Source organism: Antechinus flavipes, chromosome 1 (assembly GCF_016432865.1).
Source record: "Antechinus flavipes isolate AdamAnt ecotype Samford, QLD, Australia chromosome 1, AdamAnt_v2, whole genome shotgun sequence".
Taxonomy (NCBI): Eukaryota; Metazoa; Chordata; class Mammalia; order Dasyuromorphia; family Dasyuridae; genus Antechinus; species Antechinus flavipes.
The window spans coordinates 186,480,274-186,552,362 of NC_067398.1; the positions used below are offsets into that span (position 1 = coordinate 186,480,274).

At 34.6% G+C, this 72,089-nt stretch overlaps 1 protein-coding gene across 1 annotated transcript; it reads right to left on the reverse strand.

Moving 5' to 3' along the window:
• Positions 1 to 2,293: 2,293 nt before the first annotated feature.
• Positions 2,294 to 48,172, reverse strand: PCSK1 (proprotein convertase subtilisin/kexin type 1). Its single transcript, XM_051994070.1, has 14 exons — positions 47,810 to 48,172; positions 44,836 to 44,940; positions 38,023 to 38,133; positions 35,122 to 35,268; positions 32,364 to 32,440; positions 27,853 to 27,941; positions 23,414 to 23,586; positions 21,428 to 21,640; positions 18,311 to 18,411; positions 13,066 to 13,299; positions 12,422 to 12,579; positions 10,798 to 10,931; positions 7,672 to 7,833; positions 2,294 to 5,123 (listed from the first exon to the last, which is right to left on the reverse strand). The coding sequence occupies exons 1-14, from the start codon at positions 47,987 to 47,989 to the stop codon at positions 4,749 to 4,751; spliced, it is 2,259 nt and encodes a 752-aa protein (XP_051850030.1). The 5' UTR covers positions 47,990 to 48,172; the 3' UTR covers positions 2,294 to 4,748.
• Positions 48,173 to 72,089: the final 23,917 nt, after the last annotated feature.

A 72,089-nucleotide genomic window follows, 5' to 3' on the forward strand; every position in this document is an offset into this window, starting at 1 on the left:
CCAGGGGCCCCCAGGGCAGAGGAGGATTTAATTCAATTAACCCCACCCCCTCCCCCTCTCCCTACCAAAGGCTCCTTTGCTTCTCTTAGGAAGGAATTAGAGCAAATTCAAAGGGATATCTAAAATTACCCTCTTCCAGAACCCCAAACCCCAAGTCCTAAATTATATCCTTTAATAGAAGTCCCCTTGGCTCAGGGAGGTATAGGTTAATAGAATGCTCCCCTGAGTACCACAGAAGTCAGTGCCTTTAAGAAGTAAATGAAACCCTTAATAGAAGATCCCAGAATAGTTCAAAACTTATTACCCAGAATGATTAGATTGGAAGGGAAAGCTGAAGGGTCTGTTAGACTGATGGTGTTAAAAGGACAAGGGTGGGAGCCAGTGGCCCAAGAAGACCAATAGGAGCCAGAAAGAGATGATGAATTAGATAGGAAATCTGAAATTATGTTACAAAAATTTGCAGAGATCTTAGTGTACAAATAAGAGGGGACTGAATGAGATGAGGTGAGATCTTTCAAGCAATTGTGAAAATTGAGTAAGGCTTCATTTACTTCAGAGTTTGAGTAGGCCTGAAGGTCTTTGAGCATTGACTCAAGGGCATAATTAAGTCCCCTTCCTGCTAGCCTCCTATGGCATCATTTTCTTCCTATTTTGATCAAATATGGGCAACTATGTACTTATTGGTCAAGTTCAATTTCTTGGGTAGTTCCCACATTTAGAATGTAAGACCCTCAGCCAATGACGATGATGATCAGTGGTGGGGAGGGGACTATTTAAAGTGTAAAATCTATTCCAAAAGGTGCCTTCGCCTTTTGATTGATTGCTCAATGGGAGGGATGCCTGATTTCGCCAGAATGTACAATACACTTTTGCTTTGCTCCTAGAGATTTCTCCAGCTTTTTATTAAATGGTGACTCCTCACCATTCTGAGCTACTTATACGTATAATCTTCCTGAAGGCAGGAATTGCTTCATTTTTGTCTTTGTGTCCTCAATACCCAGCACAGTTCTGGGAAATAAGTTAATTGATAAAAGCTTATTAATTGATTTTTTGAATCCTAAACTCTTTAAAGTTGGAAGATCTTCTAATCTTGTTGTACTCTCTCCCTCTAGGGAAGCATTCTCTAAAAAATCCAAAAAACTATGATGAGTTTGTAATATTGTACTAGGGTAGATAAAATAGGTTTAGGGAAGTACTAGACTCCTAGCCATCCTGAAAGTTTTCCCTATTCCCCTGAAATTAAATTTAACAGTGTTATACCCCATCTCATCCTCTTGAAATCATTACTCTCCCATTATTCTCCCAGACTTTATGACTAACTACTATGCTTATTCTTGAAGTTACACAATGTGAATGTGATAAACTAAGAAAAGATTGTCTCTTTAGTCCTATGTCTGAGTGCACCAGTGTCATTTGTTATTCTGAGAATGGCAAGAAGACAGGAATCATGATGTCTGACATTGTTGATTCAGTGCCTAACACTGGACTATAAATAGCATTCTTGTTTTTCCTACAAATTTACACATAATTTTGAATATTTTCACCAATACTCCATGTTTTGATTAAATAGACATGGTACATACCTTGATTTCTCCTATGATCTGTTTGAAAATAATAAGAGTATAAAACCTTTTGTTTCCTGTCAATTTTGTTTCTGAACATAAATTCATGAAGTCAGACTATTTAGTGGTGAATGATTTGAATTAATTATTTTCAGATTCATCTTGGGCTTTGTATTGTTTTGGTAAGTAAGACAAAATTATTTCAAAGTTGAATTTCAAATGCTGATAAAAGTAAAATTGAGAGCCTTCCTGAATGAATGAATGCAACACATGCATCCACACATGCACAGATACACATATGCACACTCAACAACAAAAATAAAAAAAAAACAATCATTCCAAAAAAAAAAAAAAAACTGAATTCTTAATGTAAATTCAACCAGGTCATTGTTTTTTTGTGACCTTAGCAAACACCTTCATTCCTTTGGACATTAGTTTTCTCATGATTAAAATGAGATTAGCTAGAAGATTTCTAGTCTGTTATTTCTCTTTCCTTGATAAATTTTTTTCTTGCTGGTCCCTTTTTGCGTTATAGTTAAATGAGAAAGGGATAATTCTATTAGGTCATTTTATTACTATTATTATTTCTACCACACCTACCATATTTTTATTTTGGATTCAGTGAGGGAACCATTTATTCTTTTGATTTAAAAGCATATTTAACATTTCCTGGTTAATACATTAAGGGTTTCATTTTGAAGTGTCTTTAAAAATGTTACAACCACACACTCTGAACTCTGCTGACATATTGTATTATGCTATTAGACAAGTTATTGTAACATCACATCACATACATGTAGGTATCATCATTGCTAGAGGAACATGCCTTTGAAAAATATTTTATTGGATGAAACTTTCTCATTCTCAAGAAAACATATGGTTCTTTAATATAATTTATTGTGCCTTTCAAAATTCTGCATGTTTGATAAAAGTTTTGATATATTATAAATACCTGTAAAGAAAATAGAATTTAAAATTCTGAGACAAAACATTTTATAATTTTCTTCTTTTACATTTTCACAAAAACCCACACAGGCACCAAAAAAGACAAACAATAAAAATATGTCGATACAACACACTCTGGGTTGGAAACATTCAGACATGATGTGGTTTTCATATTAAAGCTTCACTAAGGGAACCTTTGGCCACAGCACAAGAGGTGGTTAAGATTTTAACAAGGAATTAATATTGTTCAACATGGTTAACAAGAAGGCATCATACATTAAGCACTGAGCTGGGAGTCAGGGAGACCTGAGTTCTAGTCCCGATACATACTGTTAACACTGTGACCACAGGCAAGTGGTCTCTTTGCCTCCCTGGGTCTCCATTTCCCCATGTGTAAACTGAGGAGATTGGACTGATCACCAGGGTGGCTGCCAGCTTTAACATTCTATGGGTCTCAGATTCGCTGCAGCTGTCAAAACTATACACATCACTTCACATCAGATAATACATGGTAATTCCAAGGACAGGACAGTCATTCTATTTTTTTTTAAGGACAGTTTGTGAGCAGCATGATCACACTAGAGCTGCATCCTGTCTGTTTTTTCATTCTGCACAAATTCAAATGGTGGATTAGGAAAGGGGACGGTCATTTTGCCAAACTGTGTGGAATCAGGCAGACTTTCACAAAGCTTTCTGATCTGCAACACGTTTAAAATCCTGGGACTGCTTACTAAGCTATAGGAAGCATTACAAATAGCAACAAGAAGCAAACAAGCCTTTAGTGCACATACACAGTGAAGGAGAGATTGGCATCTATTATAGAGATGCACGTATCCAATCAGGTAACTTATGTAGGGTCCTTTTGGTGTGGTTGGATTTTGTTTTGTCTGAATTATGTGGTTTGACTCTCCACAGATTTAGCCTAATTTAACTGTATAATACAAATCCTTATCTTTATTTTGTAATGTGTAGATTCAGTCTTACAATAACATATGTGTTGATTTTTCCTCCTTTAATTAATGTTATTCATGCCTAGTATCTTTGGTAAAGAAGTTGGTCATAAGAATGAGGGGCTTAAAAAAAGAGAGAGTAGGAAAGAGGCTTTAGAATTCAAAGAGCAGGCTGACATTTTGGAAACCAAAAAATCCCCTTTTATGTAATTTTTTGAATTATTTGTGATTTTTCCTTGGCTATCCCCATTCAGGATTATTTCCTGATTTTTGCTTTGTAAAATTCATATACACTACTATTTATTAAGCTGGATATGCAGCTCTGAGAAAAGGACATATAAAGGGAAAGGAAAAAAATTCAGAATAAGGAAAACACTAAATTTGAATCCAAAGATTCCATATCACACAAAGTATTGGGAATATTTTGCTAATTATAAAAGTTAGATAATCCAAGTCAAGACCCCATTTTGGTGCCTCAATTATCCGCATTAATCACATACTTAATTCATTTCTCCTTTTTTGATACAGTGAAAGAATCACTGAATTTTTAGACTTAATAAAATCAGAGGAGACCTCAGGTTCCACCTTCACTTTTCTACTTAACCACTTAGATGGTTGGCTTTAAGGCTCAACTCTTCATCTAGAAAAGGAGGGGTTGGACTTGGTGATCTCCAAGGATATTTCCAGCTCTAAATCTATGATCCTAAGTAACTTGTAAATTTGGGAGCCCTTGAGTTGTAAGAACCACAATTCTAAAAGTCATTGCTAGACAAGAAACAGCCATGGAGGGGACAGGAAAAAAAGGCTGTAGGCACATCTCCTGGTGTTTTGCAGCAGTTTTGTTTTTAATGTTTTGTAGCCCAGAGTTTTATTTTTTTAATTATTATTCTTTTAAGAAATGAAAATGGGAAAAAGAGAGGCAGCTTAGAGTGGATTTTAAATACAATGGGAAAAATACTAATGGATTTTGATTCCAGAGAGAAAAAAAATCTTTCACTTGTGAAAATGTTTTAAATAGAGCTCTTGTTGACTGTTCCCAGTACAGCCAGGCTCTCTGTGGGAAGCAAACCCCTTCTCCTTATGTACTAAATTGTGTGCATGTGTATGTGTGTGTGTGTGCAAGCACATGTGAGCTTGAGTGAGTGTGTGCATGTGCATATGTCCATGTACAAGACAGCGATGAGAAGCAAGGACATAATCATATGAATAAAATATAAAACCTACATCAGTCACAGGCAGGATATAAGAGAAGGGAGAAAGAATGAATATTTCCAACTCAGATCACTTCACTTCAATTCCCTTCCTTCAGAATGTCAACCAAAGCCTGCAGCAGTCGATCATCCCTGTGCTTGTAAGGTTTTGTGTTGTAGAAAAGGTCCACATAGTCACTATACAGACTATTCTCGGCGTTTCTTAATTGGGATGGTTTGTTTAACTTTTCCAGAGCTTGATAGAAATGTTCATATGGAATCTTTAGCTTTTCATCTGGCTGATTCTTTGGTGTTTGATTGGAGGCTCCCTGTTTGTTGAAAGCGTTTTGCAGGAGTTGGAGCATGGCCCTGGAAGGTGTTTTCTCCATCAATTTGTCATTGCCACTGATATTGGGGGTAGTGGAGCTTTTAGAAGGCTGAGGGCTTTCATGAAGGCTTTCTAGAGTAGCCTGGTCCTAAAAACAAAAGAAAACATCCAACCAAAGATAGAGTGGCCATTGGTATTTTGATTTAAAAATATTCATGGTGTATGCATGCATCAGAAGAGACACAGATGAAAAATGATTTCTCTCTCCTCAAATTTTCCAACAGTACTTTTTTCATGAATCTTTTCTTTCCCTATCTCATTCTACTTCATATTATACTTTTTCTTTATTTGTTCAAACTCTGTGATCATATTGTAAGCTCCTAAATAGAATTAGGAATTATCTTTTTCATTTTTTTTATCCCTAATGCCAACATCACATCTTGTACTTTACAAATACTTAATTAACATTACTATAGAACTTTATAGGCAATACAGTGGATATAGCAAGAGGTTTAGAATCAAAAAGACTCATCTTCCTTAGGTCAAATATTTCCTCAGACGTTTAATATGTGTGAACATGGGCATGTCACTTAAACCTCTCTGCCTCAGTTTTCTCATCTATAAGGTGATCTGGAGAAGGAAATAGCAAGCCGTTCTAATATCTTTACCAGGAAAACCCCGCACAGGGTCACAAAGAATGGGACATGACTGAACAACAATAAAAGGACTTTAAAAATCACCTGCAAAGCCCTCTTTTTTGCAGATGAGAAAACTAAAACCCAGAGAGACCAAGTGATTTTTCCAGCATCTCCCAGTGAGCAGATAGCAAAACTGGGATTTAAATCTACATTCTTCTATTCTAAATCTAGTGTTTTTTTTCCATTACTTCATTCTGGCCTTGCAGACTACTCTTTTATATTGGTACAATATTTAAAAGCAAGATGGCTTTTCTTAATCCCACAGTAACAGAAACTAATACTGAAGGAAGCATAGTGGATGCAACAATTTTTAATTTTGTTATGATAAAGGACTGTATTAGAAGGAACTAAAGAAGCCACAAACCTAATGATTTCAAGGACTTCTCTAAAATAATATATTTGTAAAAAAAAATTCCATGTAATTATATGGAAAAAAGACTAATTCAAGTTTTGGTATATATGTCCTTTAACTAAATCATTTAAATATAGCCATAATTTGGACTTTATTAAATTATGAATTGAATGAAAATGAAATGAATTGAAAACAGTATTATTATTATTAATTCAATTAAACCAACACTATTAAAGAGATACAAAAATGAAAAAAATTACAATCTCAGCCTTTATGGGAATAGGAATATAATAATAATCCTAGATCTTCATTGCTATCATATACTTTTACATACAGAATCTTGCCATTTGTAGTTAAAATATTATGGGAATTGAATTATAAACAACAAATGGAAGTTAAAATAGCAAATTTATTTATCCATTCACTCAATGTTGAATTTTAATTAATTGATGTTTGACATCCTTCACAACCTGACTTCAAATTATGTTTCCAGTCTTACTATATATTTTTTTCTTTTATACATTTATCATTCCAATTTCACTGGCCTACTTACTATTCCTCATAAATGATAATATCTCTTCAGGCTGCCCCTTATGCCTGGAAAGCATTTTCTGCTTGTCTCTGTCTCTGAAAATCCCAGTTTCTATCAAATCTTAATTCAAATTCCATTTCCTATGTAAGCTCTTTAGGGAATTCACTCTGTTACCAGTGTCCTCTTCACCTGCTCCATTTATATTCTAGGAACAAGTCATTATACCTAAATGGGCACTAGTATCTTCACCTATAAAAATGATGGGATTGGACTAGATGGCTTCTAAATTGTCTTCCACTTCTATATTTGTAATTATATAATTATATGCATACATTTTGTTTCCTCCAATACAAAGTAAACTTTTTGAGGCTGCAGACTGTTTTCTTTTTAACTTTGTATTCCTGATATCCAGCCTAGTATCTAAAACATGGTAGGAACTTAATAAATGCTTGTTGTTTGGTTGAAGACAGAATCCCTTCTCACAAGAAGCTTTATATTTTTTTAGGGAGGCTACAACTATGTAAATAAGTTAAATATAAAGCAGAATAAGACAGATGAAGTAGAGGTTGCATAAATAGTGCTCTGTGGGTTCATAAGAGAGAGAGTTTGTATATAACTGAGTAGATTTTTTAAAAAGTCTTTATAATAAATGGAACTCCAGGGAACTTAAGAGGCAGGAGAAAGAGGAGTTTTGGAAGAGGAGAGAAAGAAGTATTATAGTGTGTAGGAAAGAAGGCTATACTTAGATCCACAAGACCTGAGTTTAAGCCTCTGCTCTAACATTAATCATTAAACTTTGGAAAAACTCAGTGTACCTTTCTGAGTCTCATGTTCTTAAAAAAAAGAGCAATACTATTTGTAGCAACTTCCTTTTTAAGAGTTTTTGTGAAAGAAACATTTTGTAAACTTTAAAGTAGTATATGAATGAGAGGTAGGGCTGATATAGGATCTATATGAGAGAAAAGGTGTTTTCTCTCAAAGAAAATTATTTGGGTTTTCCTAGATATCTAAGGACACATTAATATTTTACAGCAGAAGATACCATATTGGTCATTTGAAAGTAGCTGTGTAGCCCTTTATAGAGAGACAGACAGACAGACAGACATATACAGACCTCAACAGAATCATCCATCTTCTCTACTCCTCTTCTATCATTTTGCACAGCATTATAAGAAGTATAGACACGGGGCTGTTTCATATGTTCTGGCTGGGTGGATGTCCCATGTAAAATCAGTTTCCAGTTCACAATTCTTCCTTCATTTTCCATTCTTCCAGACTAATGAATAAGTCCAGATATTATTTTTGGTGGACTTTTGACTTTGCTTTCCTTTTTATTTTAAAGCATCTTTCAGGTTCATAGTTACATCTTATTCTAATACCTCATAGAAGCATACAGGGTGTGCTAGAGCCAGCTTAATTGGACTCCCAAAGGCTAACTATAGAATTTTCAGTATAAGCTTTTACACATTATAAATAGGCAAATGCTACAAATAAGAGTTTAATTTATGGTTTTGTTGATGTCTAGATTTCAGTGATAGAGGAAATATTAATAATGCAGATTAAACTGAAAAGAGTGTACTGTGTACATTTTTCCCTCTAGAAAAATGGTTGTTAAATATTTACTAGTACAAACTTAGAAACATGTAACTTTATGCAGTAAGAAGGAAATCATTAGACTCATTTCAATTACATGTAGCAGCATTGCTTAGACAATTTAAAAATTAAACTCTTTAAGTGAGCCTTATTTTGTGGAATTGATATTTTGTTTAAAAGTTGGCTGTAGTTTCTAGAATAAGATCATATTTTCTTTCTGATCATAAAAGTAGAGGTATATTCCCAAAGAAGGAAACTTTGCTACCACATAAAATGAAAGGCACAAAAGAAAATAGCAAACTGTTTTTATTTGAGAAAATACTTTTTTCTAATAAAATGTTAATAATCATACCAATACAAAGATTGTTTAAGGTCTGATAGAGTATAGACATTACATATAGTCTATCTAGACATCCTGAAATGATTTTGCACAATACAAAGAAGTAAGTTCTGTTGTGAGTAAGTAGTAAGGTATAGTTTAATAGAAAGCTGTCCTGGCAGTCAGAAAAAATCCTATCTTTCACATACTGACTTTGTGAACCAAGGCAAGGCACTTCAATGTTCCGTTCAATGTATCTGTTTAAGGTGTTTAAGATGTACTGAAATCTAAGTACAAAATTAATAATGGTCACACAACCATTAAGTGGCACATTCTAAAATAGTCTCTAACTCTTGAACTCATTCTTTTTTGCTATATCCAAAAGATCAAGATACTTAGATATTTGATTTTTAAAATTTTCTTTTATTTTCTTTTAACAAGTTTTTATTTTCCCTTTCTCCCATTCCCTCCAATTTAAAAGTACAAAGAAAAACCTTGTAACAAATATGAATAGTAAAGGCAAACAAATTTGTACATTGTCAGGGAGGTAGCATAATTTAGCATCATCTTATTGATACAGTGACCAATCATGATTTCATAGGACTGATATACTTCATTTTTAAGTTGAAATACTTTATGGGGGAAGACAAGCTATTTTTCAAGAATTAAAAAAAATTAATAATGACTAAAAGTTTGCATTTATTTCAGTTCCTTTTTCCCCCTGAGGCAATTGGGATTAAGTGACTTTGCTCAGAGTCACACAACTACAAAATATTAAGTATCTGAGGCTGGATTTGAACTCAGGTTTTCTTGACTTCAGGGCCAGCACTCTATCCACTGTGCCATCTAGCTGCCCCCTTGTTTTGGTTCTTAATAGATGCAAGAAAATGTTCTAAATTATTTCCATTACACTATTTTGTTTAAAAATCAAAATCTGGTACCTTTGATTCTCAAGTATTCCCTTTTGGAGCCTAATTATTTCCTTCTTACTGTATAAAGTACCATCTTTCTAGAATTTTGCTGGTAAATGTTTAACAACTATCTTTCCAGAGGGAGAAATGTACATATTTTTTTCAGTTTAATGTGCAATATTTATATTTCATATCCCAAGTATTATACATGCTTAATAAGTTCATTCGTTTTTCAGTCTATTCCATCTTAAGGCAAAGATAACACTGATTGCTTGAAGGATAATACAGAAGAATCTTAAATTCCTTAAGGTTCTTTGTTTCAGCATTCTGATCTATTCTTTATTTATAATTATATATTATGAACATCATTTTGTGTTAGAGTGAGAAGTAGAAAATAAAATCCTTTGTATCTTGCTTCATGGAAGTATAGAAGTATTCAATAATTCAGAAAATTCACAATGTAGCTTTATTTTTTTCTTCCCCATACAAGCTTGTAATTTCATTGGTATATATTATAATATACTGATATTCATTTCCTTCAGTGAGGAAACTTCCTTTACTGATCTACAGTAGCAGTGGTTCTGCAATTATAATCTCAGAGAGTTGCCTAGAACATTGAAATGCCTTGCCAAGTTCCACAATCAGTACATCAAAAGTAGGATTCTGTCTGACTGCCAGGACAACTTTCTATTAAACTACTCACAACAGAACTAACTTCTCTACATTAAACAAAATCATTTTAGCATGTCTACATGGACTAAATGTAATGTCTATATCCTAATGGCAAAAACAATTTGAGCAATAATACAGATGGATCATTTAGCTATTTAAGTAAGCAGTCAGTGGGTAATTCACATTCTTTACCAAGAGGAGCAAGATACTTGTTAACAGCAAAATATTAGTCCCCTGGGCTTCTTTTTCTATTATCCATACATCTAAATGTGTACTTTCCATGAACTATACATTTATTCTTTCCACAAGATGGGTGTTGGAGGCACAATATCCCACAATTTGGAAAATCCATGTAAAATTTTTTGGCCCTTATACCAGAGAAATCTGAATTATTATATTGTTAAAAATAAAATATGTTGATATTATAAAATGTTATTTTGGGGTTTCTAAACTTTTTCTGTATTTCTGTGGTTTCTGCAAAACTCCCCAGAAACTTCCATTTAATTTCTTATGCCCACCTGAGATATATTGAAACTGTGATGGGGAAAATCTTGATGTGAAAGGAATAACTTTATTTGCACTAAGTAGCAGTCAAGTTCCTTTAATCCCTTGATTAATGTTGACTCACATTTCCAAATCTTTAATATCTCCTACTACATGCTCCCAGAACTATGCTTATCCACCATAAATTCACTTCCATACCTTTCCTATCCCACTCCACCCATCCACACACAACCCTACATACCATATCAGTAATTCGTAAAGCCCAGGTGCCTACAGGATTTTCTCCCCATGTGTGAACAGACATGAAGTCCCAGTTCTTAAAACCATTAGGTGATGCATCTCTCTCTCTTTCAGCCAATAGCACAGTACTGGTTCCTATGTTGATACAAGAACAAATAAAAAAACAACACACAAATCTATCTCTTAGCACAGTGATTATCACATAGTAGGCACTTAATAAATATTTGTTGACTGACTAACATTAGTAGATGAATTAAGGGAAATTACTTCAGATAAGCGGTTTTCAGTATTTGGCTAAAATCTAGCTAATAAAAATTTATGCTCAAGTAAGAATAAATTCTCAAAATCTTCTTCCAGTAAAAGGTTAGAATATAGCCATTCATGAGGAAAGGAGGACGTATAAGCTTATTTGAATACAAAGAGCTGAGAGCTACATTTAAACAAAATTCAAAAGAAAAATTCAAGGCTCATAAATACTTTGAAAAGAAAAAAATTCACAGTTTTCAGAGTTCATTAAATGTAAATTGTAGAGTAGCCACTTAATATACAAATAGAAATATATTAATTTATAAAGATGCATTAATTAATTAGAAATATAACAAATTAGGGGCAGAGCCAGAAATGCAATGATCACTAAATCCCAATTTCCTCCTAGAGCCATTAACAACCAGCTATGTCCAGAATCAAAACAGCTAGTGAGCAGCAGAGCAACCTCTGGTCTAGGTGGCAAGCTGTAAGAAATATGAGAAGCTTAAGAAATGGTGTTTATATAGCACTTTTTGATATGCAAAATGCTTTACATACATTATCTCATTAGATTATTGGAAGAACCCAATGAGATAAGCAGAATTCTTATTAATATTCTCATTTATAGATAGGAAATTGAAACTCAGTTGGGTAAAGTGACATGCCCATGGTTTTACTGCTTCCTGAGTCAGGATGTGAATCCACGTACCTCCTGATTCCAAGCCCAGAACTCTTTCTATGACATTACATTTTCTCAGATATCACTCTTTTCCAAACATTGAGCTGATCATATTATGAATTTCCCAAAGGGCATATGTCCAAGGATACACCTTATCAGTGACAGTATATCTTTATTCTGCCTGAATTCTGAGAAATATAATTTACTAAGACTTCATTTTCAAAAAGGCATATTTCAAAGCTCTTAAGAATAATGACTTGTAATCTGCTAAGAACTTTTACATCCTTCATCTCATTTAATATTCAAAGACAAAGAGCATGAAGGCCTGTGCTATTCATTTTATGGAAACTCTGGGTTATTGTATTTGTTTTTTTTTTTTTTTTTTTAACAGCAAGCCCAATGTCAGGATTTGAAAAAATCCCCTTCAAAATATTAGAATTCTTTTTGAGTAATGAGCTTATAAACCAGAGAAATTTGAGTCAACAGGCTCACTTTCCAAATATCTTATTCACCACTTATCCAAATGGGCAATGGGAACTCAGTTTCTTAAGAAAAATAAAATAACACATAACTTAATAGATTTCAAGATTTTTTTAGGTGGTACAGACTTGAACATAAGAAATTCTATGAACATTTAAATAAGTACTTAATTGATTTTATAAGAAGGGAAAAAACAAAATAAAATATCTCTTCTCCATACCAGCAGCAGAGGTGAGTGTGACATGAAGGTCTCCTCTCCTTGAGTATTCAATCGTTGCTTCAAATTGCACATGTTCCAAAGATTTGATGGAATTTTCTTGTCCTTCACAGGCTTTTGTAGGGATTTCAATAGTAACTACTCCATCAGCTTTCAATGATCTAAAATAGTTAAATTATAAATAAATAAGCTTTTAATTCAAATTCAATATATACAGAAGAACAATTTCTTAAAAATAGACAATATGGTTTAGAGTATGGTACTGGGGTTAAGGAGCTCTGGATCCAAGTCCTAATCTCTCTTGTATTTTTAATTGACTATATAACCACAGAAGGTCACTTAATATCTTAAGATCTGAATTCCTTTTCAATAAAAAGGAGAGGGAGTTCTAAGTTTATATTATACAATATATGTCCTTTAATCATCAAATCACCCATAGGGATTTTCTGGCATCTCACAGAGGACATAGTTGATCTCTTTTTCCCTTGATGGCAGAAAGATAGAAGTAGGATGTGGAAGGGAGCAAAAGGGAAGAGATCTTAGCTCTTGCTGACAAGATGCTTGAGAAAGTTCTTTTGGATATCAGATGCTGTAATCACTTAATATGACAAATGGAAGTTAGAATAAAAGACCTAGGAAAGTCTTACTTGGGCTCAAAGTTGTTGTCTTTCACAATGCATTCTTTTTTCTCGGGGACACTTCTCCAAGTTTTGGGGTCAGCTAAATCCACCAGGGCCTTAGCGTTAAGTAACCCAAATCCAAATCGACTATTCACCATCAATCCTGCTCCATTCTTCTTCCACCCAGGATTGATGGCCAGAGGGTCATATTCAGAGGTCCATACAACCAAATGTTGCATATCTCTCCAGGTAAGCTGAGGGCTTCATGGGGAAGAAAATTTTAAGATATTAGAAACAAGACTTCTTTGTAAATACAACTGAATAGAGTGCTAGACTTGAGCACTGAGTTAAAATTCTTCCTCAGACACTTATAAGCTATGTGATCCTTTGGTAGGACCTTTAACCTTTCTCAGACTCATTTTTCTCATTTGTAAAATGAGGACAATAAAAGCACCTATTTCCCAGGGTTGTGGTGAAGAACAAATGAGATAATTTATATTAAGCCTTTGGCAAACCTTAAAACATTAAAAAAGCTAGCTTTTGTTACATCAATAATAACATAGCTGATATAAACCACAGCTGTGCTAATGTTTATTGTTAATGAGTCTAATTTAGTATACACTTTTATGGCATTGACATTATAAAAATAACATTATGAATAGTGAAATCATAAAATTCAAAGTGATATTTACCAATAAGTTATTTAAGCATATCATGAACTCAAATATATGTCTATAAAGAACCAACTGTACCTTATAATGCTTAAATTCCTATGTGGTTTTGCATAGGGATAGAGATAGTAACTAGACCTGTTAATTGGCACAGGTAGACATATTCTGGTAAATATTTAACAATTGGCTCTCCAGGGAGGAAATGTCCAGGCCCATGACAGAATTTTAAGTTTAAACTGCATTATTTACCTTATGTTCATCACTTTCTGAAGCCTAGAGAAGCAACAAATCAAGCTCTGATTTCAGAGGTATTAACTGGAAATTTAACTTTCCTGTGAGCTGGCTCCAACATACTGAGTATAGGGAACTCCTAGTGAGGATACTTCCTCTACAAATGCAGGTCAGCATCTTCTCCACTCTCACAGTCTTAGAGATTTGCCCAGCATTACACATGTAGGCACGGTGTATCAAAGGTAGCACTGGAACTCAGGTTGTCTTGGTTTCTAGATCAGAATGTTATCCACTGTGCCAGAAAGTCTTAATTCGTTAGTCAGTATAGTCAATAAAGTACTTTTTGGTAAGTACAACTATTTTGTTCAAATAAAAAAGAGTTACTGGCACTTTTAAAAAAGGCTTCCCTGAGTAGAAGTGATTGCTGGTTTAGGCACTTGAAGAAAGGGGACAAGGTACCATCTAATACACTGTCTACTAGGTGGACAGACAGAGTTAATGTGCATGGGCAATTACAGGGATAACAGAGACTCTATGAGGAAGAATTGGTCTCATAGGTTAATAGCAAGAGTGCAAATATGCATACAATCAACTAAGCCAGAAATCATACAGGAGATGTCAACAGGAAACCGCTTCATGAAATATTTGTGAAAAATTGAATTTAACCGATGTTTGGAAAACGGTGAGTATTACTGGGCAGAGCACAAGACTTGGCTTCCAATCTGGACTACACCATTATTATTATCTTGGGGAGAAAATTTTTCTTTTTTGACTCTTGCTGATCCCAGTGAGAAAATCCTATTTTCTCATTGGTATTTCTTTACTAGGTGTTTAACACAAATATCATGCAAAAAAAAAAATGAACTCTAAGGTCCTTTCTATCTCTGAAGTGTGCCTGCCCAATTTTGTAAACACCTATGTAGAACACATGAGAGCCAAGCCTTGAAGGAGACCTGGGAAGCCAGGAGACTGCATTCCCATCATGGAGGACAGTAAGAGAAAAGGCGTCTAGTCAGAAGACAGAGATGGAAGGTCATGCAAAAGAAACAGTATGAAGGCTAATGTAGCTTTATCTCAGAGTATGGAAAAGGGATTAAAGTCTAGGATGATGGTAAGGTGGAAAGGGGTAGGATTTTGCAAGATTTTAAAACTCAAATATATAATTTTAATATTCAAATTGAAATAAATGTTGAAAAAACTATACCACATAGTTTTTCATCCATATTTCAAATATTTGTGATTTCATCAGTGTGAGTAACTGGCTTATGAGCTTTATGAGTTGCCATGCTTTAAAAATTCATCATCCTGGACTCTGAATCCAAAATGATTCATGCATGTTTGGGCCCAGTCAGTGTGGTGAATTGTTTTGCTAGACTATGCACGTTTATCATAAGGGTTTTAAAAACTGTTCCGGGTTGGGGAAGCAGTAGTGGGCGGGAAAGATAATAAGTAATGGTAAAAATATTTTTTAAAAAGAAACCACAAAAAATAAAAATAAAATTCATCACTCTGTACCCAACCTGCTGAAGAGGAATCTCTCTCATCTTAGCTCTGCTGATCTTTAGCCAAATGACACAGTTCCTCTCTGGAGCTGAGAAAAGCTCAGTAAACCTACCAGGGCCTATATTCCTCTGAACCAACCTTTGAAATCCCAAGATTATCTTCATCTCATGATGAGGCATAGAAATAAGACACTATATTATACATTCACCACAAATGGACTTTTATACTGAAAATTTAGTGTAATGATTTTTCGTGAATATCTATGTATTTCTTGGCAGAGGAATCTCATATTAGAGCTTCAGTAGGTTGTTTGGCCTGATATAGTTTTTCCATTCATGTCACATTTCTCTTTTAATGACATTACTTAATATGCAGGTTCCATGGTTTCCTCATTTGTTTATTCTTATCTAATCTTTGGAAAATATTCAAGGGGATGGCATTCTAACATAATTAAGAAGATGAATTCCTTTCTACCATTTCCCATCCGAAAGAATGCATTTTGTAGATGAAAAAAAACCGTGATAGCTCTTCATCTGATTCCTGACGATTCTTTGCTTACCAAGCAGCCAAACTAACTTAATTAGAAAAAAAGCCTATTTTAACAAAGTGGTGGATTGCCAGCCAAAGATATGTTTGCAGAAAATAATAATTATGGAATTAGGCATTTAGTGCTACTAATTGGAAAGGGAATAAATGTCATGTGGGGGGAAATGCTGGAGGTTGCTAAGTCCAGTCTTCTACTCGTCTGACCTCGAAAAGATGATGTCCATCTCTTTTGAACATCTTTAAGGGATGGACATTCAGTAACCTTGGCAACAAGTTTCAGTATGTCACAACACATGATGTCAAGATTTTTTTTCACAATAACTAATGCAATTCCTTCTTAGTGCATTTAAAGCATATTTTCTTCTTTTGTACTCAGTGAAAATAGTAGGGTTTATTTTCACCAGGGTTTTGTGATATCTTTTCACTGGCTTCGTAATACTAAAATAATTTTCCATTCCAGCCTCTTTCTTTCCAAGTTAAAAAGAATAAATAGACACTTAATAAATGTTCATAGAATTTTTTTAAAAAATGATAAGCACTTATTAGACACCTACTATATGTAAGCTACTGTATTAAGCAAATATCCTGTGTTTTTTCCTCAAGAGCTATTATTATCTTCTGTTGTAGCCAGAACTTTGTACACAGTCAGCCCACTCCTTGTGCTTATTGATTGCTGTAAAGGCAATAAGTTATTATTTTAATGGTAAGTGAGAGGAATGGGCTGCTACCTTGATAGGAACTTGTTCCAGAAGCTAAATTCCCAAGCTAGATGCTAATCTAGCCTCCTCAGTAATTGCTCCAGCCATATAATGGGATTTTTCTCTAGTTTTCCCTCAGGTATCCAGAAATGTAAGACTAAGCAGAGCTCAACTAATCTTTGTCCTCACTTCAAATTGAGTTGTAAACGCTTTCTAAGCTGTGTGACCTTCATCAAGTTACTTTCAGTCTCAATTTTCTTATCTGTAAAATTGGGATAATAAATTGTGATGGGAAAAAAAATATTTAAAAAGCACTTTGCAAATGTTAAAGCACTATAAAATACTAGTTATTACTATTACTATTGTTATCATTATAGCTCCACTTTCCACTAATGTACAAGTACCTATTTGTATGGGTCTTTGCTTCTTTTCTATTCCTAAAATGCTTGTTTGATTCTCTCAATACCAACACTGATCTGACTACTAGGACTTCATTTCCTGTCTGACACCATTAAAAAAACAACAATATAGGGGACAACTAGGTGACACAGTAGATAGAGCACCAGCCCTGAAGTCAGGGAGACCTGAGGTCAAATCTGGTCTCAGACACTTAACACTTCCTAGCTGTGTGACCCTGAGCAAGTCACATAACCCCAATGGCCTTAGGAAAACAAACAAACAACGAACATTGGCTTTGCCTGATTACACCCAGAATATTTCTATGTTTTCTCCTTACTTTCTGACTTTCTTGTTCCTGATTATTTACTTAATATATAATTGTGTTTGTGTGTGGAGGAAGTAATCTTTTTTTTTTCCTGTCAAAGGCCATTTGGATATTTATAAAATCATTTGTGAATCCTACAAAATTATCAACTTAGAGAACTCAAAGCAGTAGGAGATTACCCAGCTTTCAGCTTAGCACATGATTTTGCCAGCTTTATGTGACCTGCACACTGGACATTCTTTACTCCTGATATAAACTATTATGAGATGAGCCATAAACTATATTATTGATCATAGACTTTTTTGCCCTGCCATACTCAACACCTTGTTACAATCTAAAAACCTCCTAAAAGTAATCTGGACTAAACTAAATCTAGGATTTCCAAAATTGATCTGAGTCTAATACTAGTTCAGTGAAGAAGCTGGTTAAATGCACATGATTTTAATGTTTTAATCACTCCAGCCATAAGTTAGGCTGTTCTGAAACCCTGTTCAACTACCAGACATCATCAAATGGCAAATCCACTGAACATGCTATATAACCTAACAACTGGGTGGGGGAAAGGAGGAAGGGAGATGCACACGAGAAGGAGAAATCATTATTTCTGTAATGGTCTCCCTAGGCTAACCTTCCTTTGTAGGAAGGATAAAAATAATCTTAACATTATCCAGCCTTTCTAACCATGCAGCTATAAAGCTGGTCTCCACATTTAAAGAATTGCTGACATAATCCAACATCAGAATGAAGGAATGCAGGTAAATTAACCTGAGTGGAGAAACAAAACCAGCCCTCCATAGAGTGTCAGCTAGGCAGGCTCCTTGATTTCTACCTCCCTCTCCAACATATGCCCTTAAAAAAAAAGTTTCAGGAAAGGTGATTCAAAGTCTTTGGTATCTTACTTTACTTCCAGTGCAAGAGCGAAGATCCCAGCAGCCAGAGGAGCAGAGGCTGATGTTCCAGTATGGGTCTCGGTGCAATCATCATGCAGATCAGCACTTGTCTGGGCAGTGACACAAGGGAAGGACAGAGAGAGAAAATGTAATGATTTCATAAATTTCATAGTTTGGGATTGACTGTAAGCAAAGGTTAATAATGATTACAGTGAGGTAACTCATTTGTCTCTCCCCCACTTACTTGTCTCTCTCCCAAAAGAAGCGTAGGGTTATTTGCCATATATTTCAGGTCCCTTTCTTCTCCACTACCTTGCTTGTAACATTGGTATTGGTGTAGCTTATCTGGGAATAAATTGCTTGCCTTTCCCTTATAAATATTTTATTTTTTCCCCCTTGAGATTCCTAGAGTTACACTGCATATAAAAAAGGAATGTTTCAAAACCACTGTGAATCATGCTGTCTCATTAATCATCAAATCCATTGTGTTTGGCTAATATATTTAGAAGTCCCCTTGCTGCAAAAAATTGTTCTTTCTTTTCAGATTAACATTTGGCTATGTCTTTAATAGAAACATTCTGATTTGTGTTTAAAACTGATCTCATTTTGATAATGTTAATCATATGAACTCATACACTCAGTAGGGGCTCAGTCATCTATTTAGTGCACAATGTAAATGCCCAGAAAATACACGTGGACTTAATTTGATTCCCACATGTATGCATTCATAATTGCATGTAATAATAATTTTTTGTACCTCCTTGCCAAAATGTTGTTTCCAACATTTCTGTCTCTGTTTGAATGCCTCTCTCTCTTCCCCTTTCTTCCTCCTCTTCCTCTTCCTCCTTCTCCTCCTCCTCCTCCTCCTCCTTCTCCTCCTCCTCCTCTTCCTCCTTCTCTCTCTCTCTCTTTATCTCTCTCTCTCTCTCCTCTCTCTCTCTCTCTCTCTCTCTCTCCTTCTCCTTCTCCTTCTCTCTCTCTCTCTCTCTCTCTCTCTCTCTCTCTCTCTCTCTCTCTCTCTCTCTCTCTCTCTCTCTCTCCCTCTGTCTTTCGGTAGGGGAATGAGCATTGAGGAAGAGAAGTATGTGGAAGCAAATAGCCTTCATCATTAATTTGCCTCCAAGATTCCCATATCTGATGACAAGGGTGGGTGTCTAGTATAGCCAATAATGGGATCTCTAATGGGAGCCCACCTTGGTTTCAGTGCTATGATTCCCTATTTCACCGGAGATTTCTTTGTGCAGGCAGGAGGTGTGAAAAAATGATTTGTTCAATTATCACCTCCCACTTGGATTTGCAGAATTTCCAAAATGGAGGCAACTGTTCTCTTCTGAGGATTGCAGAAATAGAGATGCTGTTGACAAAAGATGCTGGAAGAGGGCTCCAATAACAAAACTAAGGAGCAGGTTTGAATAATTTAGACAAGGCTGATTTTCTTGGAATAGTTTGGTTTCCATCATATGTATTTGTCCTCAGTATGTTTTATCTAAATAGGGAGCTCTTTAGACCCAAACTTCTTTCTGCTTTCTTGCAGAGTAATGAAGAGGATGAAATAGGACTAATTGTATATTTAAAAAAACATAGATAAACCCATCTGCTTGAAGGGACTATTAAATATCCATGTAGATATTAACCTGCTGTGCTCACTTGAAAAAGGGAGGGGAAAGTGTCTGATAGCTCAAATTCAAGGATCATGAGAATATTGCCTTTGTTGAATGTCTATATCCAAAAGATTGCTTTTCACTGTTTGCAAAATGAATGAGTGCAAAAAACTTAAGATGAGAGTTCAAAATGTTTTTCAGTTAAGAACAGTTTCACTGCTTAAATTATCACCTTGATAAAAAAAAATATATATAGTTCTCTGCTGGAGATTTTGCCTAGAGAAGATATAATCACTGAGCTATTTGTAGTATTGTCTTTTATGAATGATTTTTTTTTACAAATACACAAGGATAAAGTTATCATAATAATTAAAATAAACACAAATGCTTTTAATGGGATAATATTATGTTAAGAGATTATGATACTACACACCTTAGCTAGTCAGTCATTTTTTCTGTGCTATTAATTAATTGTGGGTTTTACAGCATTTTTAATTAAAGGGGCTCTGGCCACAAAGCTTCTTTATTACGTTTCAACATTTGTCCCTTGAAGGAATCCAATAAATCATTAAAACAGGAATCGTTAAACTTTTTTTTGTATTATGGACCCTTTCTCAGAACATTTTTAAATGCACAAAATAAAACATATAGGATTATGGAAAAAATTCAATTATGTTGCCCTATAATTGCATATTTTAAATAAAAACTCTAAGTTTTATGGACTCTCTGAAATCTATCCATGGACTGTTTAAGGGTTTGTGGACCCAATATTAAAAACCCTTGCCCTAAATAGAATGAATCCTGGTTAAATGTGAGCTAAAAGATCTCTCTGAAACATAAACTTCCTAGGCTACTAATCTGGATACAGAGGTCAGCTCTGGAAAATGTTGAAGTCAGTCATTTTCCTTTCAGCTTGCCACTCTCTTAGGATAAGATAGACCTTTAATTGGTATTTTTATAATTAAATGAATATTGTGAGAGTAGAAAATGAAAGGCAAAGGACCTAGGGTCTCCCCTGGGCTTAGGCAGAGATGCGCTTAGATCTGGATGGTTGAAGAGAACTCTCAAATCACCAAAATCATAGAATCCTTATTTATTGCAATTGTGTTTTTTCCTCATAAGCTAGCACCAGACTGTTAATACAATTATTTGAAGTCTAAGCCCTTCTAAGGGGCATCCCCTCAGCACTGATAGCACAATTTTAGTCTCTAATAGCTTGAAACCACAATAAGACTTTTCAGACATCCTATTCTAATGATATTTGTTAGTTCCTCATTATCAAGCCAAAAGAATTGGGGATAGATAGCAAAATCATCCACAAAGTGTGATTATCCTTGAGGGAAAAAAAATCATATTTTAATATCTTTGCAAGTGACTAACATGAATTTCCACCCACTGAGACAGCAAATGTAAGAAAATCAACCCTTACAAAAGCAATTGTTTTGTTAGCTGTATACACAAACTACGTTTCCCTGTTGTAGTAGAATAAATCTGATTAAAAAAAAAAAAAAACCAAAACACCTACGATTCTCTGGTCAGTGTAGTCCCCACTGCTGTAGGCAGTGGCCAGTGTAGATGAACACTTTTCAGCATACCAGGGAGACAGGCCTTGCTGTGAGGCACTGCTGATGGAAATGGTGTAAATGCTGTCTGTATAACCATCACAGTCACAGTCATCCCCCTGACGCCCACCATTCCCGGATGCCCAGACGAAGATGGAGCCTTTTCCCTGTCTTCCCTGTAGACAATGGCAGAAATGGAGAGTTAAGTTAGATTTAGTCTCTTTGGAATTATTCAAAACCTCACTAAATATACAGAAAGTTCAAAATGTACACAATTTACATCTGTTCCTTAACTCAGATCCTTCTGAAATGAATATGAAAACTTCTGGTCACTTACTCTTTTCCCATACATGATATACATAATACTGAAATCTTTCGATCTAAATATACATACAGAAAGTTCAAAATGTACATGATTTATATCTGTTCCTCAGCTCAAAGCTTTCTGAATAAATATGAAAACTCTTGTCACTAACTCTTTTCCCATATTTGGTAATACTGAAAATTTTACCTAAAGCTGGATATTTCAGGCTTCTGTGTCCCTTCTTTTGGCGTGGCATATAGTAATCTCAATTTCTTTCTTTATGTAGATAGATGGAAGACCTCACCTTCCATGCTTTCTTCTATTCCCCCCCACGCACTTTGTAATGCTAGTTGTGATATATTTGGATCACTGAACTTCCTCTGCCTTTCTTCGGCTTGAACCTCTTATTCTATCAGTCAATCAGCAAAGACTAAATCAGCCATTATTCAGTGATGCATTCCAGCTGGAGTAAAAGTGGCTTTTGCTAGGGCTATATTTGACAATAGCATTCTTTCTTAGCTTGTGTTCCAGATATCTCCCTTTTAACTTTATAATATAAAGTCTGTGGGCTTGGCATATGCTTGAGAGATATTATAATAAGCACAAGTGATCAGATGCAAACCAAGCATAAGGGTTTTGGAAAAATGACTACATATTTAAAAATAGCACGCTTCCCCCAACCCACCATCACCCTGGTCAATGACTAATACCTTACACGTTGCAGATGTCCAATAAATTAAATGAATGTATAGAAGAATTCTGGTTACCATTCACTGAACCCATTAACTAAAGGATAGCTGATCAAAAAAGATGAGAAATGTCTAGAGGAACAGGATACTTTTTAAAAGAAGGAAGTATTTGGTCCCAATTAGAGATCAGAGTCAATATATTGAATTCAATATATGTTTTTCAAAAGCTTATTTTTACCACATGTAACAGGACCTGGACAGCAATATGAGGGATTAAGGAGGGGAGGGCTGGGGATTAGAGCCCACTAAGGGGTCATTTATCTCCAACATCCCATTATAACTATGTATTATATGAATATGCAACAGGACATGGTGGATAGAGCATGGTATTTGGAGTCAGACAAAGCCATGTTTAACCCCTGCCTATGACATTTACTATTAGCAAAGCAACTATGAGCAAGTCACAACCTCTCCAACCCTCAGGCAACTCTAACACTATATGTAGTAAATGGGTTTCATATCTTGATTTAGCATAAGTAAAAGAAATCACAGATCCTTAATATATTACACGAGTAAGTACAAATATATATATATATATACATACATATATGTAAATGAATTAAGCCAGTGTTTTTCAGTTAATATCATAATTTCACTGTCTTAAAATAAGTTAAAAATAAGTTATATACTGCATATGAGCATAGAATTTTTTGTTGTGCTACTGTGCTGGAACATATGCAAAGGATGAAAGTCAGGGCCAGGCTAATAAAGCTCACAACACTATTATTTCCATCCCTCTGAAGAATAATCTAGCTTTGAAAATACATTAAAAATGGCAAAGGTCTTTTGGAAAGACTATGCTCCTCTAATTGTAGAAATGAAATATTTTCTGAAATATTTTCATATTTTTTTCATACAATCATTTATTTCAGTTGGATTTCTTTTAAATATCTCACCTGTTTGATGCCATATTCAAAAGCTTTCTGGGCTAACCTGCCAGGGCCTTCAACTGTTTTCCCATCATCATTTGGGCCCCAGCTTGCGCTGTAAATATCCACATGGTTGGGATTGAATCCAATGGAACTGGCTTCGATGGCATCAGTCACAATGCCATCCAACATTCTAATGCCTGAACAACAAAATATATCGCAGTCAATGTCAATCAGCATGTATGAAAAGGAGGGATATAGAGATTTGTAACCTAAAGTCTAACTTTAAATACATAATACAACACATATAAACATATACACATATGTGTATATATACTACAAATGTGTGTATATATACATACATATATACAAACAAATGTATATATGCATACAAATATACATATACATATATATATACACACATACAAATATATAAAAATACTTTGTTAGAATATAATTGTTTTCCTTGGTAAGCCTATGTATTTTATTTCATGCTTTAAAAAACACACTAGACAATCCGGTGACACTAGCCTCATTATTGCTGCTCAGTCTATTTCCCAACTGTAGGAATTTTCTCTGGTTGTCCCTCATGCCTAGACTGCTCTCCCTCCTTTTTTCTGTCTCTTTGTTTCCCTGGATTCCTGCAAGTTCCCATTAAATTTTACTTTTTACAGGAAGTCTTTCCCAATTTCTCTTAATTTGAGTGTCTTCCTTCTGTTGATTGCCTCTTATTTATCCTGAATATAGTCGTTTTAATACGTGATTATTTATAGTGTCTCCCCCATTAGACCAAGTTCTTTTAGAGTAATAACTATCTTTTGCCTTTCTTTGTATTTATTCCCAGATCTTATAGCATTTTATAAATGTTTATTTATTTTTATTGAGTCACTGAGAGGAGATTCATAGGCTTCACCTGACTGTTAAAGGGTTCCGAACTTAAACCAAAAAGGTTAAGAAGCTTCAAAAAGTGCTTGACCATGACCTTCAAGTCAAAAGATCTTGATTTCAAAGTGGTTCTGTACTTCCATCATTTGAGTAGCTTATTAATTAATTATAAATAATGTTAATAAATGACATTTATAGACATGATTTTACTTGATTCTCACAGTAACGTTTCAACTTTGACCAAGTCAACTGCATCCTCTAAAACTGTTTCTTCTATAAAATGGCAGTCCAATAACAGGAATTCAATTGAAGAAACATAGAACCTGCTATGTGCAAGGCTCACTAGGTGTTTTGTATACAAAATGGAAAATGGCATAATCTCTGCACTCAAATTTCTTACAATCTAATATTACATAGTTATATGTAATAATATTAAAATATTATATTACTATAATTATATATAATATATAACATTATGTTATAGTACATAGTTGAAAAGATCAAATAAATAAGTGGGGGAGAAAGCATTTATTAAGTGCTTACTATGTGCCAAATACTGTGCTAAGTCCTGGAGTTACAAATAACAAAAGTGAGTCAGTATTTGTCCCCAGGGCAGTGGTGCAATTGTTCAAGTGCTGGGCCCTGAATCAGAAAAAGAGTTCAATTTCAGCCTCTTAATTACTAGCTGTATGTCTCTGGGCAAGTCACTTCAACCTATTTATCTTAGTTTTCTCATTTGTAAAAATGAGCTAGAGAAGGAAATGGCAAACCACTCCAATATCTTTGTGGAGAAAATTCCAAATGAGATCACTCAACAATTTGTCCTCATTGAAACTTAAATCCTAACGGGGGGACATTGCATTTGGGAAATAATGGCCAAGGAAGAATTTTTTGGTCTCCAAAGTCACAAAGAAGGCCAGTAGAGTAATAAGAGAGAAGATTAAAATATAGTAGCATTTCAAGAGCTGGAATATGAGGGGGGAGAGTAATAGGATAATCACAGAAGCATCCAATTTCAGAGTTAAAGGGATTTGAGTGACTGAATATATGACAAAGAATTCTCTCTACAAAATGAGAAAAGAGTTCATGAAGCCTTTCCTGAAGTTCCCCAAAGAGGAAGAAACCACAGTTTTTCAAATTGGTCCAGGTAAAACAAACAAACAAACAAAAAAATTGAGTAGCTTTAGTTATTTATAAATGAAATTCACATAATACTGAATATACATGATCTCACTCAATTTTCATAGTAGTCTTGTGAGATGAATCCTATGGATATTATTATCTTATTTTACAGAGAAGAAAACTGAGGTTTATAGGGGTTCATTGACTTGGCTAGGCTCACACAACTAGTCGTTGTTAGAGAAGGCTCTTCAGACATCAAATCCAGTCCTCCTGCTGCTATATGGCACTGACACTTGTTAAATTTGTTAAAAACATGGAGAGAAAGACACATTATATTTGTTTGTTCTATTTTAATATGGGCTCGAAAAATAATAGCTAGCATTTATACAATAACTTAATATTGGGAAAATACTTTATATATGTTATTTCATTTGATTTTTACAACAGCTCTGTGAAGTAGGTGTTATTATTATCCACATTTTACTGATGAAGAAATGAAATCTGAGAGATTTAAGAGACTTGCTTGGGATCACACAGCTAGTAAATTTCTGAGGCAAGGCTTGAACTTAGCTCTTCTTCCAAATCCAACATTCTATCATCTATCCCAACCAACTGCCCATGAAAGAATGAAGGGATGAATGACGTCTATCTGATAGCCCTTGCAAGGAGGGGCCAATGGTTAACACCCTGGCCCCATTTAGAAACCCTGTTAAGCAGGAATGAAAAAAAATCATTCCACATACAATAGTTAAAGCATGGGAAGATAACCCTGTTTCTAAGAATTGACTTTAAAAAACTCCAAAGCCATTTTTAAATGTGTATGGTAACGGACATTTTCAAGGAAGAAACATCCCTTTCTTTTCAAAATCTCAAGGATTAAATTATTGCCATAAATTTTATTTGTGTTCCTCAAAGATAAAAAATATCCTTCAGTTGTGTGAAATACAGGAACAACAGGTTTTTTGTCCTTACCAACAGACTGTCAGCCATCATCAGCCTCATGAATTTATCAACCAAGAAGGTGAAAGAAATTTGTAAATATATAAATATCTCTCTGATTTTTCTTAGCTTCATGTTGATAATGTTGTTATTCAAACATTCTGCTCCAAAGTCTAATAGAAAATAAATCCTAGAGTTCCTATGGTATTATTTAATATGCTACAAAATGAAAACAATTTGAATGTATTATTAATGCTCTATGATACATTCTAAATTTCTTGGGAAATGAGACAATATAATGTAGGGGGAAAGACACCCAAATGGGAATCAAAGGCTAATTCTTTTGGTCCTGGTTCGGAGAAACCAGATGATAGATAATCTGCTATTTTCTGAGGGCACCTTTGTGAGTCTGTTTCTTTTTCAGCAAAATGTGAGATAATTGAATTTGTGCTACACTGAGACATTTTAGAATGAGATAGCTAAATACTCAGGAAGACCTAAATTCAAATTCTACCTCAGACACTAGATGTGTGAACCTGAACAAACCATGGAATTCCATCAGCCTCAATTTCTTAATCTATAAAATGGGAATAACCATAGTACCTATCTCTTATAGTGATTATAAGCATTTTACAAATCTTAAAGAATTATATCAGTACTAACTATTGTTACTATACTATGTCATCACAATTGGTAATTTTTGTGATAAAGATGTTAGAAAAGAACACCAAGTATTTATAGCATAAGAAATTAAAAGCTGGGAATGGGATGGAGAGGGGAAACATTTGTTACAATTCTATGTGTCCCATAGAGAAAAGAGATTAAGAGAAAAAATTAAAATAAACAAAGGAGAGCTGAATCTCAGCTTAATTTTCATTGTTTAGAAAAGAAATTGTGAAAAAGGCAAAATAAAGGAAGGATCTGGATGCTTAATTCTTCTAGAGTGTCTCTGAGAACCATAGATCCTTCTAACCAGTGCCTTAATTATAGACATTTCAGAGACTAAGAGCAGAGTAGATATGTTTTTTTTTCCTCAAAGACAGCTTCTGGTTTCTGCATTGCTAAATATCTACACGTGTGCCTGTGTGTGTGTTTACGTATATATATACACATATATTTGTATATACATATGTGTGTGTATATTCACATATAGTTACATAGATATCATCTGTCACTGAAATAAAGATTATATAGTAGAACAAGAGGCAGAGAAACTTTGGTAGCTTCAACTGTCACATTTTAAGCTCTACACAATAAACCTTCCTCAAACAGAACAGATGGAAAGCTACATCTGGCCCAGAATGTGTTCAACATTTCCATTCATTTTTTTTAGGACGTAAGTGTTAAAGTCATGCACTCTTTTGTTTAAGAGTATATCCCTTTATTCAGCTACGAACCATAATTAGATTCTGAAGCTAAGCCTCATGTGGGTCCTTTTAGGAAGACTTTGTCAACAGCAACAGGGGCAACCTTTACATGTCTCCATTACCCTGATTTAGAATAACCTCTAGTTTATTTACCTCCAACTCTGGCATTGTAGGCCACCCCAACACCACATTTCTGATTATTGGCTTGCATGGCAATTTCTCCAGCACACCTGGTTCCATGCCTGGGAACAATAAAAATATAAAAAGCATAAATAAAAGAAAAATGCATTGCTTTTTCCTCACATGTCAAGAGAAAGACTGACCACGAAATGTTAATCTTGCCTCTTGTCAAGCTTTCGACACCAAAGTAGATGAGACACTCTTCTACCTTCTATAAAAATTGGCTTGAAATAAATATTTTTACTCTTTGTTATTAACAACAATAATGACAGCTCATCCTTAAGTAACACTTTATAAAGCACTTTCCTCATTATAATCCTATGACACAGATAATTTAAAAAACAATAGCTAGTATTTTCATATTTCCTTATGGTTTACAAAATGCTTTACATATGTAATCTCATTTGTTCCTTACAACAACTTTGTGAGGTAGGTAATATTATTATCTTCATTTTGCAAATGAGGAAACTGAAGCTGGGAGATATTAGAGGATTTACTCAAGGTCATACAACTAAGTAAGTTTATGAAAAATTTTGAATATGTCTCCCTGACTTAAGTCCAATATTATCTACCTTATCTTGGAGTTGCCATTTTATCATTTATTATCCCTACTTTGTAAAAGAAACAACTGAGAAAAGTTAAATGATTATCTTCAAATAAGTACTGCAGAAATTTGGAACCTGGTCTTCTGTCATTAGAAGGAGCCATACATAGTATGCTCTGACTCCCAGTCTTGCTTTTGTTAGTGCTTTCCTTTGGCTTCCTGGGAACAGTGAACTCTGAACATATCTAACCAAGATGCCCATCACTTCCCAAGATCTCTTTCTTCTCCTTACCATTTTCATCATAGATCAGATTAGGATTCCCAGTGTTTTTCTGGTGCTGGTGGAAAATAGCAAGACACCTGGAGTTTGGAATGCTAAACATAATACCAATAAATTACTGAAAAATTGGTTGTGGGCCCTTTTGTCCCAGAATTATTTCATATGGAATCAGAAATCCAACAAGAAGCTGGCCTTTCAAGCAGTCAGGTCAGGCACTTATTTGAATGGCATAATTTGGGGAGTTTAAGAAAGGTTCCCTTTCCAAAAAAAAAAAAATTCCCACTCATATGGTTTTAGCATCTGAGATTCTTATTAGAGATGTATTCCTTTGTGTTAAACATTGCCCTATCGTGGCATAATCTTGAAAAGTGTAAATTTCCCTAAAAGAGCTAACATATTCATTCATTAATATTTTAATGAAATTAAGTAAATCAGATGTGATCAATGAAGCCCTGGTATAGCATGATGATTATTAGGGACACAAGATGAGCAAAGAAAGGGAAACACAGATAAAGGATAAAAGAACTCACAAAAGGGAGGAGAAAGACACTGAAAATAATTATCGCTTACTTTACTATTTTGCCTCAGGTTGGTTCTGGCCAGCAAATACTTTAATGATGAAATGTGTTTAGAGACATTATATTTAGTGGCTCCTTCTGGGAGTTATAACACTAGCAGTCTGGTTATGTGTACCCTTCAGCATACAGCATATGGTCAGCTCCCTTTCTAAGTCAGAGCAGATAATCATACCATCAATTCTCTCCAGTGTTGTAGAGAATATGCCAGAAATGAGCTTTTTTCTCCTTGCTTATAGAATTTTTCTTTTCTCAAGTCAATTCATTGTCATTTAAAGAGCCTTTCTGCTAAAAGGCAAGATAACTCTGTAAAGCATCAGTCTAGCCAGGAGACCTCAGAGTCTCGCCAGGAGTAAATTTAATTCTAGGATAAACAACCAGGTCAACAACATGCCCTTCTCTCAAAGATATCTTCTCTCTTTTTTCCCCACTATTTCTGCCTCAGGAATTTTCCTCAACACCCATTTCATAAGTAACACAGGATGATACTCAGTGTTTAGTACAGTGCCTGGCATAGAGTAGGTGCTTATTAAATACTTATTAACTGATTACTCTCAAATCTCTGTTCCTTTATATTTTCCCATTGTGCACAACATTGGGGAAGGGGTAGGCTACCAATATAGCTTCAGCACAGTTTCTTCCTCCTACATCCCTTGAGCCTAACCCAAAGGAAAGAATGTGAGCATGTTTCTTTTTTTTTTAAGGTATATATTCAAGAGGAAAGGACCTGAATTTTTTTTTTCAAATGATGACAAGGACTGGTTTAACTTCAAGAAGGATTATTATGCGAGACAGCATTTCATTTTAAAGAAGACTATTATGTTAGCTAAAATACTTTGGTCATATCACTGATTTGAGTGCTCTCTATAATTGGTACTGAAAAGCTCAATTTAATGACAAGGTTTCTGTACTCCAAAAATTTTGTTATTTAATGCAGTTTGGCTCACAGTGTCAGATTCAAATGCTGCTCATTAATTTCTTTTATTCATTAATAGAGAATTTCAATGCTACAGATAGATTTGAGAGATAATGCCATTGGAATTAGAGGATGATTCCCTATTGCTATAAATGTCAAGACAAAATGGAGACATTTATTCTCAAAGCCAGAACCATTTATCCTCTGACAACATGCTATTCAGATGGCTTGATTCTATAATGCCAAGTGATTAATGATAGGGATGCTATCATTTTGGATGACAAAGAAAAATTGCAATGATTGCTGCTCATGGTGTCATTTTTAAACAGCTGTACCCTAATTGGTTTAGTGGATTTTCTCTACAACTTTTGGAGCCTGTTATTTCTCCTCTAAACATGCTATTGATTTGAACTGTAGAAACTCATATCCTGTGGTTTATAACACATGCAGCTTTCTCATTGGATAAAGGTTTCCATAGAAGTTGACCTGTTCATCTGCTGACATTCCAAAAGCAGAGTCAAGTACTGGGCCCCTGTAAAAGCCCAGGGAAGAAGTATAATTGAATATATACAGATGTGGACATATTTGTGCACAAAAAAAAAAAAAAAAACAGTAGCTCTAAGCTCCATTCTGCTAATGGGCTGTAGAGCATCAGTCTACCCAAGTATTTCCTGATCTTAGAGACCACAGAGTCTCACCAGGAGTAAAACCATAGGTACAGTATAGATAACATTTCCATACATAAGAGTTGATAACACATTCTTTAGGCTGGTTACCATTGGGAGCATTAATTGGGAACAATTCTCCATGTCCCCTCCTAATCTCATTCAGAAATAACTTAATGGATAGTGAATAAGAGCAGAGGACCTAGAAACAGGAAGATCTTACTTTGCACTCACTAGCTGTGTGACCCTGGATAAGTCAATTAAATTTTCTAAGACTCAGTTTTCTTATCAGTAAAAATGCCTACTTTTGAGGGTTATTATGAGGATAAAATGATACACTTTGCAAATATTAAATTATCACATAAATGCTGGCTATTATTATTATTTGAATCAAGAAAAAATGGGGGGAAGTGGAGGAAGGGTTTCCTCCTCTCTGTTCCTCCAAGAAGATCCTCAACCATCTGTGACAGTACAAGGATCCAACACAAAAAATGGAAGGATTTAAAATTTCCATACACAACACTATTTTTAGGAAGTTGTGACAGGGGATATTGTTTCTGCTTTTTAGATAGAGAAATTAAAACATTAAGAAATTTATCTAACATCATATAGCTAAATTATAACTAAGTCAGGATATCAAGGCCATTTAAAACTAGCTACCATTTATATAGCATTTTAAAGTTTGCAAAGTACTGTATAAATATTTTCTCATTTTTATCCTCACTACAATCCTGGTTTTGGTTTTTGTTTTTTGTTTTTACAGAAAAAGAAATTGGATTTGAGAAAGGTTAAATGATTTGCCCAGAGTCATACAGCTATTAAGCATCTCAGACTGCACTTGAACTCAGGATCTCCCCGCTCCAACTATCTACCATGCTATCTAGTCCCTGAGTCCTAAAGTGGTGCTTTAAGACAGAGAGGTGTTTCTTATGTGTCCAAGACTGTATAAGATTATTTGTTTTATTGTTCTTCCCACAATATTGGCAGACCCCAGAACATGAAATCTGCCTAGTAAATTGTACTACTTCTCTTCATCTCTTGTGAAATTTTAGCTTTGCTCCTCCCTCCACCTAAAAAAAAAAATAGATGATTCCCTGAGTTTCAAGTAGTCTTGCTAAATAGTGGAGGAGGAAGGATGGGGGAGGAGAGGAAAATGAAGATGGTTTTTTTCAGTTTCTCCTCTGTCTCTTAATTCTACAGCTTCATAAAGTAAATGAAATGCTTAATTTGATCAGGAAACTCAATAAATTCCCATTTCCAACAACAACAGGTGCAAAAATAGAAAGTACTTTGGTTTCTTAAAAAAAAGACAAACACAAACCAGCAACACAAACCCCCAACTGTGACACTGAAGGTGGGGACAAATAGTTCTACAGTGAAATGGTGAAGCACTCTGTATTCTGAGTATTCAGAGTGCAGAAAAGCATGTGCCATTTATAGTCATTTTGCTCAAATAAGCTGGAAACATTTAAATGCATTTTTCTAAGTATGGACATTTACTCACTTGTTTTCATTTGTAGGATCATATCTGGGAAATGGATCACGGTCATTGTCATTAAAGTCATAACTGGCCTCTGGGTCCTACAGAAACAGCAAATCAGCCTTACAGTATGACTGGTCAAAGACAACCCACCTTCCCCCGTTAAATGGTTCTCAGAAATGTATGTCAGTACCCCGATCTGCAATCCTACCATCTTGTTTTCTTTTAGCCACCTAAATGAACCTCAGACACACTAAATGGCGCTAAATACAGCTTAATTAGTAAAAGAGCAGTCTGCTTAAATAATCCTTCTCTTGGGTCTTAATGCTAGAGGTACTGAAGCCATGGAAAATCTGGCAGCATTAATAGTAATAACAAAAATGATGGAAATGAGAATGAGGTAATAATAATCCCACTTATGCAATATTTTCAGGTGTGCAAAGAACTTTATGTGTATTACCCCCTTTTAGGCTACCTTACTCAGAAAACTTGGGCCTGAGGCTCAGCAGCATTACTGTGTGACTTTGGGCAAGTCACAATTTCTGTTGTCTTATTTTCTTTAGTCTATAAAATGGAGATTATAACATCATCACCACTTAGTTTATGTTTATTGCAAGGTTCAAATAAAACAAGGTATGTAGAAGTGTTCCATGACCAAGTGTGATATAAATGTAAATTATGCCCCAAAATAATGCCTAGAAATTTTCCTATATAATTTTGAATTTACACTCAAAATATTCCTCATACTGACAATTCATCACATGATTTAAGAATATTTTTATGCCATTCAGAAAGAAAGCTTTGAAACCAATCACAAGTATTTTAACTATTTAGGAAAGGGTGATTCAACACAGTTAATACAACTCCAGAAAATAAAATAATAACAGGCTTTGTGACCAAGCAGAGAATCAAGCGGTGCTGCTTATATCTTTATGTTTTCTGTGAGTGTTTCATGTGTGACCATTGGGTTCCATGTTTTGGACATCACTAGGTAAATAAATTTTTCCTAGACCTTATTATTCTCTGTCCTCTTCACATATATACACACCTGTTCCAGCTCTGTCTACCCAGGTTAACCCAATTTAACACCATCACTCTTCTGACACAGATGGCAAATTGTTTATTGCAAGATTGGTGAACAAAGCTATTAAGTGTTCATAGTATGCTAAAGTGAGAAGGAACCATTTACATTATTTTCTTGATAAATCCCTTAACTTTATAGTTGATGTAACTGAGGTCCCAAATGGCTAAATTGTATGTTCAAAATCACAAAGCTAGTTAGTGGCAGATTCTGGGAATAGAAACTATGTCCATTGGAGCCCAGTTCTCTGCCTTTTTGGTTATGTGGTTTTATCTGTGCCCACAGCATTAGAGTTTTTAGGGTTGATATGACCTCAAGAATTACTTCTAGAATTGAGAGGCTAGGGCGGGGGTGGGGGGGGGGCGGTGGCGGGGAAAGGAATATTAGACTTTTCCTAGAAACTGCTCAGACTGCTTTGTATTCTTTCACCCAAAGACCCTTTCTTACCATTTAACCCAATTTAATTCCCCACTGAGCCTGCCACTGTGGTTTGTACATGAGTTAAAACATGTAACTGAAGTCTCCTGATTCAGGATAAAAAAGTATTTTGTAGACTACAGATGGACAGAACATTCTCACAAACAAGGACTGAACTGAGGAGTGGTACCCACCTCCATTTCTTGGGAATTCTTTGTTGTCCCCAACTTCTTTTTTTCCAATTTAATTTTCTTTTTTTAATGGATAAAAAACCATTTTTTTGTCTCTCCCACCTCCCCTATTTTTTAAAAAGTTATTTTTAGAAGATAAATATCCAGTCAAGCCAAAAAAATTCCCATATTAGCCATTTCCCACCCCCCACCAAAAAGGTGTATGTTCCTTTCTAGATTTTATTTATAGGTCCTGTTCCTTAGCTTCCTCCAATACTATTACCAATTGTAATTATGTTAAATATGATGAATAGTTCCAGCTCAATGGGAATATTCGGTGAGAATTCATATAATGTAAATACTAGGGGGATTCATTATTTGCACTAATTGAGACCTAAAAGACCCTTTCTCTTTAGCCCCTGAATTATCTTGTATTTATACATAAATATTTTGTAAACATTCATAGGGTCTCACAGGATTGAATGTAAGGCCCTCAAGGGCAGAGATTAATTTTTTCCTTTGTATCCATAGTGCTTAGAAGAGGGTCTGCATAACATAAGCACTTAATAAATGCCTTTTTCTTGAATGATGCGGGCCGCTCAGCATTTCTGTCTCACTGCCCTCACAATATCCCTCCTGCTTTGGATATGAGCACTGAGAAGAATGACAGTACATGATATGATGCCATGATGAAAACACAGATTTTTGGAGACGTGCAAGAGTGAATTCTAAAAAGTGGATTTTTGTTTGGCTGCCTTTTTTTTTTTTTTTTTTTTTTACTCAGAGAAGGTCTGAAAGATTTTTAATAATTCACCTTATCTCTATGACAAGGGAATATGTCCAAAGTCTGATGCCCACTCACATCCATTGTGAGATTATTCCTGGGAGATTAATTCTGTTCAACTCCCTGTGACACAAAGCAGATTTATGATAAACTGGCAGAAGGGGAGGGAAAGGGACAAGAGCACTGACTCTGGATCATGTGACCCACACCAGGCAGAACAGGCTCCTGCCTGAGGAAATAAATGCTCAGCTGTTTCATGTGTGTGCAGCAGAGCAGGGAGCTGTCCACCACTGTCTTGTACACTGGCAGAGCGTGAGAGCCCAAACTCACATAGTTTGCATAAATGTCGGTGTGATTCCACTCCAGGCCATCATCCAGAACGGTGATAACTACCCCTTTCCCTGTTATTCCTTTTTGCCAAACTGGGATCACATGGAGGTCCAGCTTGGGCAAGACTGGGGTCATCCTGGTATCTTGCTAGGAAAAAAAACACAAAAATTATTGGCAGATGCATGCTTTCCTCGCTTCAGTTGGGAGACCAACTTGAGCCTCAGCCTGAAAATTTATATTTGCTCTCCCTCGTGTCATTCTTGGATGTTTGGGCAACTTACTAGAAGGTAATTAGGTTAAAAAATCCAAAGTTGAGGGTGGGTCTTGAAGAGTGAATCATCAGGGTGGTACACTTTTTCTTGCTGTTCCAGTGGAAAATCACTTGAAAGGATGAATCACCCTGAGGCCCCTTCTCTCTGAAGAATGAAGCTTTGAAGAAGCTACTTGCTCATCATTTTCTTTCTTTGCTAATAAAATGTTCAAGCTTTCCATCTACTGAAGCTTTGTTTGATATTCCATTTTCCCTTTCTCTGGAAAATAAAGTGAGGCACAGATTCCCATTCCTCTTTGCTTTTGATTGTTTAGTGTATATAGTATTATTTCAAGAGCGTTTTTAATCTTTGTTTTCCAGAGGAAAAGGGCAACCGGCAATGGTCAGTCAATGATGTCATTTAATTGCCTATTTCCAAATTCAGGTGACTAAGAATAAGTTTATGTTGAAGGGGAGTCTCTCTTTACTCAACTCCCACCCTACTCCTACCCCTGTGCCCCTGTGCCCCCTCTCTCTTTCTCCTTCCTTCCTCTTTCTCTCTCTCTCTCTCTCTCTCTCTCTCTCTCTCTCTCTCTCTCTCTCTCTCTCTCTCTCTCTCTCTCTCTCTCTCTCTCTCTCTCTCTCTCTCTCTCTCTCTCTCTCTCTCCCCCTCTCTCCCTCTGTTTCTTGTCTTTCTCTGTATTCCAAAATTATAGTATATAGAACTGTATATCTGAGCTGTCAGGGAATGGAGGTCCACAGAAGTAAAACACCAGAAGAGGATGCCAGATATTTGACAAAGGAATCAGTAAGTAACTTGAGTGTAACAAGAATATATATATACATATTTTTTTGCCAGAGATAGAATACACCTTTCTCCTACTTGCTGGCTTGAAGCATATAGAAACCATAACCTACCAACAAAGTACCAGTATGCTGGAAAGGAAAATATTAAGATTATATGACATGATCAAGGTCATAAGAGAATGAGCTATTTTTCAGTCTCAGGAACAAAGAGGGAGACTGTACCTTTTTCTGCAAAAAGTAACTGAGATAGAATTGGAAGTCATGAAGAAGTGTATTCTTTTTCTAAACAATTCATAAATAATTACTTTAAATTTAAAATTTCTTATAAAATATAATCAATGTAGTCAAGAATAGAAAAAAATAGGAAAAACATTCATAGACAATCCTTCAGATAGGATATGATTGTGTTGGAATACTGCTGTGGTATAGGAAATGGTGAACTTGTTGATCTGGAAAAAAATGAAAATATGTTTTCTTGAAATGGAAATTTATTATTTTATATTGAATTCTTTCTTATGTTCTGTTGTGTATATGAAAATGTTCTTTTTTCTTATTCTCACTTCATATTTAAGTTTAAAATGAATGAAAAATTCACAAAAAATACAGAGAGAAAAACTTGACTTGTGATTTTATTGCTATAGGGAACTCCTAGAGGAGGAAACTCCTTTTATCAATGTAAGTTGCCACCGTCACTGAAATTTTGAGTCTTGAAGGTTACCTAAAGCAGTGGCATCAGACTAAAATAGGAATGGAGGCAATTAACTCACACATAAGGATGCCTACATGAACAAGAATTGATGTAGCTTACAAATACAATGGTGTTTGTGCTTTGCTATGTTTTATTTATCTTGTAACACATTTTCCAATTAATTTTGGTTTTGGTTGTAGGGAATTCATTCATGACCTGTGTTTGCAACTCCGTGATACCTCTGACTTAGAGTACTGTGGTGTTAAGTTCCTTGTTCAATGCCAGTAAACCAATGTACTCAGAGATGTTATTTAAACTTAGGTCACCATTCTAAAGTCATTGATTGAGCATGAAGGGGCCTGAGGAGTCACCCAGTCTAACTACTTCATTTTTATAGATTATTGATTACCTGAGGCCTGAAGTGACTAATTTGCTTAGGGTCAAAAGAAAATAAATTCCAATTTTTCTAAGGCTGAATGGGCAAAAAAGTTGACATTCATCTGATAATCCAAGAGCCCTGGTATTGTTCTCTCCAAGGATTTAGTGGAAAGTATCATCAGAGTTTAGAGGCAGCTAGATGACTCAGTTTACAGAGCACTAGGTCTAGGTTATTTAGTTGTGTCTATCTCTTTGTTTCTTCATTTGGGATTTTCTTGGCAAAGACTCTAGATCATTTTATGATTGCGGAAACTGAGGTGAATAGGTCACATAGTAAGTGCCCGAGGCCAGATTTGAATTCAGGAAAATGAGTCTTCTTGACTTCAGGTCTGGTACTCTATGCACTGTGACATTGGGTTAAGAAGACTTGACCTTAGACAATTATTAGTTATATGGCCCTGGCCAAATCAACTAACCTCTGTTTGCCTTAATCCACTGGAAAAGGAAATGGCAAACCAGTTAATATCTTTGCCAAGAAAACCCCATGGACAATATAATTCATGAGGTCACAAAGAGTCAGACATAACTGAATGACTGAACAACAGCAAAACACCAGGACTCTCTTACCCCCCTCTCTTCTTTTCCATCACAAAAAAGATGAAGTTTGAAATATTAGCTTTAACCCAAGTTGACATAGGGGTATTATATTCCCCAATATGACAAAATGAAAATATAAAATTACTAGCCTGTGCATATCCATGTTTGAATAATGACTTACCAAATACCACTGCTGATTCCACATTGGGTCATTGAAGAGGTTCTCTGCTGAATCTCTTAGGATAGAACGTTTGTTTCTCTCTTTTCCATACTGTTGCTCAGCCCATGTTACCTGAAGATATTTTTGGATAAGTAAAAGCACAATATTCCCCAATGATACCATTCTCCTCACCCCCATCAGATCCTAATCCTACCAGATTTCTGGCAGAAGGACAATTCTGATTTCAGTCTACAAACTAGGGAGATAAGCATTCCTATTTTATAACAATAAAGAGCACTTCAAAAAAGAAAAGAACCATTTGACAAAGAGATGATTCCTTCAAATTTTATTTACCCTTTGGTTACAAACCTTGGTTTATCTGCATGCATTTTACAATATCTGTTTTTATGTTAAAGTCAGGGTATTCTGTAGTTGTAACTGTGCCAACTATGACAGAGAGACTCAATAAATGATCTAAAAATTAGTAAAATTTGATTTTTCATCATATACTTGCACTGTTACAGCAAAAACTATGGGGAAAGAATTCTTTTTTCCTCAAGGAGAGCAGTTTATAAGAGTAAAGTTGTGATAGGAGTTGTTTGTATTAACCACTAAGCCGATATATGGACCAGTAATATAAGTCTATAACAGCATCTTATATGAGGCCCAAAATCATTAAATGACTATCTTTAGGTCATATAGATGGTTGGGTGGTTAACTGCGAAAAGGAATACAGTCCCAACTTCACACCCTACCCAATGCATCATAGGCTTATCTCAGAATAGCCACACATCTATGCTTATGTGGATTTGAACTTATGATATGTATCTGATAGAAAGTACATCATATGTATCTTATACAAAATACAACAAAAATAATGCTTTAATATAAAAAAATTAAACTCTGTCCATTCCTATAATATAGTCCACAAAGTTTTTAGAAAGTGTAAAGGTTTTTTGGTTTTAATTTATTAGCTTTTTCTTCACAAACATTTGAATGAATATTTTATTCATTCACTCAATATTTTAGATGTTTCCATTCTATCCAAAGAAGTGTTTGACCAATGGAATGAGTTGGTTTTTTTTTTTTCCATTTCTCTGGAATGATCATCAGTATGTGTTATAAAATTTACTTTCATTTCATTTAAAAATGAAAGGTTGCTACTGTATAATCTCAATTCCCTTGCAGCTTGAATATTCTAAAATTTTCCATTGTTTTTTCTATCTGTAGCTATATCATCAGATAATAAACAGCTTATAATAACAGCTTATGATGCTATTAGGATAACAAAGTACTTTCCTCAAAACATTCCTATAAAATAAGTAGACCAGGTGATTTTTCTAGTAACCTAAATGGTTATAAGTCTCAAATCATGTCTCTATTTGCTTAACTGCTCAATCTTTTTTGGCTACTCATGTGTGTTTAGTTTTATGCATCATTTAATAAAATCTGACATTTGGTGAGCAACTTACCATTTATAAATGTTTGATAAACACTATCTCATTCATGTATTATCATATTATGATCATAACATTTCTATGATATAGGTAGTGTATGTACTATTATTCTCACTTTTTACTTGAGGAAATTGAGGTTCACATGTCTTAAATAACTAATCAAGGTCACATGATTAGTAAATGTTGAGAATTGTGGCTTCAAGTTGTCTCCTGACTTTCAGTCCAGTATGCTTTCTACTTCCTCACAAAATCTCAGAGCTGGAGGGTACCTCAGAGGCCATCTAGATCAAGCTGTGTCTAATCAAGAATCCCTTCTACAATATACCGGAGAAGTAGACATCCTACCTTAGCTTCAGTACTGCCTTTGAGGGGGAACTCACTATTTCCAGAGGCAGGCCAGTCCACTTTGGGATCGCTCTAATTGTTAGGAAGCGTTTTCTTACATCAATTCTAGATTTGTCTCTGTGTAGGTTCACTCATTGCTCTTTGTTCTCTTCTCTGGGAATGAGAGAGTCTCTTCTCTCTTCCACATGACAGTCCCTCAGATACTTAAAGAATATTATATTGTGTCTTTTAAGTCTTCTCATCCAAGCACAATATTCCTAGTTCATTCAATCTCCCCTAGTGTGTCATTAACTAGAGGCCTTTCATCATACTGATTGCCTGCCTCTGAACATTGTTTTTCCTAAAATTTTTTGCACAGAACCTGACATAACATTCCTGACTTGATTAGACTATGGCAGAATACGAGGGATACTGTCTGAACCTCCCTGATCTTCAATATAAAGCCTCTTTTAAACCTAAAATTACATTCATTTCTTAGCTGTCCTATCAATGTTCTTTGTTTTCCTTTAAAATTTAAATAAATAGTAACATGATAAATAGTCTTAATTCTCTTTCTTGTACCAGTTATGCCTTTTACCAAGCAAATATCACTATTTTATGGGCAAAAGGAATATTTTCTGTCTGCCTAAAATGTTACCTCAGTTGCACCCAAGGTAGAAGTCCAGTGTGTGCTGGGATTTAATAAATGTAAATATAAGATTGGGGAAAATAACCTGGAATAAACTATAAAAATCAATCATTGGATTCATCTTGATGCTTCAATTAGAAAATGTGCTGGGAAACTATCATAAACATTGGGAGGAATTTGGGAACTAGAAATTACTTACTAATGAATTATTTTTAAGCTGCATATATTTGAAAGCAATACTGTGCTGGTTTGAAATATAGCCATTGCTTAGAATAGACTGCCTATCATTTAAATTAATCTTCTGTAAGCAAGCTGCTAGGGAATGAGTGCTTGTATTTAGAGAAGAGGGTCACTTCCAATTGGAGAGTATTCTAGTACAATCTTAGGAAGCGAGTACATAATTGCATTTCATTTTAAGTGCTAATTTGAATGAAAATCAGAAAAAAATGTAAACAAAATGCACTAAAATGAAACAGAGTTAGTTTTTGCAAACGTCAGCTAAAGCAATGAAAGGGGGCAATCATTGAGATTTGATTTACAATTCTGAGAAGCATAGTTATAGGTAATATCATTCATCAAGTAGTACATAATAATATCTGAGAGAATGCAATTTATATGATATAGGAAATTGGAAACATTCTTATCATGGATAGAATTTTCATAGGAGAATTAGGGATCCCCTAAATCATAAGGTATCTTAAAATGGAAGGGCTATCAATAAAAAAATGGATACAATAGAAAAGTTATTTATTCTATCATATCTAAGTTAGGGTTTTATTAAAGAATAAATAGCTACCTATTGAAGATCAAGGTTTAGCTTTTTTTTTTCACAGTTTCTCTTGTTTTACTGGGAAATTAGGTTATTTGATCTTTTCTATGGATACTCTGAATCCAAAAAGCATTATTTTCTCATTATTTTTTCCCAATCTTTGACTGGAAAGAACAGGACTGAGGGAGTGTGTTGACCTTTGCTGATGACAGCTATGGAGATCAGTCTGGCTTCGGTGCTGTCATTTAACCAGAGGAACAAAAATGCATGACCACAGTGCCTGGAGAGAAGACCCTATATGAATTCTGATACACAACCTACAAAAAGAGTTATGGCTTGAGAAGAAGAAGTGAAAACATTCACTGGACATGGACCTGAAAGAAATTTGCTGGGATTTATCAAATTCAAAGATATAGAATACTGGAGCTGACGATGGAAAGGGGGCTAGGGGAGAATAGCATAGTCATCAGAAAAAAAGAAAATCAGTCACAGAGACAGGAAGAACTGGGTTCAAGTCTCACCTCAGACATAATGGCTGCTTGGTCCTTAGCAAGTCAATTAACTTCTCCCCAGATGACTAAAACCATTTGTTGATCTCCATTGGTGGAGGAAACATTCTTACCTGGATTTCCCTACATTTATGTTGTCATAAGATACAGGGGAAAATATGAGGTTATCTACCTGCTCTCTAAGGTTCCTTTCAGTTCCTAGAGTCCCGGACTTGTATTCAGGGAGACCTGAGCCAAATCTAGACTTTGTCACATAATAGTTAATGTGAATTTGGACAAGTTATGTATTCTTTATCTACTTCAGTTTCCTCATTTATGAAATGAAAATATTATCATACCAACTTTCTAGGGTTGCTATGAAGATAAAGAGTTAATATTTGTAAATAGTCTTGCAATCCTTAAAGTGTTATAAAATTCTATCATCATCAGAGCTATTAAATTCTATGGAAAGTATAATCTGACATAACTACATAGAACTGAACAATAAAGGCTAGAGGGTGAAAGTAAAGTAAATTGATTTTTCATCTATATACTGAGAAAGTTTGACTTGATGGTTGCTAATATCTTGTCTAACTGTGATCAGTCATTACATATAGTTTTCTACATGTACATGGTTGCATAGGTAGTAATTTGGGGGGGCCGGAAATTTGGACATAAGTTGTGAGATTGCAGAACCAATGTTCTTTTTTTGTGGCTTTGTCTTCCTATCTTTCAAATGCTGGAAGTACTGTAGTCACACATATTGGGGAAATGTTTCTGGAGAGATCATGTGATTCATGATAATTCACCCTACAAGTGTGTTTTCTTGACAATCTTTTTTTTTTCCCCTTCAGGATGAACAGAATAAATGTTCTAACCATGTTTAAAAACAATAACAGAAAATAGCTCCACAAGCAAAAAATCAATCAAGAGACAAGATATCTCATGTATAGCTCAAAATAAAATAGACCCAAATAGTGGCACAGCCTAGAGAAAGGAACAGTTATAACTGCTAATCAGACGATAGGCACAATGAGTCTAGCATGGAAAAGACTATAGTTCAGATATACAGTATAATATTATACATAGTTAATGATATTGACAATCAGTCCTCGAATATCAAAAATATATCTGCTTTTGTATATATGTTTGTGCCTGTATGTCTTTATAGTGTCTCAAAAGTCTTAGTGTAATTTAAAGTTTTAATAACTTAAAATAGTTATATTAATAATAATTATGTATTAAATAGCTATTTAAAATAAAATTCAATAGCTTACATGCACTAAGACTTTTGGGACTGTGTACATATATGTATAATATAATATTATATTATATATAGCATATTATATATATTATATATAATATTTAAGCATATATACATACTTGCATATGTGTATATGTGCTAGACTTTTGAATTGTCCCCCTGAAAGGGAAAAAAGTTACGAGGTAGATTAAATTTATACTATAACCCAATGGAAAGACCACTGGATTTAGTGCTGAAAGTTCCAGGCTGGAATGTTGACTATCACTTATTAATTGTGCAACTTTAGATAAATGTCCTAAGCTCTCTTGGAATTGATTTTTTTGTCTGCAAAATGGATCTCTGTGACCTCAGAGGGTTGCTATGGAAAAAGCTTTTTTGTAAATTGCTATGTAAATAAAATCTGTTATCATGAGACTTTTGTCTCATGATTTCTGGTCCAATGTGAAGATTGATTAAGCATTTTAAGATAGGTTTATGTACTGTGTGCCTGCATTTGAGGTAAGACATACAAATAAGATTTTAGTAAAGGAACATGATATAATTATGAATAATAAATTTTGTGTATGTAATTATACATAATTATATAATGTACAATATATATTCCTCCACTAAACATATGTATATTATAGACACACATGTACACACAAACATACATATTTTTAAGTTAATGCAATCAGAACACCTTGAATATGTATATGTATGTTTATACATGTGTGTATACATGTATGCATACTATATATATATATATATATATATTCTTAGTGGAGGAATATATAGATATGTATATATAGTACATTATATAATGTATACATACTCCCTAAAGCACAAGTTGAATTATGTTACACACATACTTCTTCTCAACAAATTCCAGTAGCTTTCTATTGTTTTCAAGATCAACTATGAAATGCTCTTTTTGACATTTAAGACTCTTATGACTTAGCTCTTCCTACTTTTCATGTCTTCCTATACCTAATTCCCTGACATGTTTTCTTCAATGTAATATGACTAGCCTCTTGGCTGTTCCAGGAACAAGACATCCCATCTTTCAGCTCTGAGCACTTTTTCTGCTGATATGTCCCCCATGCCTGGAATGCTTTCCTCCTTCCATTCCACCTACTTACCTCTCTGGCTTCCTTTAAAACCCAACTAGAATCTCACATACAGGAAAGCTTTACCAACCTCTCTTAATTCCAGTGTTTTCATTCTGTTAATAATCACTTATCCTGCATCTTACTTAATTTGTATATATTTGTTTTTCATGTTGTTTCTTCTAGTAGATTACAAGCTACCTGAACTAAATAACTCTTTCCACTCTTTTTGTATCTCCAGCACTTAGCACAGTGACTGGCACATATTAAGTGATTAATAAATGTTTATTGATTGAGAGTTAGATATATTGAATCCTTCTTCCTATGTCTTAATTTGAAGAGTAGAAGTAAGTTTAGCTTCTTGGAGGCTATAGCAAAAGCAAAACAAACAAACAAAAATAATTTCTGGAAAGTATTAGTAGGTCTGAAAATGTCCAAAGACCAGCCAAGCTAAAGTTGGTGAGACTCATTTACCAACATGTAGCCATAGAAAGATAAGTTTGCTGCCACAACAATTCTCAAGTCCTTAATCTTTCCATCGAGTCTTAGGAGAGACTGAGATCTGGTTTGGAAGGAGCCATAGGGAACAAAATCACAGATATTTGCAATATCAAATTAAATATACATTTTATTCATTTATATTTATTGTCTCACAAATTATCCTAATATTATTTGTGAAAATATATACCTGCAGTAAGAAAAATTATAGAAATCTAATCATCAGAATAAAAAGTTCATTGGCTTTCATTTGAATTTGTAAGCAGCATTGATTCATAGAAAAATTAAAGAACTTACTCGGTCATCATCAGATAATCTCTTCGTGATGTGAATGGCACTTCTTCGAGACCTTCTTGGGTGACTTTTATGCCTGAATAAGTAATGATTTTCAAGTGATCCAATCTATAAGGTGGAGAAAAAATTCAATTCTCAAAGAATTATCTGACAAACTTATCTGACAAACATAATTAATTTCAATTGACCTGCAAACGATGGCTTTTATTTAGATTATTCCTTGAATTTTAAGGATTTGCCTCTTCATAAGACTATAGACAGAAAAGTGACATTTCTACTACATCACACAAGAGATGTTCACCCTTCTTTTTTTTTGGCAGCACACACACAAATATAATGGGCCTCAGTTGTGAAACATTTTGCTTCATTCCATATCAATGGAAACTAATCTGTTTCCATTTAAAGGCAGTATATTTTCATATGATATTTCCTCCCACAGTTTAAAACACATAGAAGAGATTCAATAAATATTTGATGAATTCAATATTACTGAGAGGAAATAAATGTTTTCTCTTCTTTGGTACTATTTAAATAAACAGTGTTATAAAGGTTATCCTGATGATTTGTATTATTGTCATAGCCATAGTCATAGGTAGATATATTTGAGTCAGAATGATTATGTTCTGCAATACTGCTCATATTTTCATTGGAAGAGTTAGCTTTAGTCACTACAAATGCTTTGGGAAAAATAATTTTCATAGCAAATACTTTGCCATGTAGTATGTTTAATCCAGATGATCCTTCATAATGAATGTTTTATTCAATAAACATGTATTAAATGCCAACTATATTCAAAAAATTGTGATAGGCAGTAGAGACAAATATTGGCCATTTGGGACAGTGTCCTACAAATGGTGGGGTCCCTAATAATCCAAAGCAAAGATCATTCCCTGGTAAACTTTTCAATTCCACCTGCTTTCACATATCCCTCAACCATGTTGATTAAAAAACTATTGGCAAATAGCTATCTAAGTCAATAAGAGTGGATTGTGTAAGAAAGCATGAAGGGAAAGCTGTGACTTTAAGCAGAAGAATAATAAATATTCCACTGAGAAACTATGTAGGAAAAAAGATCATGAATGCAATAATTATGAGCTAGTTTAACCATCTCTAGGTGACAACCTTCTTCACAAAGAAAATTCTAATGAAGAATAGTTACTTAATTTATTGTATTCTTTTAAAAAAAAATCAGGATTGGGGAAAAGAGGGCAATGGGATTAACTGACTTGTACAGGATCATACAAGCTAGTAAATGTCTAAGTTTGGATTTGAACTCAGGTCCTTCTGACTCCTGGACTGGCATGGTTCTATCCACTACTGTCCCCTGACACACACACACACACACACACTCTCTCTCTCTCTCTCTCTCTCTCTCTCTCTCTCTCTCTCTCTCCTCTCTCTCTTCTCTCTCTCACATTCCTTAACTTTAGACTGTAAACACCTTGAGAATAAGTATTTAAAAGCATTATGAGGTCATGGATACTTATATAACAGGAAAATTTCATAAATATCTGTTGAGTTGAATTGCAATTCTATTAAAGAATAGATTCTTTTATCAGCACGTGGGAAAGAGGAAAGGATTATTAGACTCTGGGATCTTATATTTGGTCCTTATTTTCTTCCTCCAATCCCTCCATATATAGGGACTGGACTTCTAAATGATTTTATTTCACGAGGGGATTGCCGTTTATTTCAGAATAAAGTTGAAAAAAATGTGGCCACTGAAAGTGAACTATACTTCCATTCCCCAGTGGCCTCAATGGATAGAATTAGCAATCACACTGAAACGTAAATCCAGTTACTCATCTGTGGCTACCATAGCGTCACACACAATTTCCGGAAAAACGCGCCAAAAAAAAAATTTTTTTTTAAAGGAAAGAAAGAAAAGAAAGACAAAAAGAAAGAAGGGGAGGGGAAGAAAGAGGGGGAGTACAATTCCTTCATCATCTGCCCCACCTACCTCGGCACCCCCACTCACAATAACTTCCCAGGCAACGGGCGGGGATTTTAATTTAGGAAAGAATAATTTGTCACTACAGCTGGCAGATGAATACTTACTCCCGGCTCTCTTATTCACCACTTCTTTCTATGAACCTGAGCCCCACTTTTTCTCAGGCTTTTCCTTCCCAGGGAAGGAGACCCCTGCCTACAGCAATTACGCACTTGACAAAGGGGTGCGAAGGTTAATGGATCCCTTCCCCGAAGTCAGGCAGTTTAAAGTGGGGCGGGGAGGGAGTAGTGGTAGCAGAAGGGGAAAGACAGGGAAAAGTTGAGATCCCAGACTTCGCAAGTTTCCCACTGAAACATCTGTACAACCAGAAAAGATGGGCAGGGCGGGGCCTGGGACCCGGGGGCGGTCCCCGAATTCTGAACAACGCTCTCAGACAGTTCCCGGAAATCTCTGCACCCCTTCATGCCTCCGAGCTTCTTTGGGATTCGACCCATCTCAGGCTGAGTTCTACCTCAGTAGCTCTGGCATGCCCCCTTGCAGCTGCCGGGAGGGCTAGCTGATACCACAGAGGCCTGCCTTGCTTATGACGCTGCCATATTGAAAAGAAGGAAGCAGCCAGCTGCTCCTGACGCAGACTGGGTCGAGGCTCTAGGAACTGCGTGCGTCGGGACTCCTGCCCGGCGGGTCCCGGGAGTCTGGGTGTTCTGGGAATTCCCCAGGCAAGGGGGGAAGAGATTTCACTTAGTAACCGCACTGGGACGGATTTCGATCTGAGAGCAGGCAGTGAGTAGCAAAGAGAATAGCATCCAGCTGCACAAACATGCTTCTGCCGGGTCGCACCCATAGAAACGACAAAAAATGCATGCATTCTAATAGCCCGCACAGAGAAAAAACTGAGTTAAATAGAGCAATCCTCGCTCAGTATTAACACGATGACTAGAAGATTGGCAGGATTGGCGGACCCCAACATATAGACACTACACCTGCCCCGAGCACTAGAAAGTAACTTGTGAAGTGCGAGCTTACCTGTCCGAGAAGGTCGTAACCCAGCTCCTCTGCTATCTCTCTGGCTGAATTTAGACCCCCAGGTATCTCCGCTGCCCATTCATTAACGAACTGTTTTTCTGCTCTACCACTGTACATTGCACACCAGCAGAAATAGAGAGCAAAAGCAATATACTGCAGAGACCAATATCTCACATCCATTGCACACACACGATGGAAATAGAAGGGAAGAGAAGCAAATATAGGAGAAAGACAAACAAGAAATCAATCTTTCAAGACTCAGACGCTGTTGGATCACTTCTTGCTCCTCGTTGCTATGCTAACGGATAGGAGGTGCAGAAGTAAGAGCTTTCCAGCGAGCGCACAGCACAGCGCCTCTGTCTCTGGACTGAATGGAGCCCCAACCCTCCCGAGCCAGAATGGAAATGAGTGTTTACACGTCAAATCGACGAAAGCCATCTCTTGACGTCAGATCTACCTGGACTAAGATCTTGATGGTATTCCCGGCGGGTTAGGGAAGCGGCCAAAAGAAAGCAGCGGGGGGTTAAGAAAAATCGTGAAACCGTTTACTTGACTGAAGGAGACTGCCTTTTTTATTCCCCTCGCCATGAAAAGAATGAACATCTGTCAAAGTAAAATACCCTATTTGAGTACCCCGCGTATCGACCAGTTTGAGGCACTCATAATTGCAGGACAGGTCTGATTTGTTTGTTTTTATTGTACTCCTTGGAGACTTGATCTCTGCAATTATCCTGAAGAAATCACAAAAGCCTGTGGTAGAGTTGAGAATCTTTTGACAATACAAGCCTGGGAAAATGGCAAATAGCCTCTTCTAAGAAGTCAAACGCTTATTCAATGCTGCCCATTTCAGAGAAGAGGTGAAAGCAATATGTTTTCTTTTTTAAGTCATCAGATTTTCGAAAATGCCAATTTTGCTTTCCTGGTTTATTTCTTTTTATTTTCACCCTAGGTCACCACTACACAACGAAAGACGAAACTTTATTACAAACACCATTCATGACCTTGAATATATTGTCAAATGGAATATCTGAGCTTTAAAAACAAATGCAAATTAATATCTGGATTTCATTGACCATTTGAAAAAGAGCTTGCTTTTTTCTCAGTACTGCGATGGAAAGTGGGCAAAAGGTCCCAAATAGTGTTTTGTCCTCTAAGGAAGAAAAAGATCATAAATTCAGTAATTTCCTTTATGAGAATACAAACTTTCACTTTGCCACACTTTTGTAGGGTCCTTTACTTGGATATTCCTCTAAAGAAATGCCTCTAATTTTTCCTACTTTTCATAATGGAATAAGTTCATCCTAAATTAAATCCTCCAAATCAAATTCACACAGACAAGAATCTGATTCTGTTCCCCACCCTCCGTTTGCTTATTTTGCCCAGGATTAAATAAACATTGCGCTGGAAAACAGATTCTAAATTTCAGCACCAGAGTCTGGACAGCGTTCCAGCATCTGAGTGAGAGCTGCCTTGCATCTCTTCTCCCCTCCCCCACTTTTTCCCCCCTTGACCAGAGACCTTTGCAGTTATCAGTTAAGGTCCAAATATGATTTTCATTCAAACCCTAAATGTGCTTTGAATGCTGGAGTGTTGCTAAATTTATAACTCGAAGCGGGGGTTCATTTAAATTCCTCTGTGGAGTAAAACTGCAAAGGGAAAAGGTGATTTTTTTTAACTTTGCTGTTTTAAAGAGGAGGGATTTTAGAGTCTAACAGCCTACAGGTAAAGCTTTACCTTGAGTAGAGAAAAGAAAAAAGTGAAAGGAATGAAGGGAAGGAAAAAAGAGTCAAGAAGGAAAAAAGAAGAGGCTAGAATGATACATGTGCAGGTAAAAGAAAGATATATAAAATTAACCTCAGTCCTCAATGAAGCTCATTAATGATTATCTGCAGCCCATTTTTTCTTGTTCTTGCTTTATGGAATTGCTAGACCCAATTTCTAAAATTCTTATTTGATTATAAAAATTGTTAAATTGATTACTTAAAAGAAATCAAATCAATACATATAAGCATGTAAAATAACATATTTACACAATGTATATATTGAAAATTAGAAACTTAATTAGACCAGTTATGAAATTCTTAATGCCAATACTTGCCCTAAAATACAAATTTTAGCTCCTTCAATGAACTTGCAAATCTTTCTTTCTAGCTTGACTCAATAGCAATGGTCATCTCCTTTATGCTTCATTTCACATATTTCAATTACATCAGAAAGACTCATTTATGCTAGGGAGAATTATGCTGTTAATAATTCCAGGAGTGAGATTTTTAAATAAGTGTCCAATAACAATGTTATATGGCACAGGAAAAACATTTTTATTTGTTCCTATTGCCATTTAAAAACTGGACTGAGGATGTTCTTATCTGTCAGCCTTTTGTCTCATATAGAAGAACAGAAATCTGGGCTATTTTATAGACTAGAACCAACTTCCAAAATACCAATACAAATATAAAAAGTTAAGTCATTTTCTTCTAATGAACCCTTTTCTTTTTTTTCTCATTTTATTTCTAGAGAATTGATAATTTTCTTTTTGACCAAACAGTCTCTCTACTTTTACCCTTCATCCTCTTTCATGTTCTCCAGATCTGTTCTGGAATTTGATATTTCATCAAATATACCTTCTTTTTCTTGTAGCTGCAATATTTCTTACTCTACCATATGCTTCTCTTATGTACGTCTGGGTTTTCCTTGTAAGCCCATACTTTGACATTACCTTAAGTTATCATCTCATTTCCTTTTCATTGTGAAATTTTTGAAAAGATCAAGTTACATGTCTTCTCTTGACCTCCTCATGGATCACTTGCTTCCAAACTTCTTGCAACCTTGATTCTATGCCATGAAATTTTTATCCCAAAGGCAACTAATTATCTCCATGAACCAAATCCTTGCTTCTCAGTCCTTCTCCTCCTTGACTTTTCAGTATTATTTGAAACAGTTTGTCACTCCTTCTCTTCCTGATAATATTTACTTTCCTGATAATACTTTACTTTACTGATAATATTGACTCCTATGATACTGCACATTCCTGGTTATCTTTATCTTTATATCCTTTCAAAGATTCCTTTACTTTCTCACCCACTTTAATGTAAAAATTTCTTACAAAGCACTATCCATATCCATCTTTTATTCAGAATTACAGAATTTCAGAGGTCATCTAATATAACTCATGTCTTAAAATGTCTGTTCTTTGCAATATTTACATATTGTCCAGCCTTAACTTGAAGACCCCCAATAATGAGAAACAAATCAAGACAACCGTTTGAGGAAGCTTATTCTACTTTTAGACAGATATGATTATTAGGAAGGTTCTTCCTGCTATCAAGCTTAAATTTACTTCTTTGTATTTTTTACTCATTGTTCTTAATTCTTCTTACTAGGATTAAACAGAATAAGACTAATGCATCTTACAAATTATAGCTTTGCAAGTATTTGAAGACAGCTATCATTACGCCCTTTCACAAATCCTCTCTTCCCCAGGCTAACCTCCAGCTAGTCTTCATATAACATTATCTTAAAGCCCACTGTCAAGCTGTTTGCTAGCCTCTGGATGTTCTCCAGATTTTCAGTGTCCTTTTTAATTTGTGGAATACAGATCTGAACACAATTGTGCAGATGAGGTCTGATTAAGATCGAATACAGTGAGGGTATCACTGTTCTATTTCTGGAAACCATTCTTTTCAATATATCCCAAGATCTCATTAGGGTTTTGTTTCTTTTTTTGGCTGTCATATCATGCTTTTAACTCATATTATCATACAATCCACTAAAATATCACCTCTTTTTCAACAAACTGATATTTAACCATATTTCTCCCATCTCATACTCATGAAATTGATTTTTTAACCCAAATGTAATAGTTTACATTTTTCTTCATTGAAATTTATAAAATTCAATTCAGTGTTCCAGACTTTCAAGATTTCCTTAGACCTAGAATACTATTTGAAAGATCACTAGTGAATATGTTGAAAAGGAATCAGTAATACCCCAAACCCAGAACTTGAAATCTAGGAATCAAAATCTCATATTCTCTCTCTCTCTTTCTCTCTCTCCCTCTCTCTTTCTGTCTCCTCTCCTCTCTCTTTCTCTCTTCTCTCTCCTCTTTTCTCTCTCTCTTCTCTCTCTTTCTCTCTTCTCTCTCCTCTTTTCTCTCTCTCTTCTCTCTCTTCTCTCTCCCTTCTCTCTCTCTCTCTCTTTCTCCCTGTCTCTCTCTATGTCTCTCTGTCTCTGTCCTTTTCTCTTTCTCTTTCCCTCTCTCTTCCTTCCTCTTCTCTCTCCTTCCCTCTCTATCAAACATTTGTTATTCTTCAGTTCTGGTCTTCATCATTTTTCAAGTATCAGTGACTAATCATATCTACCTAACTAAAAATGTAATATATCTGGTCCAAGTAACCTGGATTCATCAAAGGCAGATAAATGTTGTCTTATTTCTTCATTTTTCTTGTATATCAATTACTTGTGGTCATTTTCATTTTCTTCTTTCCAAGTCAAAGATCATTCATATACACAAAGAAAACAGCAAAACTAGAATTAAGCAGTTCTGTCTTCTCATAAACCCGAGGTCATTGTTTCCATGAAAGCAGATTTGTTTCTCTGCATTAGGACTTCTAGATCATCTTACTCATTGACAAAACTTTATGCATTTGTTTAGAAGAAATCATAGGCAAGGAATTTTACTAATATTTTTATCTGATTTTTATCTTCTCTGAAATTGTATGTCTCAGCTACTAATCTTCTTTCTAAAATTTTTCTTCTCTCTATAGAATCTAGATTGGTCAACATACATGGTCGGTCAGATAAATATATTCTTGCCACCTTTTGTTTTATGAACTAGATCCCTAACTGGGATTATAAATTGTCTTTCCCCCAAGACTTTGTAATCATTAGCAATGCTTACTAGATTCCTTCTGGCAATATAATTTATCACCATGTGAATCAGTAAATGTGAGTATTGGATATCCATTTTTATAAGTCTTCAGCGATTCTCTGTTATGCCTTGGATACGAGCTCTGGGAATGCAATGGACATCTATATCACTATTATTAAATCAACAAAAATTCCTCTCAATTCTCAGTAAGATTTCAATGCTCTCCCTAACTGTCTTCTTCTTCTGTTCTTTACCTGAATGATTTCTCATTTGACATCATAACAGTGCTATTTCTAATATTCTTTGAAGAACAAGTAGCTGGTTTGTTCTTCAGAAAATCTTTCTCCTCCCTCTTTAAGAACTGTTTGTATTTATACACATTTGTTTATCTAAATATACGTATATGTACATATGGAATAGTCTATGTGTATATGTACATATACATATCTCTTTGCATATGTATATATCTCTTAGCTCCAAGTGTATATTAGGTCTTTGTCTTCCTTTCCTCCTATATTTCACATTTTCCACACTTCAACTTCCTGACTTAGGTCTTATTTCCTCTCTATCTCTTTAGACACTTTTCAACCTTTTCATTGCTCCTTTTTAGTTTTTTTTTTTTTTTTTTAAAACCTGATCAATATATACTTTACAAATAATCTTATCCCTAGGAAGGGAGAGGAGGAAGGATACCTTGTTAAACAAGCATTATTTTGGGTTTAGCATTGTTGGAAAACTGTAAAGCAGTCTGGCAAAAATTAACTTTAGATAAGCACCTTACAATATATACTGAAATAAACTTTTATTGATAAGTGACCTTAATGTAAATGATCAAATCATGAAATCATAGAAGAGAATGGAAGGCAAGTTGATTTGGGAGTAAAGGTCAAAACCAAATAATGGACAAAAGGAACCAGAAAAGGCAAAGGGACAATTTTGTTTATATAAAATTACAAAAATTTTCTATGAATAAAATCAATAAAACAATACTTGATCGTCATTCATAACATAGAGAAATCTTCTCTTCAGATGGAGAGACTATTCTAAACTATCCTTTCATGGTATCACTATTCTCCAAGTCATTCATGACTTGTAATCTCAGTCATCTGTGGCTCTTCCCACTTTTTAGTCACCAGCTCCCACCATTTAAAAAAAAAAACACCAGTATTTCATTCCCTCCTAAACATCAAGGAAATATCTAGCATTCATTTTTTATTAGATTTTGAGTTCCAAGTTTTTTTTTTCTTTCTTTTTATTATTATAACTTTTTTGTTGGCAAAACATATCCATGGGTAATTTTTCAACATCGACCCTTGCAAACACTTCCATTCCAAATTTCCTCCTCCTTCCCTCCACCAGCTCCCCTAGATGGCAGGCAGTCCCATACATGTTAAACATGTTAAAGTATATATTAAATACAACATATGTATACATATTTATACAGTTATCTTGTTGCACAAGAAAAATCAGATTTAGAAGGAAGGTAAAATAACCTGGGAAGAAAAACAAAAATGCAAGCAAACAATAATAGAAAGAGTGCAAATACTATATTGTGGTCCATACTCATTTCCCAGTGTTCTTACACTGGGTGTAGTTGGTTCTGTTCATCACTGATCAATTGGAACTGATTGGGATCTTCTCATTGCCAAGATAGCCACTTCCATCAGAATTGACCCTTATATAGTATTGATGCAGGAAAGCTTGCTTTCTAGATTCCCACCCTCTCCTAGTTAATAATGTAAATTGCCCTTTAACTCACAAATCCTGGTCCTTTTGAATTCCAATAGAAGATCTGACCTGTTCCCAGCCCCACCCGGATATGAGCCAACTTTGGGGCTACACCCGAAAGCCCCTCGAGCTAAGTCTCCTATTATAAAAAGGTCACGCTGGGAACCCCTCTTGGCAGAGATTCCAAACATGGCTACCATGTGAAGATCTCTGTCCACTGGACCCTCTGTCCAGTGCCCTCTTTATCTCTATCTTCCCCTATACTTTAACTTTGCTTATCTAATAATAAACCTCTTTTATCAATCTAGCTCTCCGGGCCAATAAATGCTTTTATTGGGAACTCGCGCCGCTACTAGACCCCTTGTGCCAAATCTGTACCCCAAACCTGCCACTAGACCTTAACCCTAATTTCATTTAGGTACCCCAAAGCTAGACCTCAACAGTATTGTTGTTGAAGTGTATAATGATCTCCTGGTTCTGCTCATTTCACTTAGCATCAGTTCATGTAAGTCTCTGTATTCATCCTGCTGGTCATTTCTTACAGAACAATAATATTCCATAACATTCATATATCATAATTTACTCAGTCATTCTCCAATTGATGGGCATTCATTCAATTTCCAGTTTCTAGTCATTACAAAAAGGGCTGCTACAAACATTTTTGCACATACAGATCTCTTTAATATCTCTTTGGGATATAAGCCCAGTTGTAACACCAAGTTCCCCCCCCCTTCCTAAAATGACAGGCAATTTGATATTGAACTTGAAATGTATTTTCATATTAGGTTTTGAAAGAAGAAACAGATCAAAAGAAAAAAACATGAAAAAGAATAGAGTAAGTGAAAAAATATTTCAATCTGCATTCAGAATCTATCAGTTCTTTATCTGGATGTAGATAGTATTTTCCTTCATGAGTTGCTGAAAAGAATGGGGTCATTTATAGTTGCCGATACTGTGTATAATGTTTTGCTGGTTCTGCTAATTTCACTTTGCATCAGTTTGTACAAGTTTTTTCAGCCTTTTTTCCCTGAAATTTGCCTGCTTATCATTTCTTATTGTGCAATAGTATTTCATTACATTCATATACAACAACTTGTTCTATCTTTCCCCAATTAATGGGCATCTCCTTAATTTCCAGTGTTTTGTCATCATGAAAAGGACTGTTACAAATATCCTTGCACATGTAGGTCTTTTCCCCTTTTTTATGATCTCTTTAGGCTACAGACTCAGTAGGGTATGAACAGTTTGGTTGCCCTTTGCACATAGTTTCAAATTGCTCTTCAGAATGGTTGAATCAGTTCACAACTCCACCATTACTGCATTAGTGTCCCAATTTTCCCATGTCCTCTCCAACATGTGTCATTTTCCTTTTTTGTCACATTAGTTTATCTGATAGGTGTGAGGTGGTACCACAGAGTTGTTTTAATTTGCATTTTTCTAATCAAAAGTAATTTAGAGACCTTCTTCTTTGCTTAGAGATAGTTTTGATTTTTTCATCTGAAAACAGCCAGTTCATATCCTTTGACCATTTATCAATTGGAGAATGGCTTGTATTCTTTTAAATGTGACTCAATTCTCCATATATTTAAGAAATGAGGCTTTTATTAGAAACATTTAATATAAAGATTATTTCCTAACTTTTTGCTTTCCTTCTAATCTTGGTTGCATTGGTTTTAATTTGTACAAAAACTTTTTATTTTACTATAATCAAAATTATCTATTTTACATTTTGCAATGCTCTCTCTCATTTTGTCATGAATTCTTCCCTTCTCCATAAATATGGCAGGTAAACTATTCCTTGGTCTTCTAATTTGCTTATCGTATTACCTTTTATGTCAAAATCATGTACTCATTTTGACCTTATCTCTCTATAGGGTATAAAGTGTTGGTCTATACTTAGTTTATATTCTATTGTTTTATAATTTGTCAAATACTGATTTTTTATCCCAAAGGTTAAAGTCTTTGGATTTATCAACACTAGGTTACTTTAGTCATTGACTATTGTGTCTTGTGTACCTAATCTATTTCATTGATTCCCCCACTCTATTTCTTAGCCAGCACTAGATAGTTTTGATGATTACTGCTTTGTAATATAATTTGAGATCTGGTATTGCTGGTAAGCCTTCCTTTGTATTTTTTTCATTAATTTGGTATTGTTGACCTTTTCTATAGTCATCTGAATTTTGTTATTTTTTCTGCTTCATGAAATATTTATTTTTGGTATTTGTTATAGCACTTAAAGTCTATATGTTTAGTATTGATATTGCTCTCTAATACTATTAAGTCAGCTGCAGTTTCCTTCCTTATCTCTTTTAATTAACTCTATCTTTGCTTTTACTTTGTCTGAGATCAGGATTGCCCCTCATGCTAATTTTTTACTTCAGTAGAAGCATAATAGATTTTGCTCCAGCTTCTTACTTTTACTCTTTGTGCCTTGTATCTTATTTCCTCTTTGAGACAATATGGATAGGAGTAAAGTTCAAGAATTGCCCATTATCCACCCTCCTATATTCCTTTCTACTGTAACAGGTCTTTCATATCTCTTCATATGAAATAATTTATCCCACACTACCTCTCTTTTTCTTCTGTACCCAGAACATTGGTCTTTCTCATCTCTTGATTTTTTTTTTTTTGCATGTGATTTTTTTTGCAAGGCATTTTTAATTTATTTTTTGATAAAAGGTTTCACAAGAAGTCTTCCTAAAGAATGAGACACAATATATAGATATGAAAAACCTATAATTTAGAAGACCAAGAAAGATAAGATTATTTAAACAATTAAAGACATTGTTGTAAAAACTTTGGTGATTCCTATTAAAGATTATTTTTGTTCATCTCATATCCCATTTGTTCCAGTTTGTTTATAAGAGGTAGTTCTCTCCCTGGGGAACAAAATATAGCCTACAAATTTATTACTTCACACTGGAAAATATATGGTAAGGCCAATATTTTTAAACAGAATGCAAATGATCTGATTAGTGTTGTTCCTTCTCAAAATAGTGTCCTTGGGGGAATTATTTCAACAGTATGCCTCCTTTTGTAATTGGCCAATTTTGCTTTTTAAGGCATTCTTCTCAGTTTTTTGTATTTTCTTTTGTACCTCTCTCCATTTTCCCCTAATTTTTCCTCTCTCTTATTTGATTTTCAAAGTTCCAAAAGTTTCAAAGAGATTGAGCTCTTCCATGGCCTGAACCCAATTCTTATTTTTCTTGGAGGCTTTGGATGTAGGAGTTTTGATTTTGTTATTATCTTGAGTCTGTGTTTTGATTCTCCTTGTCACTATAATAGCTTTCAGTGGTCAGAAACCATTTTATTTTCTGCTCATTTCCCTAGACTTGTTATTCTGCTTTTAACTCTTTGTTAAAGAAGATTTCTATTTCCAGGGTGGAGGATACTATTCCAAGCTTAAAGGGTTTTATGCAGCTGTTTTCAGAAATTCCTCTAGACACCTGGCCACAAATATTCTTTTCTGCCTCGAGCTGTTAAGTGTTTCCCTACTTAATTTTATCTGGAAAGTGATTCCTGGCTGTTGTCCTAGCTTCTTTTGCCTTCTGGAATATTATATGACCTCTGATCTTTTAATGTTATAATTGCTAAGTCCTGTGTAAATCCTGATTGTGAATCCCTGAAATTGAGATCATTTCTTTCTGGCCACTTGCAGTGCTTTTTTTCTTGGTCTGATAGTTCTGAAATTTGGCTGTAATGTTCCTTGGAATTTTTAAATTTGGGATCTCTTTCCTGAAGTAATTGGTATATTCTTTTAATTTTCAATTCTTTTAATTTAAATAGTTTGTCCTTTGGTTCCAGGATATCAGGGAAGTTTTTCTTAACAGTTTATCGAAAGAAGCATTCCAGGTTTTCCTTTTGATTATGGCTTCAGATAGTCTAGGCATTCTGACATTGCCTCTCCTGGATCAATTTTCCAAGTCTGTTGTTTTTTCCCCATGAAGTATTTTAAATTTTCTTCCACTTTTTCATTCTTTTGAATTTGTTTGATTTATTCTTGATGTCTTGTTAGAACCATTAGCTTCTACTTGCCTAATTCTAACTTTTAAGAAATTGTTTTCTGCCCAAAGGGCTATCAAAATGAGCATACCTTTTGATCTGGCAGTGTTTCTACTGGACTTGTGTTCCAAAGAGATCATAAAGAAGGGAAAGGGACCCACATTTGCAAAAATGTTTGTGGCAGCCCTCTTTGTAGCAGAAAGAAAATGGAAACTGAGTGGATGCCCATCAGTTAGAGAATGGCTGAATAAGTATGGTGTATGAATGTTGTGGAATATTATTGTTCTATAAGAAAAGAATCAGGATGATTCCAGAGAGGCCTGGAGAGACTTCCATGAACTGATGCTAAGTGAAATGAGCAGAACCAGGAGATCATTGTACACAGATTCTGATGGATGTGGCTCTATTCAAAAATGAGATGATTCAGGCCGGTTCAAATGATTTTGTGATGAAGAAAGCCATCTGCACCTAGAAAGAGGAGTGGGAACTGAGTGTGGATCACAACATAGTATCCTCACTCTTTTTGCTATTGTTTGATTGCATTTTATTTTCTTTCTCATTTTTTTCCCTTTTTGATTTGATTTTTTCTTGTGCAGCAAGATAGTTGTATAAATATGTATACATACATTGGATTTAACACTTTTTTTTTTTTTACCATGTCTAACATATATTGGACTACTTGCCATCAAGGGGAGGGTGTGGGGAGAAGGGGGAAAATTGGAACACAAGGTTTTGCAAAGGTTAGTGTTGAAAAATTATCCATGCATAAGTTTTGAAAATAAAAAGCTTTAATTTAAAAAAAGGAATTGTTTTCCTCATTTAGCTTTTGTACTTTTTTCTCATTTGACCAATTGTAATTTTTAAGGAACAATTGTTTTCTTTTCCAACCTTTGTTTCTTTTTCCATAATTCTCTTGTATTACTCTCATTTCTTTTCCCAATTTTTCTTCTACTTTTTTTTTAATGATTTTTAATCTCCTTTGCGAATTAGTTCATGAATATTTTCTGGACTTGAGAATACTTCTAATTTTTCTTTGGGCTTTTGTCCATAAGTATTTTGATATTGTTGTACTCTTCTGAGTTTATATTTTGATTTTCTCTGTCACCATAATAACTTTCTATAGTCAGATTATTTATTTATTTTTGCTTATCTATTTTTAGATTTTTCCCTTTGTAATTATAGCTGTGATTCTATAGTGGAAGGGGCACTATCTCAGACTTCTTGTGGCAAGGGCTGCAAGTCCTGACTATTTATCTGGTGCTGCACATGTATCTAGTGCTGCATTGAGGAGGTGGAATGAGGCTGTAGGTATCTGGCAGCTTACCTGGTGATGAACTGAGGCCCTAGTGCTGGTGTCTGGTGGATGCTGAAGCTGGTGAGTGTTTCTGTATTTTCCCAGGGATACACTGAAACAAGTGGTGGTCTGGCAACTGGAAATTGTTGCTGGCTTTCTGGGATGCGTTTTGTCTTGGACTATGTTCTATTTTATCCGAATGAGATAGATCTTTCTTGTCTATCTTCCAAGTTTTGGGGCTAAAAGATTATTTTACTCTCTTTGCTGCTATTGCAGGATTTGTTTTGGGATGCTATTTTATGGTTGTTTGGAGGTGAATATGGGAAAGTTACAATAGTTTATTGTTTACTCCACCAACATGGCTCCTGGAAGTGATTCCCACCACTTTTGTTTTTAAAGTATTTCTTAAATTCATGCCATCTTTACCATTCTGATTACCAATGCCTTTTTTATTTGCCTAGATTATTATAATATTCTAAATTATTTGCCCACTTATTCTCTTATTCATTAAATCTATCCTGAACACCACTAATGTGTGGATCATAATTAATTTATACAGAAGTTTGATCAGATGGCAATGACCTATCATCAAGATTTTTAAAAAATTTCATACCATTAAATGAATCTATGAGTCACCTTCTTAAGTTCACTCAGCAGTAAAGGACATCACCTTTATTTTTTAAAATACATTTTATTTTAAATATATTGAATAATACAAGCATTTATATAACATAGTACAATAAAAAATGATCAAAGTACAAATCTACTATATTCAAATTGCCATCTTTTCAAATATACAATAAAACTATCACGTAAATTTCTTTTTTCATTCCTTCCTACCCCTACCATTATACATAATAATAAATATATTAAACATATTACATATGTTATAACATATAATGTAATATATAATATAATTCTACATATATTTCTATTTATCAGTTCTCTGTAAGCAGAAGTATAGTTTTTTACATATTTATTATAGTTAATTTGTGTATTTATATTTGCTCAAAATCATTCTTAAAGCAATATTATTGTTACCGTATAAAATGTTCTCTTGGTTCTGCTCATTTTGCTCCTCATTATTTCATGAAAGTCTTTCTATGCTTTTCTAAGATCACTGAAATCATCATTTCTTACAGCATAATAGTATTCTACCACAATCATATGCCACAATTATGTATAAAGGAGAGGCACAGAGGCAGAAAAAGAGAGATTTTTTTAAGATAGTGTAGCAAGGCAGTAGTTTTTGCAGGCAGATGTTAGAACTTTTGGAGCCTATCTGCACAAGTCTCTGAGATAGAAAAAAAAACTAATTTTTCTTGGTCTTCAAGAAAAAGGAAAGGAAAATCTCACAGATAGGAGTGGGACATCATCACGCACTTGTTGATTTTTGGACTAGTGATTGTAAAAGATTGAGCAAGTTAAATTTGAGAGAAAGGCCTAGAAGTGGTAAATGAGGTAGGGACCTCCACCTCTGAGGGTCATATGGGACATGTTTTGGGCTAAGGAAAAATGTTTATTGTGCTGAACTTTCCCCTTTCAAGAAAACCACCAATGCATATGAAAAAGTGAATATCTTCTCTTTTTCTCTCTGTTCAAAAAAGCAAATAGTTGATTCCAAAGTATTCCTTGTTCTTTAGAGTTCATCTACATTTTGTTTTAATTAATATTAGTGTGTTCTAGATTAAGATATGATCAGTCATAACTGCTCGTGTATTTGCATCTTTTTTTATTAATAGGGAATTTTAAAAAAACAAGACTGGTTTGGCCTATAGGTAAAATTAGAAAGTGCAGAAAATAGGGATTCTCTAAATTTTCAAGAGAAAATATTTTTTTTTCCTAGCTAGCATCTCAAGATTTAAACGAGAGAAAATACTACTAATATAAATTTCTTATTTTTATACTTTTCCTAAAGAGGGGCAAGCAAGACTCTAAGGCTTCTCTTTTTTGGAGCTAAAAAAAAAAAAAAAAAAAAAAAAGCATTTGCCTATTTGATGGGAGTGGTAGTGGTGGGGAGAGGTGAACACTTTTATGGTCCTACCATCTTTTTCCATATTGTTTTCCTTAATGAATTCACAAATAAAACTCCTTTGCAGGGTTAGAACTTAGGACAGTGACTATAGAAGCCATCTCGGTGGGAGAGGAAGAATAATTGTACAAGGCTGTGATACCCACTTTCCAGAAGCAGGGACTAGAGGAGGATGTGTGTATCTCTCTCTATAATTGTTCAGTTGGTGAATTTTTCCATCTATATAAACAGTCCTCATGATGGAAAAAATAATTTTATTTCACAATTCCCGTTTTCCTTTTCTGGAAAAGATTCTGCATTTTAAAATTTAGAATTCAAACAGCCTTAATCCTCCATCATTAGAATTTCATATTCTGATTTAAAAACACCTGATAATAATGTGTGGCTGAGAATTCTTCAGGATTCATGTGTATTCATTTCCTAGTGAACAATGAAGATGTGGTAATCATATTCAATTTATAATAATACTAATTTAGAGTTTAGCAGTGAAAAAAGAATTTGGCACTGAAACACTATTAAAGTTTTTAAATAAAGAATGAAGATTGAAGAACTAAACAAAATCTATCCTCAAAGTAGTGATGGTGACTTGAGTTATAAAGGATTTTCACTGAAGAGAACCATAAATTGAATATATCAGTTTATAATGTAATGTGTTGGGGAAAAAAAAGCATCAAACATGGAATACAAGAATTTTCATGGTTCTTAGATTTAATAATGAATGGAACTGAATTATTCAAATAAACAATGAGTACTAATAGCTTCAACTTCTAAATTTATTTAATTAGCTCCTGTCAATGAAAATGGATGGGGTCATGCAGATATGCAATACACAAAAGATTTATTAACATTCAAGACTTGGAGACTATTTTTCTTTCTAAATGACTATTCAACAGCATGAACTTAGTAAATTTGGGGGGAAATGTAGGATGAAAGGAAATAATATTCAGCAAAGAACACAATTAAACATCAACAACCGTCTCCTTACAAAAAGGGAAAATGTATAACAACTGCAAATATTCATAATGCAGCTAATTACCTCTACTTTTACAATAGAAATGTCATAATGCAATACTTTTTCTTCAGCTCATTTGAAATTGTTTAAGAAGAAGATCATCTATTTTCTTCAAATTTATTGAATAGAAAATTTAATGGGAAGGTCATTTGACTGGACAGTAATAATGACTCACATTTATCATTTTCATCACTACATGAATGAAGCATGATCACAAATTTGGAATCATTAAGGTTAGAACTTTAGAGATCATCCATTCCAATTTTCTTGTTGTGTAGATTTAAGGAAATAGAATGCTAAAAACTTCCATGATTTACCCAACATCACAAAAGTGATGCTGTTTAATAGCAGTCATACTAGGATTCAAAATGTGGTCCACTTGAATCCAAAAACCAGTAAACTTTCCATTAGAGAAAAAGTTCATTTTAAATATAAACATCTTTATTTTAACTTTTTATAGGTAAATACATATGAGTAATCTGGATACAGAAAAATTAAATAACTTGGTTAGGCCCTTGTATTAGTAATTATCAGAGTTGATACTTGAACCCAGGTCTTCTAGTTTTATAACATATGATTATGCTATCTTCTTTCTTTTCTTTTTTTTTTAACCTCGAGATTAGTTAATACTTTACTAACCAAAAACTTTTGAAGTTTCCAATTTCAGAGTAAAGGAAACAAATCTCATTGCCATGCCCTAACTTTTAAAAATGAGGTTTTTTAAATTTTTAACTTAAAAAAAATATTTGTTTAAATACAAAATAAGAAAAAAAGGAAAAAAAAAGACATAAAAAGGAAAATAAAAATACAAAACAAATTGTCATGTGCCCAGCAGAACAACAGGGAAGATTCAAAATATGTAATAATGAATTTCCATTTCAAGAAAGTATATATAATAATAAAAGACATAATTATGACTGTCCATCTTTTCTTTGCTTCCTTGTAGGATATTCTTTTCTTCTCTGCTATGTACTTTTTACTTCATTCTTTTTTTTCTCCTGGGGTACAATTTTGTTTTCTTTTGGGGGGAAATCTGGAGAGGTTAAAATTTTGTGATCTTAGGTCTTTGTGACCTTATACCTTCTAGGCCTTAGAAGACCTAAGCCATTTTCTCACAATTCTCCCCTACGTTTTCTTCTTACCTGGAAACGTTCATCTTTCTTGATTTGATAAGGCTTTTTCTCTAATTCTTTGGACCTATGCTAACATATGAAAACTACAAGGGTATCCAGCTAATAGGATGGGGATCCCTTTACCTTTGGATTTTCTCCTCTTAGTACATTTATTCTTTAAATTATTTATTTATTTTATTTTAAACTTAAGAAATAAAACCAAGATTTCCATAACATAGTAGAGCAAGGGAAAAAAAAAAAAAAGATGGTACAGGAAACTGCAAACCTATTATATACAATTTCTATTTCTTTTAAATATGTAATAAAGTCATCATGTAACTTTCTTCTTATTTTTTTCTTTCTCTGCCCCCCCCAGCCTTGAGATGGCTACCATTAGATAAAAATACATGTGTGTATATGTATGTACACACACACACACACACACACACATATATATATATATATATATATATATATATATACTCACATATATACACATAAGCCATACCCTATATATATGTGCATGTGTGTATATATACTTATATATGTATATGTGCACACATATTTTATATTTATTTCTATATTTCTATATGTGTGTATATATATATATATATTGTGTGTGTGTGTATACATAAACCATTCTATACATACCTCTATTTATTAGTTTTTTCTCTGGATGCAGATAACATTTTCCTTCATGTATCTTTGTGGTTAATTTGGGTTTTTATAATAGTCAAAATGATTTAGGGACTCAAAGTTGTTCTTAAAACAGTATTGCAGTTACCGTGCACAATGTTTTCTTGGTTCTGCTCATTTCACTCTTCATTATTTCACGCAAGTTTATACACATTATTACTGAGCTCATCATTTCTCATAGCATAGTAAAATTCTATCATAATAGTATAATAAGAGCAACAAGTTGTGGTATATGATCTTATATTTCCATATCTTCTTCTCATACAAACACAGCTTTGAATTTCCATGTCCAAATGAAACACTAGTTACCAAAAAAAATATTAAGATGAACTAAAATAATAGCAAGATAGGAAACATGAAGAATGAAATAAATTTAAAATTGTAGAAATAAACTTTAAGATCTATATAAGCTCTGGAGAGTGGGAGCTTGTTTCATTTCTATCTTTGTATGCTTACCACTTAGCACAGTGATAGATAGTAGGTATTTAATAAATGTTTGTTGATTGATGATTTAGAAACCTGGTGCATCAAATTATCCACATGTATATTTTAGAGGTAAGCTAACAGAACTCCTCAATCTGTGGTTAGTTCCTTAGAACTTCAGAGGAAAATGAGGTATTCAAGTAAAAGTGCCAACAAAAAACAAAGAAGTTGTGACATTTTTGTTAGAATAAATTTGCATCCTTAATTTGAAACACAGAACTCAGAATCCTGGTCCATGATCAAATGGAAGTGAATTGGGTATAATTTAAGTTTTAGTGCTACCTAATGGCATCCCCAAGTCCAGCAAATATTTATTCCAAATAATTGTTGTTGATACAGTCTCTAATGCATAGACATGATTGGCATAGGATCCAAAATGTCTCTCTATAAGAAACAAACTACCTCCATGTATATCTCTACTACTGTAGGCAAGAGGACAATTGTTGGCTATAGAAATTCATCTTTTCAGAATTTGATTTTTGAAGTTTTTAGCTTAAAGATATTTTCTTTTTATTGAATAATAAGATTTTTTTCCTGAATTTTTTCCTCTCTGAAACTATATTCTTTCCTGCTTGAGATTTAATGGTATTTACCCAAGATTCTCTTTCTTTGGAAAAATTAATTCACTATATCCTGTACAATTGGGCAGTTAGTGACTGCCCATAGGTTTTTGTATAAAGAAGAACTTCCTTGATTTTAATTATTGCTGCTTGGAGAGAACAGCATTATTGTGATATGTTAGGCTGTTGTTTTGGGGTGTTGATTTCCTTCCAGTGCCAATTCTAATTGGATATTTACTGGTTACATGCATGGTCTGCTGCTGCTGTATGCCCAATTACTTATCAATATGGATTTATAGTTGCTTGCATTTGCAACCTATTTGGAACCTATTGGAAGGTTGAATCTATTTACAATACAATTTAAAGCGGTATCTAAAACCTTAGAAAAGCAGTATATAGTTGGTCACAAGCACAGAAAAATAGAGTTCTCTTAGTTCCAAAGACTGTTAGAGTTTTTGCAGGTAATATAAAGGATCTGGGGAGATGTGAAGTAATGACTCACAAATAGCATGGAGCTGGACAAGATCCAGTCTGTTTTCTGTAAATTGCCAGAAACAGTTGATCATTCAAAAATTCCTCCTGATATAAGAACCAGGGAGAACATTTGAAAAGTGATCTCTAAGTCTTCCTCTGAAGTTGACTGATTAGGGGTGGAAAAGATCTAGAATCTACGTCTCTTGAGTCTTTTTTCTGTAGCTCTATATCACTATCTGTCAATCTCTGGCTTTCTATGGTTCTGTCTTTATCTCTGTCTATATTTGTCTTTTTTCTTCTAAATTTATGTATCTTCTGTGTACAATGTTCTCTTGGTTCTATTTACTTAACTTAGTATCAGTTCATGTAACTCTTCCAAGATTATTTTAAAAATCATCCTGTTCATTATTTCTTATAGAACAGTAATATTCCATAACATTCATATACCATAACTTATTCAGTCATTTTCTAACTGATGGAGATCCACTTAGTTTCCAGCTCCTTGATACTACAAAAAAGGGCTGCTACAAATATTTTTGCATATGTGGTCCTTTTCCCTTTTTTATGATCTCTTTGGGATACAGACCCACTAGAGACACTGCTGGATCAAAAAATATGAATAGATTGATAACTTTGGGCAGAGTTCCAAATTGCTCTACAGAAAGATTAGATCAGTTCACAAGTCCACCAACTATGTATTTGTGTCCCACTTTTCCCACATTCCCTCCACTTTATCATTATCTTTTTCTATTATCTTAGCCAGTCTGAGAGGTATAAAGTGGTACCTCAGAGTTGTCTTAATTTGTATTTCCCTAATTAGAGCATTTTTTTTCATACAACTAGAAATGGCTTTAATTTCTTCATCTAAAAATTGTCTGTTCATATCCTTTGACCATTTATCAGATGAAAAATGGCTTTTTCGAAATAAGTTAAGAGAAAAAATTTCCCCCAGTTTTCTGTTTCCCTTCTAATCTTGACTGCATTGGTTTTGTTTATACAAAACCTTTTTAATTTAATATAATCAAAATTTTCCATTTTGCATTTCATAATATTCTCTAGTTCTTCTTTGGTCATAAATTCTTCCTTTCTCCACAAGTCTGAGAGGTAGATTATCTCTTGTTTTCCCAATTTGTTTACAGTATCACCCTTTATGTCTAAATCATGAACCCTTTATGACCTTAACTTGGTATAGAATGTTAGGTGTTGGTTATTGCCTAGTTTCTGCTACACTATGTTTCAGTTTCCCCAGCAATTTTGTCAAATAGTGAGTTCTTATCTCAGAAGCTGGAGTCTTTGAGTTTATCAAACGTTAAATTACTATAGTAATTGACTATTGTGTCTTGTGAACATAACCTATTCCACTGAACTACTACTCTGTTTCTTAGTACCAAATGATTTTGATGACAGCTGCTTTATTAATATAGTTTTAGATCCGGTACAGCTAGACTATCTTCATTTGCATTTTTTTCATTAATTCCTTTGAAATTTTTGACCTTTTCTTCTTCCAAATGAATTTTGTCATTTATTTTCTAGCTCTTTAAAGTAATTTCTTGGCAGTTTGATTGGTATAGCATTGACAAAATAGATTAATTTAGGTAGAATTAATGAGATTGGGATAGCAATTTCTAGTTTGAAATAAACATGTGACAAATTCACAATGGACATTCTCTTTGGCAAAAGGCAGGTTTATTTAGGGGAATAGGTTACAGACAAAAATAAGAGGTAAAATAGGCTCCAGAAGTAGCAAATATGAAATTGGGAGAGCATATAGTTATCAAAGAAAAAGACAAGTTCCCCAAGGGAAGCTCACAATTAGCTAGGAGAAAGGAAATACTCCATGAGGTGGGAGTAAGCCATTGACTAGTAAGTTAGATTAACCAGTTAGCTAGAATAAGGAGAAAGATGTCATTTAAGGGAAAGCACTATGAGAGAGAGAAAGAGAGTACCTCCTAATGGGCTTAGTACTGAAAAGAATTTAGCAAAAAAACTTCATTATAAGCAGATCTCTTATAGTGGAAATACAGCTTTGGAGTTTTTCTTAGAGAAGCCAAGTTGGAACTCAGAGGGAGGATGAAGGAACCAGATGGAATTCACCTGTCAGATCAAGTTGGGGACTGTATAAAGATATGGTAATCAATGTCTTAAAAGATTATTGAAAGATGCAAAGAGGTTTGAAAGATAGGCAAAAAAGTTCCATCCTCACAATCATTCTATGTAAATAGGATAGTGTGGAAATTTGATTAGATCTGATAATAGCTCCTTGTGTTTCTTCTTAACAGGGGAAAAGAATAAATCACATTAGAATTGTCATTTTTATTATATTAGCTCAGCTTACCTGTGAACACTTGATATTCAAGAAGTTTACATTCTAATGAGAAAGAGAAATACATTAATAAATAGATACTGAATAAATATAAGCCAAAAAAAGCAGATAAATACAAAATAATTAAATTTGAATAGTTTGGAAGAAAGACATTAAGAATTAAGGAGATCAGGGAAAGAAAGCTTCATGTGGAAGATCATGTGAAGCAAGAAATGATTTCTTGGGGTGAAATGGAGTGAAAGTGCATTCAGAGAATTCAGAACAGGAGAGAGGAAGATAGGAGAGACAGGGGGGAAGAGAAAGCAGGAGGAGAAGACAAGTCCAGTCCAGACCAGACCAGTTTTTTCCCAGGATTCCTCTCCTTTGCTCCCCTCACTAATAGTATTGAGAGTTATAGTCTCTTATTTTTCTTGTCAACCTTCACTGGTTCAAGGCTGGCTCATCTCTATAAGAAAACTTTTTAAAACTGTATTTCCCAAACCTTCCTCTTTGAACACCAGAACTATGCAGGCTAGTAACCCAAAAGTTTTCTGAGTTTTAACTCTGGAAGTTTTTCCTACTGGTCTTCTGCAAATGAGTGGTTAGGAAACGAAGCTGTCTGGTGCTGGAGGCATAATCATTGCCTCTGCTACTTTTCTGGTTTTTCCAATTAGCTATCAAAGCCTCCCTTTGTGCTGTCCAGCTCTTTACACAACCTATGGACATTTCTGAGTCTCTTTCATACTCCCTGTCCTCAAGTTACCTTACATTTACTTATCAGTGTCTATATTATATCCTCAATAAACTCCTTAAAAATAGGGACTATTTTTGGTTTTTGTCTTTGTATCCCAATATAAGATTAAATGAGTGAACATTATGTCATCCCTATAATGAGATTGTTGTTTCATCATTTTTCAGTTGTTTCTGGATGTTCAGATTCCATTTGTGATTTCTTGGTAAAGATACTAGAATGGTGTGTCATTTTTTTTCTCCAAATAATTTTACACATGAGGAAACTGAGGCAAACAGTTAAGTGACTTGCCTGGGGTCACACAGCTAGCTAGTGTCTGTTTGGAAAAGAAGAGTTTTCCTGACTGTAGATCCAGTGCTCTATCCAATGTACCATTTAGCTTCCCCATAATGGGATTAATAGTATTAATATGACTTACTTTACAGTACTAGTGAAGGAGTATAGTTTCTAAAGGAGACAGCACTAAGGAGGTCTCCCCGGATCTTGGGGTGCTTCTGTTCTAATAACTTATCAGTGATTCTAAAGTTTTCTAGCTTTGCCTCCCCCAACCTTGGAGTACTATCGTTCTGGCAATCAGTTCAGCAATAGTTGTAAAAGTTCCCTAGCCTCAGAATATAATGATATTTCTTCCCTTAGATTTTAGGGATTTATGATCCTGAGGCCTTCTGACCTTAGAATGCTGTTGTTCTAACCATCTGTCTGTCAGTGATTCTAAAGTCTTCTGGCTTATCGTCCAAGATCTGCTGATCAATGATAACCAAATTCCTGAGACCACTCTTAGTTTTACTTCTAGGCCATAAAATTAGAAAATCAATGACATAAGGAACTGGATAAATGTGTCTTCTTGCTCTAGGTTCTTTGCTAAATTCTTCTGGACTTTAGCCCACTTCAATTGGCATTACAATTACAATAAACTCTGCCTCTTGATTTGGTTGTGGATTCAATCCTGCAAATTCTTTAGAGACACCTCAGAACACCTGTCTTTGACCCCCAACCTCTTGGGGTTCCTTCCCAACCTCAACATTAATACTGTACTAATGTGAGGAAAATGCTTTTTCAATTTATGTGAAAATCACATTTGTGATTCATCTAATGGAGCTCTAACTCCCTTACTATTGGACTTCTTTCTTTTAATTCTAAGTCTCTGTGTCCTACAACCTGTGTTTTTATTATTGGCTTTTCTTTTGTTCTTTCCTTTTTAGGATTTATCCCAGTTGCTGAGAATCCTAATGGTTTTTCCTAAGCTAAACACAAGTCTTATGAATTAATACCTTCTGACTGTTTTTTGTCTTTTCCTGCCTGCCTTTTCTTCATCTCTCTAATAGAAGCACGAAGCTTCAGTTGTAGGGAAAAATACTGAACTTCCTCCTCCCCGTTTCAGTGTCTTCATGCTTAATTTGGGACTCCCTATCAGTAGCATTTGCCCTTTAAGATGCAGATTAGGACATGTCACAAATCTGTGTAAAATGGAGGCAGACAACTGTCATTCTATGAAAATTCTGCTACTGAAAGAGTTTAGAAAATGTAATTGTCTTTTATCATTGAAGATGTAGGATACTACAGTTATCCCTTGTACATCTCAACTTTTCCCTTTGCAGTTTCAATATATTGTAGCCCACCATAAGAAATGAAATGGGAATTTGGAAGGAATTTTGAAGAAATCTCAGATGACCCTGACAAAGGTCATCAGATGACACAGAAAAAGGGTTAGAAACTCAGAACTGCATAAATATATATATGGTATTGTATAATATCAACCCAAATTTTATAATAAGGTACAGTACTGTAAATACTCTCACAAAAAAAGGAAAAAAAAATCAGATTTCTCTGGTACAAAGAGAGGGCCAAAAAATTTCCATGGATTTTCCATGAAATTTTCTATATAATTTCCATGTAAATTTTGCTTGACAATCCCCTGATTATTAACGTCAATTATGACATAAAATGTAATGACTTGTGTTCACCAAGGATGTTTACCATTGTTATAGAGAATATTCAACTCACAGTCCAAATAGAAAAGGGATTCCCTTATAAATCCTAATGACTAAAAACATTTAAATATAACCTCAGATACCCTGGAAGAATTACCTACAATTCTGAGTTACAAATCTTTGAAATATTGAAGATACAAAGATACATCTTTGAGACACATCATGAGGTAGCTGAGTAATAAAGCAGGTAATAGTACAGGACTTGTTAGGTTCTGGGTTCAAATACTGACTTAGAAACTTATTATTATTATTTTTTTATTGTGGACAAGTTATTGAAGCTCTCTTAGTCTGACTTTCCTCCTCTATAAAATGGTGGCCATAATTATGCCTACATCAGAGTTGCGAGGAGATAGCATGTTAAATCTCTTTGCAAATCTTAAAATGAAATTAAATAAAGTAGTATGTAATTCTAGCTATCATTATTGTCATTATCCCCGCAGGGATATTGCTTCAAGTGTGGGCCATCATTAATAATATCAAATTGGACTATTACATTGTTAATAGTATTAAAACTTTCTCTAATTGGGATTATTGACTGTACAGAACCATCCCTACTCTTTTCTTGAACCCTTATGAGAAAAAGGCTGAAGGGGGAAAGGAACAAGCATTTACATGGCATCTATTATGTGACAAGCACTGTGGGGTAGCTTGAGATACTGCTCACCCAGTCACACTCATGGTTCAATAGAAGCAAGTGTCTCCTTCCAAGACTCACCAGCATGAAAATAGCAGTAAACTTTATTTCTCCTCTCACTAAATTCACCTACTTTAACAATAAGCTGATGATAGAATCATAAATTATGGATACAAAAATAAAAGGGATGTGTGTGTGTGTGTATGTGTGTGTGTATGTGTGTGTGTGTACATACACAGAGACACATATATAAAAGAGTAGGGATAGTTCTGTACAGTCAATAATCCCTATCGGAGAAAGTTTTAATATAGTAGTTTTACTATATTAAATATATAGTAA

Bases quoted from the DNA above. Each gene is read 5' to 3' on its own strand.
- PCSK1 (XM_051994070.1), bottom strand. From the start codon at position 47,989: ATGGATGTGAGATATTGGTCTCTGCAGTATATTGCTTTTGCTCTCTAT. The intron at 32,441-35,121 runs GTGAGTTTGGGC...CTGTTTCTGTAG, and splicing joins CCGACATTTATGCAAACTAT to GACCCAGAGGCCAGTTATGA. The intron at 12,580-13,065 runs GTAAGACTTTCC...TAACTATTTTAG, and splicing joins GACAACAACTTTGAGCCCAA to ATCATTGAAAGCTGATGGAG.